Source organism: Lotus japonicus, chromosome 4 (assembly GCF_012489685.1).
Source record: "Lotus japonicus ecotype B-129 chromosome 4, LjGifu_v1.2".
NCBI lineage: Eukaryota > Viridiplantae > Streptophyta > Magnoliopsida > Fabales > Fabaceae > Lotus > Lotus japonicus.
The window spans coordinates 13,753,546-13,825,634 of NC_080044.1; the positions used below are offsets into that span (position 1 = coordinate 13,753,546).

General features: G+C 35.1%; 3 protein-coding genes across 3 annotated transcripts; 2 read left to right on the plus strand and 1 right to left on the minus strand.

The window, feature by feature from the left end:
- Nucleotides 1–5,245: 5,245 nt before the first annotated feature.
- LOC130711059 (probable LRR receptor-like serine/threonine-protein kinase At4g37250) lies at nt 5,246–8,919 on the plus strand. The gene is made up of 2 exons (XM_057560509.1): nt 5,246–7,290; nt 8,049–8,919. Exons 1-2 carry the CDS (start codon nt 5,616–5,618, stop codon nt 8,735–8,737), a joined length of 2,364 nt encoding a protein of 787 aa, XP_057416492.1. The 5' UTR covers nt 5,246–5,615; the 3' UTR covers nt 8,738–8,919.
- A 16,721-nt stretch (nt 8,920–25,640) lies between these two features.
- On the plus strand, nt 25,641–26,183 carry LOC130712339 (secreted RxLR effector protein 161-like). The gene has a single exon (XM_057562175.1). It carries the CDS (start codon nt 25,641–25,643, stop codon nt 26,181–26,183), a length of 543 nt encoding a protein of 180 aa, XP_057418158.1.
- A 6,698-nt stretch (nt 26,184–32,881) lies between these two features.
- Nucleotides 32,882–34,799, minus strand: LOC130714708 (cyclin-D3-3-like). The gene is made up of 4 exons (XM_057564633.1): nt 34,194–34,799; nt 33,867–34,068; nt 33,577–33,707; nt 32,882–33,463 (listed from the first exon to the last, which is right to left on the minus strand). Exons 1-4 carry the CDS (start codon nt 34,656–34,658, stop codon nt 33,182–33,184), a joined length of 1,080 nt encoding a protein of 359 aa, XP_057420616.1. The 5' UTR covers nt 34,659–34,799; the 3' UTR covers nt 32,882–33,181.
- Nucleotides 34,800–72,089: the final 37,290 nt, after the last annotated feature.

Below are 72,089 nucleotides of genomic sequence, written 5' to 3' on the forward strand. Positions count from 1 at the left end.
TTACAAAAGCTAACATGACACAATTCGCTTTAGAATTTAAGGTTTGGTGTTTTGTGGGCTAGAATGGATGAATTTGATGATGATCATTGAGTTCGCACCTAGTTGTTGATAGATAGGCTAGAAGGCTAGCTTGAGCTTATTCTCCTAGGGCGAATGACTTAACGTCAAAGTGGGCGACCTCATTTAATATGGGTGGTCTTGTTCAACGAGGGCGATTTACTTATTTTATCATGTGTCATTGATGAAGACTATTGTAGCTTAGACATTTTATCTTTTGAATAGGTCAAGGCGTAATACCTGTAGTCCCAACACCCTGTAGCCACGTGGTAACGGCGGTTACGCAATAAACTAGGGGTTTTGATGTTTATAAAGGTTAATCACCATAGACTACCTCTTCTTCTTTAGAATTCTAAAAAAGACTAGGCTTTGAATTCTTCATTAATTCTTAGCTTGGTCTCTTAGGTTCACTTTGTGAACAATATCTATCAATTATATATATGAGTTCTAAAAAGTACTAGGAGAGATAATTTTAGTTAACGGGTCAAGATCTTTTGTCTTTAAATGATTTATCAATTTCTCATGCCACTAATATAATCTTGTCAGTTAATTAAAAAAAAATCGTCATCTATTTGTCTTGTATCTGTTAGGTTAAACACCAATTCTTTAATTTTTCAATTAGCATGTGAAAATTTTATTAATGAAACAGAAAATAAAACATAATTTTAGGAAAGAAGATTCCAAACCCTACTTATCATGCATGCATCACAATTCCTTATCTTTGGTTTGGTGCACCATAGTTCATCTATCGAACGTCCATATATAGAGTCTAACCTTTCTTGGAGCTACTTTTTGGTCATCTTCCCCGAACAGCCATGGCCCCAATCTTCTTCACCTTTCAGGCAGCTCTAAGCACCTTTTTATTTGGGAAGAGAATATCTATTAAAGAAAAGCAATATGTGTATGCTTTAAGAGCCTCCTTTTAAACCTTTCATTCCTAGCATAGAATAAAAGGGATTGATCTTAATGAAAAAGAGTTAAAGCAGCTTTTACTATTAATGGAGCCAGAAAGTAAAAGTTCAATTAACTTTAGTCTAGATCATGTTTCCCAAATTAATTATCTACCAAATATAAAGCAGGTACAAGACCTATGAATCTTGAATTTAATCAATTTTCAAAATTGGAATTGCTAATGCTAGCAACCTTCTTACCTATTATTGTTTTTAAATAAGAGGGTTAGTAAAGCTGCCACCAAATATTAAAAATGCAGGAGCCAAGCTAATAAATAATAATATCAACTCTATGTTCATTTGATTTTCTTTAATTAAAGTCTCAATGTTCAAATGATACATGTTTAATTCTTAATTACAAATCTTGTGTAAGAGTGCAACATGTCATAGATGTTTCCAGCTCGAATATGATTGACTACACGGAAGATACCAAATAAAAAGGCTAATAAAGAATAACATGATGATGATGCTATAGTGATAATGCTTACCCATGTGTGATCAGAAATCTGGATGCTTAGTTCCTCAACTCTGGAAAAAACATAGCTCCTCTGTACTCTGCTAAAACAAAACTGTAATACGTACCCAAAGTTCAGATTGGTGCCACCTTGCAAATAATCAAATTTGAAAACACTGTATTTGTATATGTTATGTCATAAAAGGTGTAAACGGACAGATGCAAGGGTCCAGTTTATTTTTGTCCACCGTCAAAAAACAAGAACACCTTTATTATTGCACAGAATTGTTGTACTATAGAATTGTTTTTGAGCAATCTTCATCACTGTTACGGATCATAGAGTTCATCGTTAAATTTAAGAAAAAACAAGATGTGCCACGCTGATTAGATTTTGCACCACGTATTTATTGTCTTCATTGCTAATTAATGGGACCTTAACTTCTGGCGGTCACGAAATTCAATTGCAATGTTGATTGGTCCTTTGTAGAGTAGTATTTTCACACATGATAACAGTCAAATTGGGAATGGTGGCCATTTAATTGAGGCCAGAAATTAGTATTATTGCATTTTGGGACCCTCTTCAATAATGCTTCTATGATATTTATTGTTGTGAGTCTTAAATGATGGTTAAAAACAAATTAAGATACTGTGCTTTTTTCTGTTCTTCATTCTAAAAACAGTTCCCGTTGGTGATTCAACTCTTCTTTCGCTGTTCTTTCGAATGTGAGTAAAGGTGAAAACAAGGGTGTCCAGTTATTTACTAGTAAGATGGATTTGCTGTAGAATTTTATTGATTTCAGAGAATCAGAGTGTAGATCTGTAGGAGAAGAAAACAAATGACAGCCATGTCTATAACAAGTTAACAACGTAGTACCACTGTCCATTTACCTACAAGAAATAGTAGGCAATTTTTTATACGTGACCAGCTTTGTGGGTAACATAAAATAAACAGGGTTGAATATGTTTTTATCCTCTTAAATAGTGAGTTATTGAATTTTAGTCATTTTTTTAATTTTTATTATTGTTGATTTTCATCGTTCGTCTATTTTTGTGGCATATTGTCACGGTTAAAACTACCACGAACACATTTATGCGGTTTAAAAACCGTCACTAATGCACAAAAACACCTTTGTTCGTTTGTTAGAAATTTGGGTATGATAATCTTGGATAACTTCGAAGAATCGTGTTCGAACACTTTCCGAACAAAGTATTTCGACCCTATTCTAACCTGGGTTCACGAAATCCTTGTTGGGATAATTCTTGAAGAACAATCTGCTTCAGGCAAATGAGAACAGATCAGAAATGTAGAGAGAGATCGGTCTTTTGTTTTCTGTGTAAACATCTGAGGCCAAATGACTCCTTAAATAGGAGTTTGTTCCAGAAACCGAAAACTGTTATGCCACAAATGACTCCGCCCCTTGGAACCCCGCAATCTAATCGCGGTCAATTATGCGTTGGCTCAACAAAGCGTGCACCCCGCACTACCCTTACTCTTTTCCGAGCTTAACGCGTAATCGCATTGACCTACAATAAATCACATTACTACTAAAATTCATTGATGATACTAAAATCACCAACAAAAATGGGTTATTAAAATGTATTGAGAGACTAAATTCAATTAGTTTAGAATGACCAAAATCAACGAAAAAATTTAAAGGGGACTAAAATCAATTTATTCACTATTTTAGAAGAGTCAAAAACATATTTATTCCAATAAACAATAATGATTTATGGACATACTCCCTCCGGTCCTATTTATAAGCATGAAAGAGAAGAAAAATTTTGGTCCTTTTTATAAGAATCAAATGAAAGTTTGAGCTATATTAATTATTTTTTTCCAATGATGCCCTTATTAATTCTAACTTGTAAAATGTGTCTCATTAATTATTCTCTTTTTCCCACTTTCCAACACTAATAACAAAGGGCAATTTTGGAAGTTTATTTTGATTCAAGACATATTTAATGCATTTTATCTAGTTTAACTACATTTCTTAAACTATGTAAATTTTTTTTTTTGCTTATAAATAGGACCGGAGGGAGTACAAAAGATGCGAATGAAATACGTTCGATATATGAAGTGTATTTAAAAATTAGAAAAAACAAAATTCCTGGAGATTTAGGAATAGTACTGTCCAAAATTTGAGAATTTGATGGCGAAGGGTAAAACAACCCCCCTCCCACCACCCCACAATTTTATTGTTTTTATAGGTTTAAACTGTTCTTAAATGTTTGTAGAACAATAGTCGCACATTCACATGGTTTATGTATATGGAGTCTAAAATAAATAATATGAATATGATTGAGTGTGTGTTTGGAAAACTTCTGCAGATCTACGTTTGGCCCCGATCCACGTTTGCAGAAGTAAGAAATAGTTGTTTTTGGATTTCTGGATCCACGTTTGGCCTCTCCAGATTTGAAACCAAACACACACTGAGTGACACTTTTTTAAGTGGTCATTCATCCGCATCTACAATTTTTAGAGGTTTTGTATCACCATAAATGACTGAGTTTATAATATTGTAGGTGTTAGAAACCGTCACAAACGGCAGACATGGTTGAATGTTAACAATATTAGGATATGAGAATGAGAGTCTAACTCTACTTCAAAGCTAGGGGTGGGAATAGGCCAGACCGTTCTTAGGGGCCTATGGCCTAGCCTACCACAGGCTCAGGCCCAGGCCAGGCCAAATTGGTAAATAGGCAAGGCTTAGGCTTTTTGAAAAGCATATTTAGTTAAAAAGGCTAGGTTCAAGCCATTCAAAAAGTCTTTTAAGCCTTATAGGCTAGCCTATTTAAGTAAAAATGATTAGTATTTTTCTAGTACATTGTAAATATGATTAGTATAAATATATTTTACCATTGATGATGTCTATATATTAGAAATTTATCATAATATCTTAATATTATATACTTATTGACATTTTTATATATTTAAGCAAATTGACTTATATAATATCTCAAAGTTATAAGTCTATTTAGAAATAGATATATAATGTATTTTAATACTTGAATATGAAGTGTGATTTTATACTGGCTCTACGACTCTAGAAACCAACATACTCTCTCGTTTAGTTTCAACTCTATCTAATAGCTTATAATATTATGAGTCTGATTGTTGAAAAAGTTATTTTGGTAAAATTTAACCCGTTAATTTATAAGTTTGATAGCTTCTATAAAATAAATTTGTTAGCAAACGTAAAACTCTTGTTGTAAAACAGGCCTTTAAACAGGCTACCAGGCCAGACCAGGCTTTCGAGAAGGCCAGGCCAGACTCGAAAAAAAGCCTTTGACAGGCCACAGGCCAGGCTCAGACCTTAAGATTTTTAAACAAGCTAGGCTTATTTACGCAAAGTCTACCTAAGTCCATCCTATTCCCACCCCTATTCAAAGCTTTTGAGATAGAAAGTTTCTCAAATTATAATATGGAACAAGAGTCATATATCTATTAAGAGAACATTGTCGTCCGTACATGGATCACTCACAAATGTTTTTAGACAACCCATATTCCAAAGGTGTATGCAGAAAACTCTCACTTTATTTTTCGATGTATCGAAAAAGAAAACTCTCACTTTAAATATAACCAAAATAACTATTTTATATGAGAAGATAATCTTGGTATCTAACTAACTTTTTGCATAATATTAAGTCTCTCAAATTTTAATAGAAAAAATGATGTCGACCCCCTAAATAATAGAAAGAATAATAATAGTCCAAGACATAATTATATTCCCACATGAATTTATAAATGGAGCACTAGTAAAGTCAATCACCAATGCATCCATGAGTTTAGCAAATCTTCCAACTGCACCTGCATGTCTATTAGTAGTAGATAAAAGATGCTAATATACTCTCATCATCAATCACTTTATACAAGTAGAATACAACAACACTGAGATCAGATGTGAGAGCCCAATTAAACTATTTGAACCTTCTCCCTCAACCATAAATTATAGCAGCAACACACAAGAGTGCGAGCATTTTTGTTGTAAAAGAGGTTCATGTTTTGGTGAGTGAGCTGTTTCCACATGTGCCAGCCTCTGTCCACATTACAATAAATCCCCATTACTACCTCCTCCCTCTCTCTCTCCCTCTCTTTCTCTCACACTCTCTCTAGTCTCTCTCATCTCAGCGATGTGGGATCACTGTTTGAAATCATGAGAAGAAGCAACTCAACTTCTAGTCTCAGTTATCCATGGTGGAAGAACGTTCTTGCACTCGTGCTTCTGATACTAGCTACCATTAACCAATGTTGTGGTTTGAACAGAGACGGTGTCCTGTTACTTTCCTTCAAATATTCCATCCTCAACGACGCTCTTTTCGTTCTCAGAACCTGGAATTACAGCGATGAAACTCCATGTTCATGGAATGGAGTTGCTTGTTCCCCAATTCAAACCACAACAAATGGTACAGAGTTTCGTGTGACATCTTTGTCCTTACCGAATTCTCAGCTTCTGGGTTCTCTTCCTTCCGATCTGGGTTCCATTGATCACCTTCAAATTCTCAACCTTGCCAACAATTCCCTTAATGGGTCTCTTCCTTCTTCGCTTTTCCAATCCTCCTCAGAGCTTCAGCTCCTCAATTTATACAATAACCTCATAACAGGGGAGGTTCCAGAATCCATAGTAGAGCTTCGGAACCTTCAGATTCTGAACCTCTCTGACAATGCCTTAACCGGAAAAGTGCCTGAAAATCTCTCAAACATGCAGAACCTAACTGTGGCTTCACTCAGAAACAACTACCTATCGGGTTTTCTCCCTCACGGGTTGCAGAACTTGCAGGTTTTGGATCTTTCTTCCAATTTGTTGAACGGGACTCTGCCTCCAGATTTCGGCGGAGACGCCGTGCGGTACTTGAACATCTCGTACAACAGATTTTCCGGGAAAATCCCACCGGAGTTCGCCGCGAAAATACCCACCAACGCAACGGTTGATCTCTCGTTCAACAACTTCACCGGCGAGGTTCCTGATTCCCCTGTTTTTCTAAACCAAGAAACAGAGTCGTTCACCGGAAACATCGATCTCTGCGGTGAACCAACCAGGAACGTGTGCCCCATTCCTTCATCACCATCCTCTGAACCCAAACCTTCTCCTACCTCTCCTCCTGCAATCGCAGCCATCCCCAAGACGTTTGATTCTCCTCCCCTGTCACCAACAGGGTCAACTTCCTCTCAGCAAAAACAGAGCGGGCTCAGAAGAGGTACCATCATCGGAATCGTCATCGGAGATGTCATCGGAATCGGAATCCTAGCCATGGTTTTCATCTACGTGTACAAACTGAAGAGAAAAAAGAGCTTAAACAGTGCAATCAAGAACGAAGCAGCAATAGCAAGGAGCGAGAGTTCATCAACAACCTCAGAGTCAAAAGGGTTCACACGGTGGTCGTGTCTCCGCAAAAGGGCAGAAGAGGAAGAATCATCAGAAACACCGTGCTCTTCCGACGGTGAAGCTGAACCACCACGCGACGGCAGCGCCGACAATAATCAGAATCAGAAGCCATTACAAGAGAACAAAACGGGCACTCTGGTGACCGTCGACGGCGAGAAGCAGCTTGAAGTTGAAACGCTGCTGAAAGCGTCGGCGTTTATACTCGGCGCCACCGGTTCAAGCATCATGTACAAGGCGGTTCTCGAAGACGGCACGTCGTTAGCGGTTCGGAGAATCGGCGAGAGCGGCGTGGAGCGGTTCAAGGACTTCGAGAACACGGTTCGAGTCATCGCGAAACTGGTTCACCCGAACCTGGTTCGGGTTCGTGGGTTCTACTGGGGTCACGATGAGAAGCTCATCATCTATGACTTCGTTCCCAATGGCTGCCTCGCCAACGTTCGTTACAGTAAGCATTCCTTCATCTTCATTGTTTTCGTTTCATTGTTCTCGTGCATGTTAGCATAGTGACCTGGGTTTTGCTAGAATGCGCCAGGCTTATAAACTTATGATTGAAAATCACTAACATTTTTTTACATCAGTTTTGCACCTTTAGAAATTGGTTCCTAAACCTTCTCACCCTAATTTAAATATTTTCTAATTTTTACCATTTAAGCTATCCGTATGGTGACACCATCTTTATAAATTCATGAGGTTCACTCTATTATTTGAGTACAACTTCAATCAATATAATGGGGCTACATAAATTTTTATTTTAGCAAACAAGAGACCAAGAAAATGTTGCTAGAATATCTCAATTATGATTCATGACGTTGACGGTGGGAGTAGTTGCAACAACTTTGAACTTTTACTTTAACGTATATCTATATAGTCAACCATGTTAAGTGTCTTTCTGATAACGATACGCGTGTCCATAATTGGAAACATGCATATGCCCATTGTTTTGCTTGCTTTTGTCACCATCTTCTCAATTGAAACTGAAAAATAGGACCATTTTATGTGTAGCCCTGATCTATCCAATTAGTTACATCATCATCAGCCTCACTATCAAAATATTTGTTCTTTTGTGAATTGAGCTTGTGAAATAAGATGGGTGAAATAAGATGGGTGAAATAAAACACTCACATTTGACATTTTTGTGTGTTTTTGCACCGACTTTTGTGAATGGTGGTGTTAATGATGAAATTTGTGTGCTTGGAATATCAGGGAAGGTGGGGTCCTCACCTAGCCACTTACCGTGGGAAATCCGGCTCAAGATAGCAAAAGGGGTGGCACGTGGGCTGACTTACCTCCACGAGAAGAAGCACGTGCATGGAAACTTGAAGCCCAGCAATATTCTATTGGGCAACGACATGGAGCCCAAGATTGGAGACTTTGGGCTTGAACGGATTGTGACAGGTGACACCAGTTATAAAGCAGGAGGGTCAGCCCGTATTTTCGGGAGCAAGAGGTCCACAGCCTCCCGCGACAGCTTCCAAGATGTCACGTTTGGGCCGAGCCCGAGTCCAAGCCCGAGCTCGATTAGCGGGGTGTCGCCTTACAGTGCGCCTGAGTCGCTTAGGAATCTGAAGCCTCACCCGAAGTGGGATGTGTACTCGTTTGGGGTCTTGTTTCTAGAGCTGCTAACGGGGAAGGTTGTGGTTTTGGATGATATGAGCCAAGCTGGGCCTGGGCTTTTGGTTGAGGATCAAAACCGGGCTTTGCGGATGGTTGACGTGACTATCCGGGCTGACATGGAGGGTAAAGAGGAGGCCCTCTTGGCCTACTTCAAGCTAGGGTACAGTTGTGTGTGTGGCGTTCCGCAAAAAAGACCACAAATGAAAGAGGTGCTACAAATTCTTGAAAAGACCCCATCTTCTTCGCCTTCTTCATTTTCGTATTATTATAGCCACTAAAGTCTAAACCATGATTTGTCATACCGGTTTTGTAGAAAACAAAATAGTGTAGTTATGATTGACTAATAGATTTTCGTGTTTGGATTCAGTGTTGTGTGTTGTAATTGTGTCGAGTCCATTGACTGTCTCTGTTAATTCATTTGCTAATTTTCAAGGAATAGATTCTATCTTGATTCCTTTTACTTTTAGCACACAAAGCCTTGTCCTTTCATTCACTATTCATTGTTTTTAATCGATCTTGGAAGCAAAGTTTTCCCAACATTAATTGTATTAACTTGGGACACCAAACTTTAACATGTGGCCAAAAACAGAAGTTGGGACAACTTCAATAAAGGAGAAGAAAAATTCACAAAAAAATCAACTCATTCTTTGTTTTTTATTGCATTAGTGTCATTTTTAAGAAATTGAACAATGGCGAAATTAATAAAATTCGAACTTGACATTGTTTGGTGAAAGAACAAACTGATTTGAATAAGTTAATCCTCGTAAACTATTGGTGAAAGCTATGAAATTTGTACTCTTATTTTTTTTATTAACGTTAGAGGCTTAAAGTTATGAATTTTTTTTGAGAAATTAAATCAAACCCAATTAATTTTTATTTTACATGGACTAAAAATATATTTAACCCTAAAATATATGAATATGATTCGGTATCAAAATAAAGTTTCCAATCAATTGATCTCTATTATTATAGGAAATTAATGTCTATCCAATTAGAGATCAAAAGGAGAGCTAGAGGTACATAATTTAATAATTTATACATCTGCTTTTTTTACAAACATGGTTTTTGTCCTTTATCACAATTTTTTTATTTTAGTGTCAAGCATGTTAACCCTAGAATTTCTTATAAGTGTTTAAATGAAGTTGGGATCATTCTTCTAGGAATTTTGGTTAAGAAGTTGAGGTTGAAGTCTACATGGTTCTTTTTTTTGTTACAAGAAGGAAAGTCTACATGGTTTAAAGTGGAAAACTTTAATGTAAAAAAAATTGTTGGAGTTATATCAAAAAATCAAGAATACAAAAGGGCTCGATCCGAAAGACTTCATCATTCTGACTTAAAAATGTTAGTTGTGTAACCTTGTATTTTTCATTGTTAATGTGTTCTTATCTATGCAATTTATTTATTTACTTTTATTTATTTCTCTGCTCTTTTCATTTAAAAACTTCTTGTTTAAAAACATCTTCAAAATCTTTAAGTCGTACTTTTTAGACAAAAATCTTTTGAATATTGATATTTGTACGTACGTTTTCATTAAATGACTTTTTTTAGACTTGAATTCAGTCCCAGATTGATCTATGGATTCTTATTTATTTAGAATAATCAGCGTAAACAAAGGGAAGGGGAGATATGTTGATATCCAAAACCGTAATTCCAAAAACACATGAATTTCTATAGTATGATGGTATATGAATGAAAAATCAATTTTTGAAATTTATTTTTTTAGTATAATGAGAAGTTTTTTTAAGCAATGAGAAGCTTATATGAACAACTTTAGCGTATTAATATTGATTCTTAAAAAAAATTCTTCTGAAGATATTATTTAGGTAAATCCTTACTCACAATTATTGACAAGAAAGTGGAATGAATTTTTTATGGTTATAAATTGGTCCAAAAAAATGAAGGGTGCAATGGGTAAAGTATAATTAATGCTCTCTTGAACTTTGTAAAGTGGCAGATAATTATGAACAAATTCAAGTAGAAATAATGTCAGTTATTTTAGAACGGATGGAGTCACAACTAACATTTGCTTATAAAATTTTTTTTGGTCCATATACATACTGTTGATTTGTGCCTCATTGGGCTAAGTGTTATGTTGGGTTGGAATATTTTAATATCGAGGAAGCCCATTTTGATATTTCACTCAGTTAAAAATGAAGTAGAACCCAGCCTAAAAAAAAAAGTAGAACCCATTAAATGAAGTGTTAATATAAGTTTGGGTTGCAACTTGCAATACTCTAAGATTTATATCGAAATTAATCTCAATCTACAAAACCAGTTTTAACTTAATCACAGATCCCTAATAAATCTCATAGAAATACTATATCTTACTATGTCATCCGTTCCTTGAGCCTCTCAGACAGTTACTGTCCCTAACACAAGGTACAAGCAAAATTAACATCCTTGACTAATGTTACACGAATCATGAATGTGACTGCAGCATCTTATTTGAATAAAGAATAATGTTCTTAACATATGGATCGTGATACATTCACAAATAATTTACCATCAATCTCTTGGTCTAGTTGTAAGCAAGTTACAATATAAACACAAGTTTAATCCCTAATAAAGTCACTATCAAAGTGAATAATTACAATTTTCCTAAACAGACGAAGACACTTGTGAAAAATCGAAAAAATATTTCCTAATAATTCTTTTTTCATTCAATTCTCACTTAGTTTTTAAGTTTTTCCCTTCTTTTCCTAGCCGATCACATGTAGTATGACTCATTTCTCTTCTTCATTTAAGTTTTTCCCTTCTTTATATTTTTCTTTTTCTTCACATAAAGGTACAATCAATCACAATTGAATTTAAAATTGATTAATGTTTCATTGTCCCTTGAAACACACCTATAATACACCTAGTGATAAAGTGACAAAGGAGATGAAAAAAGAGCAATGATAAATATGATTTGATTATATGATAGGAACATATGAGAGAAATAAAGAGAAATAGAAATGAAATTCAAGAGAAAATAAGGTGTGAATGAATCAATAAAGAACAAATCTAATGATATAAAACTCTCGTTCTTTGTGCAGTCCTGGAAGGCGTCAGATCCAATTTGTGAATTAAATTTAGACAATTTTACCTTTCAATTTTACATGTTTATTCCATAGTTGTGGTTTTGGATGATATGGGCCAAGATGGGCCTGGGCTTTTGGTTGAGGATCAAAACTGGGCTTTGCGGATGGTTGACGTGACTATCCCGGCTGACATGGAGGGTAAAGAGGAGGCCCTCTTGGCCTACTTCAAGCTAGGGTACAGTTGTGTGTGTGGCGTTCCGCAAAAAAGACCACAAATGAAAGAGGTGCTACAAGTTCTTGAAAAGACATCATCTTCTTCGCCTTCTTCATTTTCGTATTATTATAGCCACTAAAGTCTAAACCATGATTTGTCATACTGGTTTTGTAGAAAACAAAATAGTGTAGTTATGATTGACTAGTAGATTTTCGTGTTTGGATTCAGTGTTGTGTGTGTTGTCATTGTGTCGAGTCCATTGACTGTCTCTGTTAATTCATTTGCTAATTTTCAAGGAACAGATTCAATCTTAATTCCTTTTACTTTTAGCACACAAAGCTTTGGTTCTCTCACTTACTATTCGTGTTTTTAGGCCACGTTTGGAAGAGCTTATCTGATAGCATAAGCGCTTATGCTAGTGTTTGGGAGAGCTTATGCAAACAACTTATGTCCTACCATAAGTTATTTTCATCTTATTTTCAAAAGCTATTCAGGATAGCTTATGAAAAAAAGCTTATGCTTATATATAGCTTATTCTCAAATTTTTTCAATTTTTTTTTAAAATAGCTTATGAAATAAGCACTTATGACCATAAGCGCTTAATTAAGTAATTTTTCCAAACGGGGCCTTAATCGATATTGGAAGCAAAGTTTTCCCAACATTAAACGTGTTGTTCCTTTGTTTGATTGTCTGGATTTTAGCTAAGTATGTTTGTGTGCCAAGATGTCGGACAAGTTGTTGTAACATTGTGCTATGACATGTGTCCCTGGGAAACTTTCTGTAACTTGGCTGATTTGTTGTGAAGCTTCAAGTTAATTACTTGGCGATCAAGTTAGGTTTTTATTGGGAGCTTCTGTGCGCCCTCAAGGAATATTCTATGTGTAATCAAACCCGGTTCAAGGGGGTTTGATTTGAAGCTAATTATGGAAGTTGGTATCTGCACCTTTAATCACTACTCGAAGATATTGTGCAGATTTGTTACCTGGTTTTTTCTATTAACAACTTCCTGAATATGTGTGTGGATAGTGTGATCTTTCAAGCCCAATGAAGACAAGGCGTGGAAGACTATTTATGAAGACCCAAGACCTAGGTTCTAGGAACTGAGCGTATTATTGTATTAGGGTTTCATCGAGTTCATACTGTTCTTGTTCTCTTAGCAGCTTTATGCAATTGATGTGAGCTAAGAGTTGCGTGTTTACTGTGTGATCTTGAGATTTGTCTTTGTAACTCGTGTTTGAGCTCAATCACTGTGGCAGTGATTGAGTGAGAGAGTGAGATGGAGTTCTCAACTTCTCATACTTAGGGGGAGACGTAAGTAATATTCCACGGGTAGAATTAGGTAGAAAAAGTAGTTGATTTGTGACAGTTCTTGTGAGACCTTTTGTGTATAATTTCTCTATAATAGTTGATTATCTCTCTTGGGTGAAAACCCTCCAGACGTAGGTGATATTGCACCGAACTGGGTTAACAATCTTTTGTGTCTCTGATGAAGGAATCCACCTCTTTCTTCTTCAACCATGTAACACCCTCTAAACCCCGCATAAATATTATAGCTTAAATCAGAGTAAAATGCATAACACAGAGGGTGTCACACTTATTCTTCAAAACCATAAATCAAAACACCTGTCATGCTCATAATAAATATATAAATAAATTATCAACTCTGATGTCTCAACATCATATGCATAGCATAGCGGATTTATTTTCATCTTCAAAATTAAACATAATCCAAAAATAAATAAAGATAGTTCATAAAATAACATCAAAGTGCAATACTAAACGTTTTCCCATGTTACATAACAGAGCATGACTCCCCTAACTAAACCATAAATGAAAGACTAGCTCTCCAACTAACCTTCACGAGAAGCTCCACTATCCTCAGTACCTGAGCGATGTCGCATAGAACATCATTCTAACAAAAGGGTGAGAACTCATATCATATGGATAAGCATAATAATAAATAATGTAAAAGCTTATCTATGTTCCACATAAATTCTTCACACTTCACTAACAAATAATAAATTATGTAATTTAATATAATCAATTAATCTCACAGTTATGACAATACTCCATAATTCATAGCATCAAGTAAGCAAATATTATTGTCTCCAATTACTACAACATCAAATCTAAAAAAATATCACAATTATCATTAATTAGCATCAACAACTCCCTAACACATATGACTCAAGTGAGACCCGTGCAAATGCCTTTGTTACCAAAGTTGTTATCCTTAGCGGTATCAACGCGTCTACTCCAGTCAGATAACCACCAATAAATCCCTCGCTCTAGGCTTCAAAACCACTCCAGTTTTGGGACAAGTCACTAGCCTCCACGAGAACTAGCAAACATTGCCTCTTGACAACTATGCAGTGTATTGTGCAAAACTCAACTAACATATGCATATTCAGACCATCTCCAAGTCCTAATTATTTTAGCATATTCATCACCATCTCAACATTTCAAATCATCTCCAATTTCACAAAACAAACACTTACATGTTATCAATCACACAACTTGCAATCACAGTAACTTAACATATAACATCAATTCAGAAATAACATCATATAATGAACTATTAAACATATGTAAATTAAATATAATTCATATATAACAGGTTCTGCAACTGTTACACAAAAACTGGATTCTTCCTAATTTTCCCCAAAAACTCGCCATCTCCTGCACCATCCCCTCATGCGCGCACTACCGCGCGCACCACTACCTACATACGTCACCTCCCTCGCGCGCAACCCTCGCCATGGCCGCGCACCACTGCGCCTTGCGAATCACCACGCGCACACACCATATCTTTTTTCGAAAACAACCTTTGCACCTAAAGTGACCCATTTTATTCAAAACGTTTATTAACTGTACGGCAACCTAGGCGAATTTTTATATACCTCAAATACACTCAGAAAAATTCAATATTTTTATCATGGTTTCCTATACACGTTTTGTAAATCCCTGTAAATTTTCAAGTCGAAATTCGAAGTACAAAATTCAGGAAAAATCTAACACTAACAGTAGTTTGTGAGAAACGAGACAACTTAACCTATCCTCACTAAAACGCATATAACTCGAGCTACAGACTCGGAATGACGTGAAACAAGCGGAAAAAGTTTTATAACAGAAAATACTAGAACCTTTATGAAGACTACTTCTTCAAATTCGGCCATTAATACAGCTCGAAATAGGGTTCAAGAGCTCGTAAATTTCTGCAGCCTCATGCGCGGCGCGCTACCCCCTCTCTTCCACCCACAATTCATAACCCTAAATTCAACTATCCACCTTCAATTTAGAAAAAACTGCATCCTAGGGTTCCTAAATCAGGCTTTCTATTATTATCCACTATCATACCAATCCAAAGAACATGAATTCAAACCCTTACCTCTTGTAGATCAGTTTTAGGTTTTCTCCACTTTTTCTCCTCTCCTTCCCTTTTCAGGTGTTCTGTTCTGTTCTGCTCTTCTAATTCTAATTTCTTTTTCTTTCTTTTCTCTTTCTATTTAACTCCTAATTACTCACTCTAAGCCCTAAAACCTTATTTAATTAAATCTTATGCAATTTAAACAATATAATTTAAATTATCTACTCCTCCATATATCACTTAATCACCTTATCATATAATTAAATCACATAATTGCCTTATCATCTAATTAAATCACATAATCACCTTATCATCTAATTAAATCACATCATCACCTAGTCATCTAATTAAATCACATAATTCATCAAATTACCATATATCATAATAATTATTAAAATAAAATAGTAAATAACCTAATAACGGAAAATGAGGTGTTACAAACCACGTTGTTAACAGGTAACTCATGCGCCTTGACAACAATTTCGGAACCTGTAGGTCTCACCGAAATAGAGCAATCAAAAAAAATTACTCTTATTATTCCATTGTTCTTTACATATACAGAATAAAGCTTAGGTGTTTTTATATGTTTAGCTAGGAAACCACCTAAGTCTATAAGAAGCATAAAAACAGTTAATCATATTTCTTAAACAACAAAGAAGAACCATATTCATCCAACACATTTAGAAATAGACCATGAAAGAGTAAGTTGGAAGAATAATTTTTGAATGCTATTTCTTGAGTTTGAATCGTACATAAGTGATTTATATGAAAGAGTAACTTTGAATTGGAAATAGACCATGAAACAGTAAGCTGCAAGTCTGAATGTTATTACTCAACACAAAAGAGTATAACTAAGAGCTTAGAAATAAGTATACTCAACTAGTCCACTAAGATTTCCCTCATTAGACAAGGTATAAACCCAAAACATTTCACATATGTAAACAGAACACAACAAAGGCTAGAGTAACAAAGTTTAGAAAATATAACCCATTACCATAGATACAGAGAAGCTCAAACGACAATTAGTCTGCCTATTCATGAAATTAAAGATAATAAATTTTGCAGTGGTCCTACCCATCACAACAAAAGCACATCAGCAGGGACATACACATACAAGACTTAGATCGAATGAAACTACCATTAGTATATTTTCATTTGCCCATTAAATCAAACACCTACCATTCACCATATCAACCACAAGAAACTACTCGCCAAGTGCAAGCAAGGAGAACCAACAGTACTTGAAACCACCGAAAGAATTAAAATCAAATAAGAAGCTACTAACAAGGACCCAAAGCTGAAGAAAGAGAACACTTATCAGAAACGCTAAGGCGATATTCTTCTAATTGCACGATAGAGAAACCATAACATTGGAATTGCATTAGGAAATTAAACAAACAACCCTGATCTTATCGTTTCAAGCTGAGAGATAATGAAAATCCAGTCTCCTCCTAACCTAACATTTAGGGTTTTGTAGAACAAGTTGCGTCGTGATGATGAGAGAGGACGACATGGTGGAGAAACAGGCGGTTTGTGGGCGACACAAAGAGTGAGGTGTGAGGGTTTTGGTGTAAGAATGGAATAGAGGGAACTGCAATTCTCTTTGTGCGTGTTGAGGATTTTGGATTTAAAAACACATACCACCGGTTTAAACAGCCACAACCGCCGTGAACTATCATGTTTTAAATAGGAGCGACGATGGTTGCACAAACCGCTGCAATTTTTTTATGGCATATTTGATATCATTTTGAACATTAGATGTTACATTCAATTTTTTTATATTTTGTAATATAAAAAAGGGTTAAATCATATAATCGTCCCTGAACTTTAAGCGAGATATGAAAACCGTCCCTCGCCGGAAAATTATCTAAAAACCATCCTCAAACTACAAGAAATATCTGTAATCCATCATTGCCGCCGATCTGCCTACGGTCACCATACTTATGTGTCACCGGCATGCTTAGTGGCACTGCCACACATTAAATGAGGGACGAAATCAATTCTTTTTTATATTGAGGGACCTAATCCAAATTTTTTAATTAAAATTTCTTAATAATAAAATATTAATCTTCACCCAGAAACCCCATTCTTCTTCACTCTTTCTTCTTCATAGCCTCGTTCAATTTCACCCGATTTATGGATCTCGTTTCTGGTTTGGATGCAAAGGCAAAGTTCGATTATGGTGGAGGTTATGGAGATCGAGAAGGAGAAAGGAAGACCGACGGATAAACCTGGACAATCAACATGAGAGAGAAAGAGAGGAAGAAAGGGAGGGATGTGAAAGAAAAATGAAATCAATGAAGAAAGAGGAAAGAATAGGAACATAAGTTCCATCCACACAAATCAAAACCCAAAAACTTCATATTTCATAAACCATGAGTTTCATATCGAACAAAAAGGAGGGATTTTTTTGTGGGTTTTGCATCAATGGGGAGATTTAGACTTTAGAGAAGCAGAAAAATTGCCACTCTCTCTCTCTGCAATGGCCATCAGAATGGTTCTAATATGCTCCGCTTCACTAGTCACCCTTTTCTGTCGTAACCAATGCTCGAATTCCAAGAGTTTACACCGGCGGCGCATGGCAGAGCACCCATGCCACCTTCAACCCAGTGACAATGGCGGTTGATGCAACGCCCCCAGACCCAGTTCGACCTCATCATGCCCATGTTCCTAAAGATCGCTCAGTACCGCGCTGGAATGGTCTTCGTCACTGCCGGCGGTGGGCTCAGCAACCCCCTTTTCTGAAAATGCCGATTTTCTCATGTTTGGGTGTTGGGAAAATCAGTGAGAAAGTGGTAGGAAAACAATGAAAAATCTGAGTCTGATTTTTTTTTTATTGCTAGTAGTTACCTTTTTTGATTGCTAGCTCCATGGTAAAATAAATATGATTTTGCTTTTTATCACTTAAATGATATTAATTATTTTTTTCAAAAGAAAAGAGAATGATGAAGATGCATTTTATGAAGTTCTTAGGTTTCTGGATATGAAAATGATGATAAAGGAGATTAAGGATTAAAAATTTTTTAATTCAAAAATTTGGATTAGGTCCCTTAATATAAAAAAAAAATCGATTGTCATCCCTCATTTAATGCGTGGCAGTGCCACATAAGCATGGTTATGACACATAAGCACGGTGATCGGAGGCAGATCGGCGGTAAGGATGGATTCCACATATTTCTTGTAGTTTGAGTATGGTTTTCAGATAATTTTCCGGCGAGGGACGGTTTTCAGATTTCGCTCAAATTCAGGGACGGTTATATAATTTAACCCTATAAACAATAACCATAATCATTAAAAAAAGACTTTTACATCATACATCTTAATATTCTAATGTCATTAAAATCATTAAATGTCAAATTAATACAATAGTTATTTTTTAAAAAGGACATAATTGGCAGTGGCACGTGTCATGCACGGATGAAATAAGAGTATTTTGTTGTCATACATAAGATCTTTCAACATTTCATCTCTCTTTTTTATTTTTTAAATACGTATATCACCTATTTAAGTTTTTTTTTCTAATCTTAGGTACATTCTAATACCTTTTTTTTCTAATTTGTTATGTTTTTAATCAATATACCAAAATTATTTTAGATGTACATACGAAAACATAAAATATAATATTTTGAGTTAATTTCCAAATCCATCCTTTTAAACTAATTGATATCAATTTTTTTTATTTTGTTTTATAAAAAATAACGATAATCGTTAAAAAAAGACTTTGTCAACATACATCTTAACGGTATAAAAGTCACAATTGACTTTTATTAATTAAAAACAATTTAGTTTTATTAATTTTTTTAATGTCATAAAAAATTATTAAATGTCAAATTAATACAATAGTTATTTTTGAAAAAAGTCATAATTGACTTTTGTTAATTATTTTAATGTCGTTAATAACCATTAAATGTAATATTAATATATTAATTATTTTGGAAAATGTTGAATTATTTAATATTTAAATTATTAAAAAAATCAGAAAATATTAATATGACATCATCTACCTACTAATAATTATAGTATGAGAGAGAAAACTTTTAAGAAAAGACATATATAGAATAAGAGGGTGACACTTGTCGGAGTTGCTACTTTTTGTTTTTGAAAATAGTATATGGTATAGGATATGATATAATGCTTCTAATAAATAATAATGTTATTTATGTAAAAGTAGTGAATTTAAATTATTATAATTTAAATATTGTAATTTGAATAATAATTAAATTTTAAATAATATTAATATTTAATTTTGAACAAGGTTATCAGAACCGGACCGGTGATGAAACCGGTGAGGGCACCGGTTCAAGGTTCACTGGTTCAACCGTAGTTCAACCGTGGTCCAACCGGTTTTACCGCTATATATTAAATAATATTACTTTTAAATAAATACATAATATATAAGGTAATCTTAAATAAAAAGAATATCCACAACTTCATATTTCAAATGAAAATTACTTGTCAAACTCAAAATTAAGATTAGTACACACCAAAATAGTAGATTGTGGTTCTATGTAGAAGACCACTGGGTAGATTAGGTTAAGAACAATGAACTTGATGTGTTCATGTGTGTCTGTAACACCTAGATCTTGAGATAGTAGAATTCCTTTTCTTTGGGCGAAAGCTAACCAGACGTAGGTGAAGTTTCACCGAACTGGGTTAACAACTTGCTCTGTCTTGTTCTTTTTATTTGTACCTGTGTTTGTGCGTTTTCAGTCATATGGTTCTAATCGATTGTCCCAGCATCGTGCAGGACATATGTTCTAAGGGATCTAGAATTTCAAAACTTATGAGAATACAAAGTAATAATATCTCAGAAGGAAAATAGCAAATGGTACATAAGCTAAAGACAGCATTATATCTTTAGCAGCACTTATTCCTCCTCTTCAGCCTCCTCCAGCCAGTTAACAAACGGTTCCAGTGCCTTAAAAAAGTTCTGCCTGCCCTTGGAGTTTGTTCCTTTTGATTTTACAGGCTAGTACAATCTTCTAAATTAAATTCTACACCTATACAATCTTCTAAATTAAATTGAATGCAGCAACAATCTTCTAAATTAATTGTTGCGTTAAAAAAACCAAAAAAAAAAGTAAAAACATCACTCACCAGTGGCGGCGGCCGGCGGCAGGAGGAGCACGACGGCGGGCGGAGGGTGGCAGAGACGGGCGGATGGTGGCAGAGACTAGGGTTGAAGACCGTGTGCAGAAGCCAGAAGTGCAGAACAGAGGAAACTGGAAACGTTACGTGATGAATTGGTTTGATGGTTTCTATTCTAATTCTATATTTTAATTTTTGAAAACCTTATGCATTCCTTTTTTTTTTTAATATACATGTTGTCGTGGGCCGGCCCAACACGTGAAAAAGCAAAAAAAAAACGGATAAAAGCAGAAAAAACGTAAAACCGGCCAAAACCGCCAACCGGCCGGTTTTCACCGGTTCGAGCGGTTCAAGGCCGGTTTAGACGGTTCAGTACCGGTTTTGAACCCAGACGGTTTTGTGCTTGCTTTGGACCGGCCAGGGGTCCGATTCCCAGTTCAACCGGTTGAACCGGCCGGTCCGGTCCGGTTTTTACAACCATGATTTTGAATATGAGAAATTGAAAATTTTAAAAATTGAACAAAGTTTACTAAAGTGGATGTAGGTTTTTCAATTTTCAATTTAATTATTTTTCAATGTAACGAAAAAAAATTCAATTTAATGTATTTAATACAAAGAATATTTTTTGCATTGCTTAATGTATTTAATGCAAAAATTGGTTGATTGATGATTGGAGAAATATTTTTTGTTGAATATTAATGGGCTAATTATATATGAAAAGATTCGTCAGATAATATAATAACAATATTACCATTAACTCATTAAGAGAGTACATTATATTTAATAATTTACTATTTTTATTCAAATATTCCTAAAAAATTAATTTAAAATATTATGCTTATCAATTACTCCGTCCAATGTGTGAAGTAATAATTTACAATTGAAAGGACTAGCTAGGTTCTTAATCTATATAAACAACTATAAGGATACAATGATCATGCGCTGCTAAGAATTGAAAAATGAAACCCTCAGTAATGCTCCCATCGTTGTTTTTTCTTCTTTCCTTGATCTTCAATATTTGTTATGCGTTTAATTGTTTAACTCCATCAGCCACCTCTAATTTGTATGAAAAAGTGTGTTTTGATACAAGAAAATCGAGCTACCATCCCTGCTCAACCATCAACCGTTGCCTAAAACTTATGGAACCTTACCCTCAAATCACTTCGGCTAAAGACTATGTTACACTTTGCAAGTCTACCTAGATGTGGCATTAGAGAAAGCAACAAAAGCCCGTAATTATTTCAAGGAAGTGATGAAGAAGAACCCTTCTTCTTAAGCCTTGAAATTATGTGCAACCGTTTTCTATGACGGGCTTGTTAACGATTTCAATGTTTCATTGGCTGAAATGGTTACAGAGCCATCGGATGTAAACTATAATGCCTTTACTGCTAGAGATAACACTGACGCCTGCAAAAAAAATTTGGATGAAGAAAAGATATCTAATCCTACTCTTCATACCTTAAATGATAACATGACATTTCTTGCTGTAGTTGCGTATTATGCTACATATAATCTTCCAGGCCAGTAATTGATTCTTATATACCTATGTTGGCTTTTGCTTATAATAAAAAAAAAGCCTATGTTGGCTTTTATTGAATTTAACCAGCTTATATAAAGGTATTTTTGTATCCAATTTTTTTTTACTTTATTGATGTTCGGAAAATTCGACCGGTCATAAATCAATGAGGGCACTCATTACCAGGTGTTCCACACATCGTAAAATTAAATTTCATATTAGTTAGAACAGCATAGTATAGAAAAATGAGTTTAATTTCTATGCACTGATGGTGTAAAGTTTTTTTACACCGTCAACCAATCAGATTTCAAGGATGTGAGAAAATCTCTCTTTTGATTCAATTTCATTAATTGACGTGGAACATCCTTAAAATCTGATTGGTTGACGGTGTAAAAAAAATTACACTGTGTCGGTGCATCATCATTTTTCTCTAGAAAAATAGAGAAACACACTATCATAAACAATAGAAAACACAAGAAATTTAATCACGCAGTTTTCACCTAATAAAAGTTATTAAATAAGCTTTATTTCTATAACCAAATCGACCGACATAATGAGAATCGAATCAATTCCCAAATAACCTCATTATATTTTTTATTTAACGAATTCAAGCCTTTATTCAAAATTGCTATTGGACATACCCAATAGCTAGCCATTTGCACTAGCAATGATATCGCACCATATATAATTGCCAATATTTGACATACCCAATTAATAAGTGGTCTGTTCTAGAGCTGTCAATATGGGCCAGCCCGGCCCATATGGGTCAGCCCGTATGGGTAGGGTTGAAAACAGGTTGGGTTGTATCAATCCGGGGTCTTAACGAGCCAGGAAAATATGAATCCAACCCGGCTCGCTACGAGCTCGCGGGTTGGCGGGCTGGCTCGCGGGTTGAGTGAAATAAATATAAAAAATTGCGAAATTGGATTAGAAATTGTTTAAAATGTTATAAAAAATAATTTCAAAAAAATACTTATAGAAATTGGTATCAACTCATAAAAAAAAAGGTTTATCAACGCAATTATTTTTATCTCACGTTTGAAATATAGAAAAAGAATTTAGTTTACAGGATTTAAGAACACAATTATTTCACATTTAAAATGAGATAAATAATATAATAACAATAAATAAAACATAAAAAATTGACTCAAATTAAAAGAAATTAAAATTTCCATTTTTCTATCTAAAATTAATCCATAAAACTAACCTGGAATTAAAGAGAAATAAAATAATTTTTTTAATGAAAAATAACTCTGACCCGACGGGTTGGCTCGCTTGACCCGCGGGTTGGCCCGTCTAACCCGCGGGTTAAACGAGTCGGGTTGCACTAACTCAAGTTCTTTTCGAGCTGGAATTTAACCAACCCAACCCGGTTCATTTAGCCAACCCGTCGAGCTGGCCCGCGGGTTGGAACCCATATTGACAACTCTCTGTTGTTTCCATTTCAATATTTTTAAGGCTTAAATACTCTGGAGGTCCTTGGAATTGTATGACATATGAAAATAAGTCTTTGAAATATTTTTTTCCGATTTGGGATCCCTAGAAATTGTTTTTTAATCTAAATAAATTTTTACCCGTGTTTCATGCTTATGTGGCTCAATTTTTACACAGTCATCAATTCCACATGTATTTTTTCATTTTCTTTTATTCCAAGTGTGTTAATAAATTATAATTAACAAATAAATTTTAAAATTAATCCCTTCCTAACCCAGAAAAGAACCCTTCCTAACCCGGAACTTTGTTCTTCATTTTAACCATCCTACACAGAAAGAACCCTTCCTAACCCAGAACAGAACCCAGAAACTAAATGATTGTTGTGCCTTCAAAAGAGCCACCACCAAACCCATAAACCCACCCTCACCCTCAGTAAACCCATCTCATCTCCCTTCCACTCTGATGCAAATCCAGAGACTGCAATTCCAAAAAAAACCACCCGCCGTGTTTAATTCTCATGGGTTTTACCTGATGAAAATGTTGGATCTGAAACAATAATGAAGAAATAGATCCACAAACACTTCAATCGGAGTGCCTCGTCGAGTTTGCCAGCAGCCAGGTCGTCACCCCCATCCAAGCATGGCGGTGGCGCGTGCATAGGAAAAGAATGGCGGTGGTGCGAGTGTCACACCCGCCCCAGCATGGCGGTGGCGCGGTGTGCGTCGTACTTGATCCCAGAACGGCTTCGTGCCCCAGTTGGTGTGGGAAGGGATCGATGAAGTTTCTGGTTTTCAGATCCATCTTTTTCTTCTGAAACCTTTGACATGGTGGAAGGAAAAAATGTGAAATTTATGTTCCAGATCTGTTAGGGAAGAGTTGAATAGAACCCTAAAAGTGGAATATGGGGTTTTTGAGAGGTAAAACACTAAAATAGGTGAGAAGAGTGCAGAAGAAAAAGATGAAGAATTTGTTGTAGTTGCAGAAACTGAACATTCTTTGACATGAAGGATTTATGGGTGCAGAGGAAAAAGATGAAGAAGATATTGTCTGAAATTGTAAATCATTAATACACTTGAATAAAAGAAAAAGAAAAAATACACTTGGAAATGATGACTGTGTAAAAATTGAGCCACATAAGCATGAAACACGGGTAGGGACTTATTAAGATTAAAAAAAAAATTCAGGTATCGCAAATCGGAATTTTTTTTTTCAAGGACTTATTTTCTTACGCCATACAATTTCAGGGACCTCTAGAGTATTTAAGCCTATTTTTAATAAACAAATGTTAGTTGTTAGTAAATTTGTACAAATTATTCTTTCTCATAATTCAAACCAATATACTAAAACAATTTTAATATGAATCGTTCATGATTAGTGTACTGATATGGGCGTGCGTATACTTATGGCGTGTTAATTACACAAGTGTGACAGGTCCAAGCAATGTACATTTGATAAGTGGGTCAGGCGACTCATGACCTAAACGGGTCAAAACACAAGTCTAAAAGAAAGACACATGCCCACGTGGTAGGGGATCACATTTTTACCAAATACTGGTTCTTCTTGGTTTTCTCTCTCTCTCTCTCTCTCTCTCTCTCTCTCTCTCTCTCTCTCTCTCTCTCTCTCTCTCTCTCTAAGTTCTTAGTCTTAGTTCTATACCAGAACATTGGTGCCCACCGTGGGGCCTCGAAAAATTATTCTTAGGCTTCAAGGGTTTCACAATGGTTCTCGATCTAGGGCGAATGGAAAGAAGAGTAACGTTATCCTAGACAATGCTCCTCCCGACGTTCTGCAACAGATCATGGCGGATCTAAACAATCTCTGTGCTCACAACCAGCAGTTACAAACTAAAATGGTTGAATTCAATCAAGTTTAAGATAAACGAGAGGGCGAACGAAGAATGGCAGAGACGGTGGTGGATATTCAACCATTCACCGAAGAAATTGCTAACACAGTTGTTCCAGATAACTTGAAGACTCTAATTTTAGAGTCATACTATGGGGATATTGATCTTAAAGATCATTTGGTGTACGTCAACACCAAAATGGTCATGATAGGCGCGTCTGACGCTTACCATCAACTTTCAAGAAATCAGCCATGACTTGGTTTACAACTCAACCGCCGCGTTCAATTGTCAATTTCACTGAGTTGTCAACCAGGTTTCTTTCTCAGTTTTCTTTTAGTCGTGTACAGAAGGTCACACCCGCGGCTTTGTTCAATGTTTAGCATAAGCCAAATGAAACTTTGCAAGTATACATGAGGCGTTTCAATCACTTGGCGGTGCACATGGAAGATAACATGTCAGAAGTTTGTATTGCAACCTTTGAAAATGGATTGAGGGTTGGGCATTTGAACAATGATTTGAGTAGAAAGTCGGTGACGATGATGGTGGAGTTGCGAAGTAGAGTTCAAGAAATCATCCAGGAAGAGCAGAGCAATCAAATCAAGAAAAATTGCCCAAACACGACGGTTCTGGGACAGCAACAGCAGTTGGATTCGAAGAAGTGGGCGATAACTGATTCTCGTTCACGTGGGGCGGTTACTCATGAGTGCATCACACAAGAGAACTCCTGCTGCAACTCATATCAAACTGACTAAAGATGAAAGTGGAACTGATGTGGATCAAAGCCCGTATAGAAGTATGATTGGTAGTCTACTGTATCTCACTGCTAGCAGACCTGACATTGCTTTTTTTGTTGGTGTGTGTGCTAGGTATCAAGCTGCTCCTAAAGAGAGTCACCTTACTCAAGTCAAGAGGATTATAAAGTACATTAGTGGAATTGTTGACTATGGTATCTTATATGCTCACAACACTAATTCCAGTTTAATAGGTTATTGTGATACAGACTGGGCAGGAAATGCAGATGACAGAAAGAGTACTTCAGGAGGATGTTTCTTTCTTGATAATAATCTCATATCTTGGTTCAGCAAAAAGCAGAATTGTGTCTCACTATCTACTGCTGAAGCTGAATATATTGCTGCTGGAAGTGGATGTACTCAACTATTATGGATGAAGCAGATGTTAAAAGAATACAATATCGAGCAGGATGTTATGACATTGTACTGTGACAACTTGAATAAAGAATAATGTTCTTAACATATGGATCGTGATACATTCACAAATAATTTACCATCAATCTCTTGGTTTAGCAAGTTACAATATAAACACAAGTTTAATCCCTAATAAAGTCACTATCAAAGTGGATAATTACAATTTTCCTAAACAGACGAAGACACTTGTTAAAAATCGAAAAAATATTTCCTAATAATTCTTTTTTCATTCAATTTTCACTTAGTTTTTAAGTTTTCCCCTTATTTTCCTAGACGGTCACATGTAGTATGACTCATTTCTCTTCTTCATTTAAGTTTTTCCCTTCTTTATATTTTTCTTTCAACAATGATATATTCACACCTCCTTTTTTATACACTTCATTTTCACCTATTTTTATTTATATCTCTCTCTTCATATCATCTATCACATCTTATATCTTATCTCTCTTACTTTTTCTTTTCTTCATATCTCTCTACTCCTTCACCTCATTTCACCTCATTCTTGAGGTGTCAACAAACAATTATTCTTTTTCTTCACATAAAGGTACAATCGATCACAATTGAATTTAAAATTGATTAATGTTTCATTGTCCCTTGAAACACACCTATAATACACCTAGTGATAAAGTGATAATGGAGATGAAAAAAGAGCAATGATAAATATGATTTGATTATATGATAGGAACATATGAGAGATTTAAAGAGAAAATAAATGAAATTGAAGAGAAAATAAAGTGTGAATGAATCAATAAAGAATAAATTTAATGATATAAAACTCTCGTTCTTTAGGAGATCCTGAGAGGCGTCGGATCCAATTTGTGAATTAAATTTAGACAATCTTACCGTTCAATTTTACATGTTTATTCCATAGTTTGAACATGTGACTGCAAAGTCACATGTAATCAACTCTTTTAAGTTTGCTAGGGAAAAAATAAGATTCACCAACAATTACGATTGTTTCAAGTAGTAGATTATTTCAAGTAGTACATGTTTGATTCCAACATGATAATAATTGTGTTAGATAAAACAGAAATGCATAAGGCCACTACAGTTGTGACCAATTGTGATATAATTATTATGGTAGTTGTGGTTGACTAGAGAATTTGACCACTCAAGAAGAGAATAGACCAGGAAGCAAGCAAGAGATATGTTGGGAGCTTGTAGGGCCCACCGTGCTAGATTACAAGTAGCTACAGAAAGTCCGAATCTTCACCAATGCAGCAGCATCTGTATGTTCTTTCAATGGGGTTGTTGGGTGTCTTAAAATGACACCCATTTTTATATGCATTTATTCATCCTTCAGTTACCACATTGGGAAGAAGATTGATCGATGACCAAGACAATTTTTTGCGAAATTTCCTGCTCATTCCTACTCTCTGAACTTCCCTGTTTCAGTTCACACTATTTGCAGAACACACAAGTACTAGCTAGGGATTTTTGACATTTTATCCCCAAATGTATACAAAACAAAATTTGATAGCTGTTATTCCACTATTGCTCATTTTCCTCTCTGTTCTACCACATGTAAAATATTCTGCTTCTTCTTAAACAATAATGATCATAGTCATACAAAAGTCTCAGACACATACAACAGACACACATTAGTGGCAGATTTTACCTACCGCAAATGTTTGTGGAAGTTAAAGATTGCTACTAACATGTTTCTATGTTGGATGTCGTGAGATATTCATATGTCTACCTATCACTACTGCTTCTTAAATAATCTCCATCTTTAACTTGAGCATGATTTTTTAAATTCTATTAACCATTCTTACTTCCCCACACGTCCCCAACAAGGAAAATTGTCGAGTAGGAATTGGAGGAACATATAAGAAAGAACCAAACCTTCATGCTATTGGGGTATATAGGGTCATACAAAAATATTGTTATCAATAAGGTTTGTTTTTGGCCTGGGGAATCTAATATTTGTCTGTAACATTAGGTTGACGTGATACCATCTAACCATGTAGGTTTGAACTCTGGATAAGTCTCTGCGTAACAGGACAATAGTTTCTTGTAGACTTGTGTTGGGTCTATAATAAAATTGAAGTGTAGGGAGAAGCCACGCTAGACATAGTTCTTATGCTTGGGAACTGTATTTTGGTCCTGTTGCTTAAAGATTTCGGGTCCTGATTAGGCCAATCGAATAACTACTCAACCGAACAACATTCTACTTACCCATGAAGATCTTTTGTCCTCTCATTTTGTTCTCAATCTTTGGCTATCAAATGAAATTGTGTTATAGATGCATGAGTATGACAATTATAACCTTACATGTATAAGTTATATATAGCATAATTTAATTGATGAGACAGGGAAGAGGATGTCAAATAAGAACAAATGGTTTTAGTCCTCTAAATAGAAAAGCAGAACGCTTAGCGTGTGATTATTTGATATTAAATAATAAAAAACTTTATATAATATGTTTGAACAAAAAAGAAAATTGTGAGTGTGATTGCAAAGACTTATTGGCTGCAATTGAAGACACAGATACTGCAAGGTTTGTCCAAGAGGTGCAGCAGATTGTGTAGTTGCTGAAGAGGAATTGCGTGGTATCTATAAGGTACATTCCGCGTCCTTGCAATGGAGCAGCGAATTTCTTAGCTAAGTATTTCACTCTGCCAACGCCTTTTACGGTGCTTGAGGAGCCTTGTATGGACCTGCAGACATTGATCCTGCGTGATTCAGTGGGAATTATGTAGTTTTGCTTTGTTTGTCTAGTTTTCCAATGTATCGGGAAAAAAAAAGAAAATTGTATAATGTTAATGGTTCATATTATATATGTTTTTTAAGAGGGGTTGTTTAAATAGGGATGGCAATGGGTAGGGTCTGGGTAGGGTACTATAGTACCCATCCCCATACCCGCGTTTTAAAAAATTACCCGTACCCGTCCCCATACCCGCGTGGGTAGCAACTTGAATGCCCGTCCCCGTACCCTCTGGGTACCTATATGCCCGTACCCGTGCCCATTACCCGCAATTTAGCTAACCAAAATATATTTTTCACTATTTTTGTTAATAGAAAACAAAAAATACAACTAACTTTTAAAATAAAAAACACTAATATAAATACAAAATATCATCTACGTAACAAATAAAATCATTCAACTAAAAATATATTTTTTTAGAATGAATAAGCAAAAAATTTAATTTTGGATTTATAATATAGTCCTAAAGTTGTAGGTTATTAACTTACTAATTTTAAAAATAAGTGGGAGTAAATTAACAATGATTATGAATACTTTAAATAGTCACATATTTTTAAAATAAGTAAGTTTGAAAGTTATAGCTTAAGCTAATTTGTTCATATAATACTAAATAATAATAATATGTGTGTGCGGGTATGGGGCGGGCACCCATACCCAATACTTTTTGCGGGTAATTACCCATACCCAACCCCATACCCATCTAGCGGGTTTTTACCCTACCCATAGTGGGTATTTTTTGCGGGTACCCTATGGGTCCGAGACCCATTGCCATCCCTATCTAAATGACCCTAGGTAAAAAATGGGTTAACTAACCCAAGCTTAGATGTTCTAATAGTATTATTACATGTCTCTTTGAAAAATTCCAACTCATGTTATATGTGTCATCATAGAATCCAACTCATTTCATTATTATTGTTTTATATTTTGTCAAATTCATTTTATTAAATAATTTATTTATACTTTGAACCCATCAATTAGGATAAATTACATAACAAAACCTTTTTTCCCAAAAAAACAAAAATCAAGAACCCTAATCCCAATTTTAAATATTCCGTTTCAATTTAGAGTCAAAAGTCCCACCATTGATGATCAAGATCCTTGTCATGTCCAGGATAAAGCAAACAATTATCGCCATGATATCCAGAGCTATTGGCCTCCCACTTATGTACAAGAAATCAAGATCCGAGTTATAGTTTTTTTTTTCCTCGCAAATACCATGATGATAGTGTTCAATTTCCATTAGCATTTGCACAATTGCTAGATCTTTCTTGTTAAAATACCAAAACAGGCAAAATCTTTTATCCATACAGCAACAAAAATTGAACTATTTTTCCAGATCCCTTGCATCAAGGGGTTTCAAACCATTGCATCACTTTTTTTCCATGAAGGCAAAAAATAGAACATTTGAAATTGGGGATTAGGGTTCTTGATTTTATTTTATTTTTTGAGAAAAAAAGGTTCGTTGTGTTGTTTATCCCAATTGATGGGGTTAAAATATAAATAAATTATTTAATAAAATAAATTTGAAAAAATATAAAAATAAATAAATAGTGAAATGAGTTGGATTCTAGGATGACACATGTAATATGAGTTGGAATTTTTCAAAGACACGTGTAATAATACCATTGGGACCATTAGGACACCTAGGCTTGGGTTATTTAACCCATTTTTACATAGGTCATTTAGACAACACTTTTTTAAGATTTTAAATGTGTAACCCATAAATACACACTATCCGTATGAATATTTACAGATAAATATAACATATATCCATAATCCAAAATCACAAGGCATGTAATAGGGGCGCATGAGGATGGGCTTGTCAATGGTTTCATCCTCAATGACTAGCTACTTTAGATACATCGCGTATGTTAATTGTCTACCTCAACATGTATGACAGTTGAGTACTACAACATAAGTATATTTCCTTGTCATTCATAAGAAGATTTTCATTCACTTTTTATTTTATTGTCCCTGTTCACATTTGTTTACCCTCAACAAATATCCAAACAAATCCTTGTGTGAAAATATTTTCCCCTATGCATGATCACATACAATGATGCTTATTTTGATACCTTGTACACACATGACACAACTTGCTAAGATAACAGAGTATTATTATGCTCTGTCTCCTATCCTATAGACTACATAGATTAAAACCATATTACAGTCTTGTTTAAAAAAATATTTTGGGTTTGTGAAAAAATGTGGGGAAGACTTTTTTTTGTCAACTAGGGGAAATGTTGGCTAAACAATCATAAAACCAATTAATCCAAGACCACCATAACTTTAGTTGGTACTCCTAAAGAGATGAGAGCAGTGCAAGATAACTACCAAATTTGACTCTAAAAGCAGACTCATCATATCACCTAGAATTATTGCTTGGCAGGAATATAGCTGTCCCTTTGAAATTTTCCCATGCGTGGACTCTTGCAAACCCATCATAACAAAGACATCATGCAAGTGATGCAACTGCAACATATAGCGAACCATAACCAAATCAAAGTGGTGATAAAGCAAAGAAACAGGACCACAGTAGAAACAAAGTAAAACACCCCATATCAGAGAGGTTTACTCTATTTATGGGGCAGTCATTTTCAGAAGAATTTGTTGAACTTTTTTAGGGTACCGGGTGGACTTTATTGAATCCAGAAAACCTATTTTCTCTTGTTCCCTATGGAAGAAACCTATGTTATTAACATAGCTCAATTATCACTTTCCACACTGACCAAACATAATGAACGAGTCCTAAAGGTCCAAACTTCAGAGAAAACTCATCCTTGCATAAAATAAGTTTGCTCTAAGTGCCTGTTTGCATGTGTTGAGGCAACATGAACACACAATTGCCCCAATCTAACAAGTGTGTTTCGGTGGATGAATGTGGATTGAAATTCATAATGTTGTGAAACAACATTCAAATGCATCTCAACAAAAAAATAAACACACCCTATATCAATGATCGCCTATGTTTATTATTTTGTTGAGCTCAAGTGCCATAGCTGCTCCAAAACTCATCTTAAAACATTTATTCTGCATAAATCTTCTGATAAATTCCTTCTGGTTTGGCCAATTTATCTTAGTTCTCTTTTCCTAAGTTAGCAGCTTATGGACATGTATGGTCAATTTAGATTAAGCATGAAAGCAAGCATTGCATTTGATTATTTGTAACAAGACACATTTGTTTAAAGTCCAATGTCATACATATTGTCAAACTGCAAGATACAGAAATTTGACTACAGACTATTGAATATCCAAACACTTGAATTGCAATATTTTCACAAAACTTTCATAGAATGTTTGGATCCACTTCCAATCCTGCCAAAATCACTTTTTCCTTCACAAAATCTACTTCTAATAGCTTCTGCTAGAATTACTTCTTCTCTAAACAGGACTAAATATATGCAACCTAGAATGCAGAACAGAGATTGTTGTACTGAGAGAACAATGTTGCAACAAAAATCCCAAGAAATTGGGGTGACTCAAAATAGAATGCTTAGTGTTAAGAATGCATAAATGCAATTCAAGCAAGCCACACAATCCTTCATGGTAAAGTTTAGTCTAGTTTTCCGACCTGTGTATAGCATAATATATCTATCTGATCGAACAACAAAGGTAAGGCAAATTGGGATGAATGGATAAATAAATGTACTTGAAAATATGGGATGTTAATCAAAAGAGGGAATCATCTCTTGGTGAGCTTGGTGAGACTGCATTATGCCCCACTCCACAAGGTAGATGATTTAATGAAAGCAACAGAGCTGAAACAGAAAAAAAAAAAAAAAAAAAAAAAAGGAAAGCAACAGAGAGATGCATTGACAATAGAAACCATGACTATCTCTTAGGCCTAGAGGGCCAACATATTATTTCTCATTGGGTTTGGCTTGCTAGTACAGAAGCTCTATTAATTTATCTAATGTATCACTGAAGGCATTAATCTTTGATTATCAATTAGCAATCTCGATATGCAGTTCCTATTCTGCACAAAAAGGGGAGAGATTGGCAGATGATAAGCAAAAGGAACCTCTTGATTGTGCTCATTGAAGAATATCATATATGTAAGACGACTAAAATTGCACTGGGAAGAAAACTCACAGGTAGAATTACAAGTTCATAACTCATCATTCTACTCAGTATCAGATACCTGATCCACCTCAAACCACAAAGTGGAGGGTGGAGTCTCAGTTTCTGACATTCTGCCTCATTCATTAATCTTCAAATGTTTGGCTAGTAATCTATATAACTTAAAACATAATGTTTTCACATCGCATTAACGGACAGATTCATGCGAAAGAGGGCTACCGCATATGAAGTAAGTACTAAGACCATTATTAGCGAGGGCTATTAAGAACATCAATGGACACGCGGTTCACAGAAGGCAACCGCATCTGCTGGTCCTGAGCTCTGCTCCTCTTAAACAGTGGCTCCAGTGAAGTCGAGACAGCTGATGTTGTGGCCCATGAATCATTTGAGCTGTCACAGCTGAAAGATGCATCAATAACACCCCCCGGGCTACTCGGTTCAGATCGCTTGCGCTTCGGGTGAAGATTGGAAATGCCTTCATAGCAGACTAACAGCTTCAGTATGAGCTTGTAGCACTGGTTCACTTGTTCCTGTAAGATCACCACAAATTTTTTCCAATCATTTATCAAATCAATAGCAGATACGAAAGCTCAAGAAATATGTGCAATGTAGAGACAAGACCAGTGAAGTCAAATGTACAAACCTCACTTATCTTCAGTAAACCCATAAGCTGATCAATGTACTCAGTTGCATTAAATGGTTCAATCTCTTTAATAACATGGATCATTGCAGCAGCAGCCAATGTAGAAGGAAGATAACTCATAACCCTTGAATCTGGCAATAATTATGGCATTATTACCATGATAAGTACAAGTAAATGAAGTAATCTTAATGGCATAATAACTCTGATTCTCATTAATATGAAAATCTAGTGTCCTATTTATTAGCATTAATAGAAGACTAGAAAGTTATGGTGAAGATTACAATCCATACCTGGAATGACATTGAGAAGAACTCGCTCACAGCGCCACAAGAATTCCCAGTGCAAGCGGGTCTTTAAACCAAGCCTTCTGATAATGTGTTCAAAGAAGGAAATTGGGGTCACAGGATGCATCCTCCATTTCAGAGTTGACAAAACTAGAAGCTCCATTCTCTGTATAGTCTTTGCTTCAAACACGAACCTTGATTCCTCCACCTAATCAGAAAGCAAAAAAAAACACAAAACCCTCATCAAAATCAAACACCAACAACAACATCAGAAACAAAACAAAACAAAAAACATCTGAGTCAGTCATTTCAACAAACATCTAGAGATCATACTTGAAGATCCAACAAAAGAGGCACATGGGTCTCCTCCACTTTAGCAGCCAGAGACAAACACGCAACAGCACTAAGCTGCGTCATCCATGGCTTGTCCCTTTGAAACCTGGGGCTAGTAATGAACCTATCAAAGTAGCTCACAGCAAGAACAGTAGTCAAAGCAGAAAAGCCAAAATGCGCAGAGACTTTAGAAATCCAAGCCACACCCTCAACACGAGTCCCTCCATCATGAAGATCGAGAGAACCCAAATGGGTCTCTCCACGTTCCTTCGAGATTAACGAGACAAGCTCATCATCCTCCTCCCAGAACAGGATGAGTGGGTCATCGTTAATGGTGTGACACTCAGTAGCATGAGTGGCTTTTTCTTCATCATCATCATCAAATGTATGTTGCTCTTCACAGAGAAGGGCATCGAGGAATGAGGGAGATTGTTGTTGTTGTTGTTGTTGTTCTCTAAGAGCCATCTTCTAGGAAGAAGATGAGGAAGAAACGGTTGTTCATTGTAGCAGAGCCATTTTCTTCAACTCTCACAGTGAGGTTATGAGAGAGAGAGAGAGAGAGAGAGGGGAATGCAGTGATGAAACAGAGGGGTATTTTATCTCACAGTACCCACTACTTCATTCATGCTTGTCCTTTTCTTTCTTTTTTTTTTCTTTTTTTCTTCAACAATTTTTCTCACATAAAAATAAGGAACAAGGTGTTTGGCGCGTAGGAAAATAGAGCGTCGTCACTCGTGTCTTGGATTTCGAATTCGAATTACGAGGTGTTGTTGCTCTAGTCTTTTGAGATTTTTATCTTGTTTCACGCTTGATTTATTTCATCCTTTCATTTTTCTCAAAGGCTATATAATCATGTGAATTAAATCAAGAGTGCTGTTATCCAAAAAAAAAATAATAATAAGAGTATTGGTGTTCCGGTCGGTTCAAAAGGCTACAATGTTGAATCGGCTTTGGATAAGATGACTCAACTAAAGAAAATCTTATCTGATTGATTAGCAATTGGCCGAGATGATGTTTCTGGTATACTTTAGTGATACAATGTAAGGTTACTTGTAGGCAAGAGCGTATCTAAAGAGTGCTGGCAGGAGTTACGAGCCCTAAGAGTTTTTATATACATTTTTTTCTTATAGATCGTTTGGTACGTTGTATTGGGCATGATAATATAAGCTTATACAATACATTATGGACTTATCAATTGTTTTGTACTAACCATGTATTGTATAAGTTTATACATCAATCTCCTCTTATACATTAAAATGATGGATTATATAATTTACCATCTACATGATGGATAAGGCACGATAGGAGTGTGATGTATAAACTATATGAAAATATTTAATCAACGCCACCACCATCCACCACCACTATCTTCCACCATCACCACCACCATCGACCACCACTGCCATTATCGTCGCCTCAACCACCACTGTCACCACCACCTCTGCCACCACCGTTGATTCTCCCATAATTATCGCTATTACAATTGCCGCAACCACTCACCACCACCACCACTACCACCGCAACAACCATCACCATCACCTTCCACTGCCGCCATCACCCTTCATAACCACCACCACCCCCATTGCCATCGTTATCGCCACCACCATTACATACTGCCATGACCCACTACCACCACTACCGCCACAACCACCTCTTGCCACCGCCACCACTACCATTGCCACCACCACCATCATCAACACCACCTTCCAACACCACCACTGCCACTACTACCACCACCGACCTACAACACTTCCACCACTACAATACTCTCCACCGCCATCACTTCTACCACCCTCCACCGCCATCGTCATCGCCACCACCACTAGCTACCGCCACGACCCACCACCTCTATAACCACCACCCTCCACCGCCGCCACCACTCAGCATCACCATTGCCACCTCTAAAGCCACCACTACAACAACCACCCTCCATTGTCACAGCCACCCTGGTTGGCACCATCCTTACCATCCACTAACATTATCCTCATTTTTATGATATCTATCATTATTCAATTTTTCACGAAACATAGATTTACATTAATTTAAATGAAATAATAAGTTACACAGTGTACGACCAAACATTGTATAGTATTAAATTTTTATCATGCCTTATAATATGCAACATACCAAACATGCCCTTAGTCTAGCCCCAAATATTTTATAGATTGTTATTATTTTATTTCAGCCTAGCAACAAAAAAATTATGGATACGCTTTTACCTGTAGTAATCATAAACTCGATTCCTCAAGACTTCACAGATATCTCAAGTCACTATTATGATAGCCATTGATTTTATAAATACTAGTTTAGTCATTCATTTACTTAAACAATACTCATTATGCAAACTTTGAGTTCTTCTTAGACTTTGTGATTCTCTATCTGCTATCTTGTTAACTTGAGCGTCATAGTGTCTTTTGCAGGTACACTCTCTGTCTTGTTCATCTTCGTCATGTCAAAGAAGCTTTCCAAGGTCGCACACACCACTAGAGACGAAGAGATTCAAACAATCTAAATTTGGGAAGACCATATGGTGTTGTCAGCGGGGAACGATGATTGAAAAGAAAAATCCACGACACCATCGCGATGCATTCGATGATTCCTTGAGAGAAATCCATCCCTCTCCCTTCTCACAATTTATAAGTGAGGATTGTTTCCTCTTTTAAGATGAAATTAAGGCTTTGGCATCAACATTATGATGGTTCGAGCAAATTGGCCTCGGACATCTCTTTAGTGAAGAAGATCATGTATAATACATGAATAACTTTCTGGTGAACATGGTATTCATTGGAGCATCGAGTACACTATCCTTTAGAATTTCCCCCTCTTTCTTACAAGGAAAAGCTTTGTTCTAGTTAAAGTCCCTAATACCTAACACAATTAACATTTGGAGCAATTTTTTTGTTCATTTTGTTCAACGGTTCACTACGTGACGACAGTTGTTCCAAGTTTTGGTCAAGATACATCATCCTGCGGTGGAGTGTCGTGAGTCATTGAGTCATAATGTGTTTAGGGTTTCCCTTTAGTAGAGTAAGTTTTGTGGGGTCCATGTTGATAAATAGGGGCAATCTCAAGATAGACAGGACAAAGACTACTCTACATCTTTCTTTCATCCTACTTCTAAATTGAAGTGCCTGAAAACACCACTTGGCTATGGTGATTCTTTGATTGGATCTCTCTCTCATTCATTGATCAAGGGAAGATTGTCTAGATTGGGGTTGGGCACTTAAAAGTTATCGCTTGATGTAAAGAACAATGCATATCCCTTTCAGAGGTGTCTACACTAAGCGGTAAATGATCGACCACAATATGCGTTCCATTATCATGGGTAAGGATTGAACACCCGACCTCATGGCTAAACGACGAAGTGAGTGAACCACTATGTCACACCTTGTGGTTTAGTAGTTACTTTTATAATATACTCTAAAGTGGAAATCTATTTTGATCAAATAAAAAATTATCAATTGTAAAAGAAAAGTAAATATGAGATTGAACCCTAATTTGGGAAAATAAGGGATTATAAAATAATTGGGTATTTGAACCCTAATTTGAGGAGAATAAGAAGAGGATTTGAGTTGTAGAATATGAACCCTAATTTGATTGGGATGATTGAAAATTTGGGTTAATTTGGGAAATTGGAATAAATTTGGGGGAATTGATTTTGTTATTTAATTTAGGGTTATTTTTTGTTAATTGGGGTAGTTAATCTGATATGTAATTTATATTTAATTTTTAAATTTTAAAAAAATCCATGTGAGCTCATTTGGCCCGGTCAGCGATCCAAATCATCACTCGCCAGAGCTCCGGGCTCAAGTGAGGACCTGCTCCAAACGATTCACAAAGAAAAGGAGCTTTTTCAATAAGTTTTTTGGCGAAGGAACTAGGTGAGACGACAACACAAATACAATGACCAATTTGAGGATTAACCCTTTTTAAATTAATAAGATATTATTATTTGGATAGAAGATAACTTTTTTGTTATTTTATTTCTTTTGAAATTTAAAATAATTAAAATTGACTTAAAAGAATATTCTATTAGCATCTATTTGATGAGTTAAAGGGGGTAGGGGTGGATTGTGGATTTTGTTGGGCCATGAGATGCTTCCTAGGTTAGAAGGAAAAAATGTTCAACAGTTTATAAATGAGATGACTTGTACACCAAGTGAAAAATATGATGTCTAATTCACTTAGACCATATGCAATGGTGAGTTCAGAGAGATGTTGAGAGTTGTTGAGTGTTTGTAGTGGTTGTTGAGGGTTTGTTGAGGATGAGGTGGAGGAGTGAGATGTTGAGAGTGTTCAACAAAGTTGAGAGGGGTGCTCGGTGCCACGTGGCAGCTTCTGAATGGTAGACGCCAGACGCGTGGGAGACACGCGCAGACAGGGCGCGTGAGGTGCCGTCGGCAGGAGAGAGAACCTGAGTGGAGATTGGGTTGGGACGCGTGGCGACTTCTGATTCGTCCGCCAGATTTTTTGTTTTTAAAAAGTTTTAAACTGAATTATCTTGTTAAAAAAAAATTGAATTTTTTTTTAACCAAAATTAATAACTTTTTTTCCTCTATAAATAGAGACTTGGTTCGTTTGATTTGGACACAGAAAAAAAACCAAGTTTTTCACCATCTTATTATCTTTCTATTAGCCTTTGTTTTGAAATGGATCTCAACAATCACCATTTCAACACCCAGAATTCTTCTAACTACTCATATAACTACCAAAATCCCAACAATTATCAAGATCCAAATCAATTTCCCAACCAACGTCCTCAAAATCCCAACCATTATCAAGTTCCAAATCAATTTTCCAACTATCGTCTTCAACACCCCAACAATTATCAAGATCCAAATCAATTTTCCTACCAACGTCCTCAAAATCCCTTCAATTATCAAGATCCAAATCAATTTTCCACCCAACGTTCTCAAAACATACATAATTTAGGTTTTGCACCAAATTCCTACCAGTCATCCTTTCATCCATCTTATTGATCTATGAGATATCCATCTCAAACACCCCCGTGTAGTGGTTATATGCCAATGGTGAATGAAAAATTTTCGAGTGTTGATTCACCTGAATTTCCCGAATTTTCAACACAAATGACTCTTGGTGGCATGACAGCTGCTAATCAATTCACTCCAAATCAAGAGGATTCAACTCCTAAGAGCAAGAAAACCCCATCAAGAGGATTCAACTCTTGTTAAGTGTTTATTGTTTTAATTTAATTTAAAACAATAATTGCAATTTTATGTAAATAATAAAAACAAAAATATAAAATTAAATAAAAATATGAAATAAAAAAGTGGTGGGGTAGGGTGAGTGGTGGGGTAGGGTGTTGAATGAAAAACCATTGCAGTAGGTAAAAGTTGAAAGAGTGTTGAATTTGAGAGAGAATATAATGTGGAGTGTTAGGAAGAAAAAAAGTGGTGTTGAGAGTGTGTAATTTAAACAAACCATTGTACATGGTCTTATGTTGTTTGCACGTAATCAAATGTGGAGCTCTCGTAAAATTTTAAAATCTCATGGCCCAACAGATTTTAGAGAAGAATGATGTTGTGTGTATATTACTTGTGTATTATTTCGAAATAATGATTGAATGGAGTATAGATTTAGATAAGAATGATGTTGAGCATTATTTGTTAACCAATCTTAAAGTGTGTGCCTATATATATTACTCTGAGTTTTGATTCATTTACCCCTCACTTACTTTTAAAGCTCATTTCCTCTTCATGGACTATCTCTCAATTTTTTTCATCATACCACTTCTCGTTCTTCTGTACATGTCTCTCTCTGGGTGTAGATGTGATGTGAAAGAAGTGTCAACAAAATATTTTCTTGATCATTTTATTGATAGAGAAATGCTAACAACACTCTATTTCACACCCTCTTTTTTATTGGTCAAAATACATGTAGAGTCCATTAAATTATATGAGTCTCATTTCCAATTTAATGAAACCTACATAAAATTTAACGAATAAAAAAATAGTGTTAGAAAGAAAATGTCAGAAAAGTATTATTGATAGCACGACTTCTCTTCATTGAAATAGAATTTATAAAATATTTACTTGTCGCATTTCTACACCCTTGCCTTGCACATTCATTTTAAGAGTAGTTTAGCCTTAGTATGTGTAATTTGATTTGATTTTTCCTAACTTCTTAAAATTACAATTCCACAAACAAATCTACTTGCCTTTCAACATGATGCTGCTACCCACAAAATGACAAAACCTATCAGGAATGTCAAAGAATTGGCCCTGGAAAAAGAATGCAAAGGCCATACCATTTGGCAACGGTAGATATATCATATATACATGTAGATTGTAGAATATGGAAAAAAGTTACACCCTCACTCCCCTTATAGTCTCATAGGATGAGGAAGCACCCACTCACTCCTCTCTCATCTCAGACTCAGACTATTGGAAACGACAGAAAACACAGTGTATCATCCGTATGAGCAAGCAAAAAGAAAGTAACATTACACAGCACAGAAAAGAAAAGCAAAGAAAAGCGCATGCATCGAAACCACAAGACCCTCAAACAAGCTAAACCCCCCATTCTCCTCCTTTATCGATACTTTTTCATAATTGTTTGCTGTCTTGTCTCACGCCAACATACGATGTATGCCTTCTCTCATGTTTCTTTAATGGTCAAATTGATTACTAATAGTTGATAGCTAACAAATTCTTATATAGAAAAAAAAATATATGTAAAATGTCAGTTAAGTTAGTCTTTATATACATAATTTAGTTTATATAAGAAGGATTAGTCCCTGCAGATACTAGTTTAAACAACGTTTTATCTAATCATAATTGATTGTAGAAATCGCAGGGTGTATTTATTAAACTAGTGCGATAACCCGTGCGTTGCACGGAATTTTATGTTGGATTTTTTTATTAAATAAATTAGTTTTCATATATATGTAATTTTAAATTATAAATTAGTTAATTGTGTATAAGTCAACCGTGTAATAATTTATGAAGAGAAACATGAAATAAATAAATGAAATTGTGTTGAATACATCAAACATTTCTAAGAACTTCCTTAAACACTACATTTACAGTATTGGTTTGTTGTATGCCCAACTGATCTAGTATACAAAGTTTAAGACTCTTTCTTGAGAGAGAGAGAGAGAGAGAGAGAGAGAGAGAGAGAGAGAGAGAGAGAGAGAGAGAGAGAGAGAGAGAGAGAGAGAGAGAGAGAGAGAGAGAACTACATATAACTGACCATGAGTGAAGACAGACCTCGAAAGGAAGAGCTCAACCTGAGATAGTGTTTGTCCTTGACTTTTGTTTATGGTCATCACAAAGCATACTGCAATTGGAAACTGTCTTCTTCTGAATTTAATTTGAAATTTGGAATTAGAAGGAACCAAGCTCATTCTTGAAATATGCACTTTTTCATTAGCATTTGTTCCCTTGATAATAGTTGCACCAATAACACGTCCATCAAGTTCATCCACAATTAACTCGGCTCCATTGCATAAACCTGCTGCTTGATCTATATTTCTCAAAAGCATGATTGAAGTACCAACTTTCAATAATAATTTATGGTTTGGGCCTGAACTTTTAGTGTCGTTCAAAAATTCTGTGGTAAACCACTCACCTCGGATTTCAGAATCCTCATTAAATCGCAAGGCATAGTCGGAGCTCAGATATTCATGTTCTAGTGCAGCTATTATGTCAAACATGTAAGTGTTTATCATTTTAACAACCTCTAGTGTAGGGGCCAATATTGCTCTATCATGAAAGAAGTGCGAGTCTTTCATTTTGTGCGTAAGGTCGGGATATGTATATTTAATCAATTCCATTAATGGGTCAAGACTAATTGGGATGAGCATATCTAGCAGGATTTGAACATCATACTCTCCTGCTCCGGAATCAGGATGATCGCCATTTCCAATTTTAAGAATCCAATTTGCAAACTCTTTGATTTTTTTTGCTTCATCAATCGTCTTAGCTGCGGTTAGCTGCATGTGCTTAGACAATTTCATGACTTTGCAATGCTTCCACAATGATGAAGAGTTTACAGTAGATTCCACAACTTCCTGACGGCTTCCTCCTGACTGATATTGAAGACGGTGTAGACGACTGTGTTATTATTTGATTAACACGAATTGCTTTCTCTTCGAGTCTTGAGAAAAAAAAATACATATTAGTAACTTATGCTACTTTAAAGTATAAAATGAAATAAGCGCATGACACCAAAATAAGGGAAAACTAACCTTCTCCTGTAATCATGTATATGTTCATCATCTTCATTGATAATCAATTCAGTGCCATCAAATGCATTTGATATGCCTTTTACATCTGAAGAAATTTCGACATGAGAACAGGATATATGATAATCAATCACATTATAAATGAAGGGATTATTAAATTACCAAAATAAGACTTCCTTTTGCACAGTATGATGATAACCAGATGGTTTGGATCATCATTTTCAAGGTATTCAAGCAATGTGGTGGCATAATGACTCCACAAAGTACATACTATTTGATTTTTCTTACATGTAAGTGGTTTATATGTTAAATTAAACACTTTTATATAACTACAAACATTGTTGAATAGAGATCCACTTACTCCAAATCTTCTAGGACTACATCTATACGCTTTAGGGTTCCTCCTTCCTTGTCTTTCTCCTTTGATTCATCCTTCTGCAAGTCATGTCCTATAACATCTAAATTTAAAGATAAACAAATAAGAATTGATAAGTTATTTTCATGTGTAAATTAAGATCATCGGATAAATATTAAAAAAAAAACTAAATACGAAGCAATGAGTTTCAAGTTAGTTGGCAGCTAATATCTGTGCTGCTTCTTGTAGCTTAGTGTCCTAATTTTTACATCCTCTTTGAAGCATTGTATCTGTCCATGTGCTTTTTATTTGGCAGAAGAAAGGTTATTGTTCTAGTGCAGTTAGGAGGCACTTATCCTATTCTATGAGCTTTTCTAATTCTTCTCCTCTCAAGGGTTATTATTATTTACTCTTTCTGCATCATTGGAGACCACGATATTGGCTCTCTACAGTGCAACGTGTAGATTTAATAGGTTGGTATGGATTCCTATAATTTAAAAATTAAATGGATTTTGATGTCCCCCTCTTTGTTTGTTCTTCATATTCCTATATCCTAGAAATTAACTCATAACTTGTCATCAAGATATAAATATTAATGTGTGTGGGTCAAACTGCATTGCAAGCATTTCCATAGCAAAATTTAAAAATTGAGAACGCAATTTAAGTCAGTTAGAAGGTAACAATGAGAAGAGTGATTAAATCAATATGCGTGAGGAAGTCCTTTTTTATGAAATTCAATTGATCTTTAGCTTATTAATGATTAAAAAAAGTTTATCTAACAGCTTCAAATGATCTTTAGCTTATTACAAATTACAATCATATTCTTCTTCTCAAAAGAAGACGAAGAGTAGAATAATTCAAGAGTGATAAATTGAAGAAGACACGTGGAACATGATAACTGAGCGATAAATTAGACATCATAAGTGAGGCATAGTAATGCAATGAGAATGTACAATGCATCTGCATCCACTTTTCCAAATAGATGACAATTTTTGAAATCTTTCATCAGCTGATTCACTTTCATCTTAAAAATGCGAACTAAAATATATGGACGCTCATTTGGCCGAGATCCTCTTGACTCAACAAACAATTTGATTTCTGGTCAATTGGTATTGCATGTCATAGCTATGAACAAATTTGGGTATCCAAATCTCTTGCAAATTACTGTCATAGTGTCTTGACAATATTTGAACATGTATCGCGTGCTTCCCATATATGAAGCTGGCAATATGATGCGCTTTCCAGTTGCTGCAGCTTCGGTCTAGCCCCTAGAGAACGCTTCATGTAATCTATAATAAACCTCAGATCTGATCTTAATTTGATTATATCTCACCTAATTTAACCGTTGAGATTCTGTCATGAAATATGCATCAACGATAAATTGTTGAAAGAGTCGTCCAGTGCGGACTACACTGGTATATTCAATGCATCTATCCTGAATACGAAAAACAACAAAGCCTTTAAGAGTAACCGTGTGTCTTTTGTTATATTGATCCTCCACGACAGGTTCCTTGTACGGGAGTCTGCTTGATAGTCATATTCTCCATATGGAAATAACAAAGGATAATGCAGGGGGTGTAAGAAACATGATTCTCGTACAACCTTGTGAATATACCTGTAATGTCCTGTACAACAACATCTTGTTCGCAGTCTAAATTATTAAAGTCTCTCACAATCAAAACAGTCACTATATTAACACCAAGAAATTGTATAATTTTGATCTAATTTTTGTAGGGTACGAAACGAACCTAACATGATGCAATCTGTTTAATGTGTCGTTAAGAGTATCGTAGATATACAGCTCCCAATCTTGTGGTAATTTTGTCCACTCAAAATGAATTGCAGAGGTCCACCACCATCATTTCATGGAGACTCAACTTTACCACCCATTGACGTAAAAGAAAATAGATTGTTGTATGCTCTTATATTTTCTTTGAAGTGTATAGACATTGGATCGACTCCAGTCATTAGACTAAACAATAAATCAGGTGGTCTTTGCAAGAAAGGTAGTTGCACTTTTCATTTTAAGTAGCATAATGAAAACTCTGAATTTGGAGTATTTTTAGATTTCTCACTTGTTTCCTCATACTACATCGTTGCAAAACAGAAGGAACACTCATGTCCTGGCTCACTAAAGTTCAACAGTACTAACTAATAATGATGTTGTAAATCAAAAACTAATATTTATTTAATTCACAAAAATTTATATGCTCAATCATATCCATTTTAAAACCAATCTAATATTAATTATATTTTAAAAAAATTATATACTAATAAAATTCAAATTTTAAAATCTAAAATTCATATTCTCCCCCTTCTGTAGCTTGACATATTTTCAACTAAGAATCCTTTATTGGCTAGAAAAATAATTAATGTGCTATTATTTCCTATTTATTTTTAATTACTATTTTCAAATTTCATATACATGTGGAGAGAAATTCAATATTATGTTTCATGTGAAATTCAAATTTCTCAAAAGGTATTGAATTAAAAAAAACTGTATAATTTCAAAATTATTGGAACCAGGTAACTGATTTCAAATTTTTAATTTATTTTTTCTTTGAATTTTTTCTTTAAAAATTATTAATGATTAATTTTATAAATAATTTCGAATTTGAATAATTTTACATTAATTTATGATCTTCCAAACCTGTCTAGTTGACTAATTTTACATTAAGTATTATTAAATTGATTTTTTTTTGAAATAATGAGATTCTTAATCAATTAAATTTCAGACTAAAAATAACGTGAATAACTTTTCATATAATTATAACATATTAAAACATGCTATTTATAACCTATTAATTAAAAAACTGCTATTTATGACCTATTAATTATTCAAATTCGAAATCCACTTAATGAGTTAATAATATTTTAATGTTCTTGAAAAATTTGGAGTGGTTGAAAATAATACTTAGTTAAATTAATCCTTACTTTTTTAGTTTTTAAAAGTATTACTATGTTTTACGCTTGAAGTGTTAAAAAAAACTAAAAAAAAATCCTAGCTTTAAAATAAAAACTTTTATTTTGAGTTAATAATATTTTACATTTTTTTGGAAAATTTTGGAGTAAACAAAAATATTAATGTATTTAATGCGATTATAAATAGTATAAACCTCAAAATTAATGGGCTAGAAAGAATTCGAAGAAATTAGATTAATTAATTGAATATGGTCAAAATTTATGTTTTCCTCTTGTAAAAAAAAACCTCAAAATTAATAGGTTAGAATTTTTCTTTTGAAGGAATGAGTTTTTTTTGTTTTAGAGGAAAAATGAATGACTTAGAAAGTGACATGAGCATAAATTTCTAGAAAATGAGGTAAGTCAAATATGAAGAGTGGGATTTCAAAACATAAATTAAGAAATGAAGAATAGAGGCACCCGAAGTAAAAGCAAGTCTGATTGCCGCGGGACAAAGAAATCATAGAGGAGAATAAGACTGCAAAAACTCAACGAAATTCGAAAAGAAAGGTTAAAATGCATGAAACAAAAAAGTAGTTGAATACAAAGGTACCTAGAAGAAAAAACACTCGTGGTGTATGCCAATATAGTTGAGAATAATTCAATATATAGTGTGTAAGTGAACCAAAATGAATAGGATAATAAGGCATAATTTTGAAATTTAGGGATTTGAATGGGGATTGAGAATTTTGAGTCAATGATTTAATTTTTTAATTTATTGAGTCATCAAATTGGATCAATGAAAAGTCATCAATATGGACCAATCAAAAACATACATTTGAAAAATCGTTTTAACAACCAATAGAAGAAAAACATGTGGCATTTAAGTTGCATCAAACAAAGTTTAAGAAATGTGTTAGTCTAGAAAAAGTCCACCTTTAATTCCTCACCAATTGTGATTATTTTGAACGGATACCAATGGGGTCCTTCAGATTCATTTCCCACACAAAACATATTGTTGTAGCTTTCTGCGTAGAATATCTTTGCTTCGCACGCAAAGCTTTAAGAAATGACCCATTGTCCGATTGCCCCATTCTCTTTACACCAATATTGGTACAACGACTTGACCTTCCTGCAATTCCCTGCAAGAAAGAAAGAGAGATTATAAATAGATCTAACAAAAAGTTTTTGGAAAATAAAAAATGAAAGAAAGAGCACATAAAATCTATGATGAATAACAAATAAGCAGTAAATATATCCACACCGCAAAAAATAACTCCTTTAAACTTAGCAATTCAATATAAAGAAATGAACCAAATACATTTTAGTAATACATCTCAATATGATAAACTAAACCATGAAATCCTTATGGTTTCTGAAACCATAAAAACTAAAACACGGAAGAAGAGGTTTTCTCAAAGGTGATGGGTATTGTGTTGGCGGTTGAATTGTTATGATAATGTCAATTTATACTACTTTGATTACGTAAAGGCGGGATTAATTGAAACAAAAAATTTAAAATTTTTCAATCAAAAACACACTGATTTCGTTAGCTAATTTCCATATTTAACAATGCTACATATTATTGTTGTTGACTTTTAGTAATAAAACCATTTTCTTTACATAAAAAAAAAGTTAAACAGGTAAAACTTGTAAACGCGTGGAAAAAAAATGGACCACTGTGTTATATTTTCAATTTTATTCAATGTTATTAATTTGCCATTAAAGATTATTGTAATCACATATGTAATTGATTCAAATTTTAAACCAATATTAATAATTATTTTGTAAACAATGAGGCCTTGAAAGAAATTTCCACAATCACGTAAATCTTGCATTGATTCAAATTCTGAAATTAAGGGGGGATCGACATAACACTGATTTCGTAAAAAAAAAAAAAATCTGAAAATGTAACGGTTAATAATTTTTTTTTTTGACTATGAAAAATTAAATGTAATATACCATGATTAACGGTTAAATTGTGGACCATTCTGAAAAATTCCATATTTGTGATTTTCATTAATGCATACATCAAAAAATTATGAATTTACTTATTTAATGATTAATGTTGTAATTAATGTCGACCAATAAAAAATTAAGGATTTGGACTAATAAAAAATGGACATGTGGAAAATCAAGTAAAACAACCAATAAAAACATGACATGTGGAAATTATAAAGCATTATGACCCACTTTGATGGATGAGCTTTATATATTATTAAGATTTAGAGACGAATTTACTTACGTCCAACACTTTCAGGACCATTTAACCGTTCATTGTTCTCCAATTCCTATTCCTCTACACCTCTCTTCGGTCAAAGACAGAGGCTTGTCACAAATCACAATAGTAGTAACCATTAAATACACATACACTACCCTGCTATAACTCATACTCTGTGTTACTAATGCCACCAACTGCATGTACATGTCTTTAAATTTTAATCAACCACAACACCTGTCTCCAGAATAATCTTGTACGCTTCTTTAATTCCTTCTCCTATTTCATGCTCTCTTCCTTTAAGGCGATAGGTGACCTTCTTCAGTTCTGGTAGATACAAATTTAAGTTATGACCTTACCATTGACATGATAGAAAAATGATAAATTGTGCTTCACGTTTCCATGTTAATTTATTAAGAAAATTCCCTAACTAGTTATATAGGATTCTGATTTCTGAAGCACAAACTGCTACTTCAACTGCAATAAAAAGTTGTGTGATTAATTAGCTGAAAAACAGGCTAGAAGTTAATTAACCAAGGGATCATTGAGGGTATTTCATAACTTGTTGCTTCAATTAGTTCAATCATTTATCTCTACCAGCCAAGACTACCATGATGGCACATCATATTGTCCTTTTGGTTTAACATTGTCAAGGATGTCCTATGTCCTATAAGCAATTAATTATGGCCATTATTAGCATAACACAATGTATTAGCACACGTGCCTAACTTAAAATCCAATGTATGTGTACACGTGTATAAGAGCCCCACACTGACTCGCTTTGTTCCCTTTACTGGTTCAATTTTTTTTACCAAATTAGTATCAGTCACAGTGATTAAAAGTAACTGTACGTGTTAAATTAAAAGTTTGATCAATGAGACCCTCATTCTTAAGAAGATGTTTAGTCTTTACCACACAAGTGTTGGAATTGCGTGAATAGTTTAATAAAAATTTGAAAATTATTAACTTTTGAGGATGGGGTTGTTGACGTTAAAGATGATGGATCCGTAATGAACCAAGCTATAGGCTACAAAAAGTACAGTGGCTTCTCAATATAGCTAAGCAACTTTTTACATGAAAGCTTTGATTAACAAATAAAAAGTCAATGTACGGTTCTAATTAATTAAGGACAATGGTGGTCGCTGTTTGATAACTTGATTCTGTAAATAAGCTATCGAGGTGGATGCATGCGCTCTCTGCTTTGCTTATCCCTACTTGCTGTACAACTGCATAGGCTCGTAATTAATTAGTACTAGTACATTGAAGATGTTATCTTGTACTGACAGCAAGAAAAAAAAGTGAACCAAACGAATGGACCAAACTTGGTTAATTTGACCACAACTAGTAGTATCTCTTATGGGAAGCAATTTTGTTGAATATTTATGAAGTGAGAAATAGATAGGCTTAAATATGTTAAAGGTCCCTCTTAAATAGGGGTCATTTGGTTAAGGCCCCTACAAAATTTTTTGGGTGGAATAAGCCCCTAATGTGAAAATAATATATAGTGATAAACCCCTGTCGTGAGGTTCCGTTTAATTTTTGATGATTTTGCAAACGATGCTGACACAGATTATATTTTGTGAAAATTATTAGGGTGCCATGTAAGTAAATTAGGGTTGAAAAAATAAAAAAAATAAAAACCCAAAGTAAAAAACCAAGTAAAATCCCCAAACGTACTTAGGGTTTTTACTTTGGGTTTTTATTTTATTTTTATTTTTTCAACTCTAATTTACTTACGTGACACCTTCTTGAATTGAATAATTTTCACAAAATATAATCCACGTCAGCGTCGTTTGCAGAATCATCAGAAATTAAACGAAACTTCACGGCAGGGGCTTATCACTGTATATTATTTTCACATTAGGGGCTTATTCCACCCAAAAAAAATTATAGGGGCCTTAACCAAATAACCCCTATTTTAGAGGGACCTCCAACATATTTAAGCCAAATAGATATAATGTTTCAAATGATATTTAGAATTATAATGCATGTAAGTATATACTTCTGATAAAGATTAAGACTCTGTTTGGCAAATGATCTTTTCAACTAGTTTAAATTTGACTAACTTAATGCTAGCTCAAAAGCTATTTTCAAGTGTTTTGTAAAAGAACTTGTTGGTGAGGTAGCTTATAGCTCAAAACTTAAACTAATTAAATTTATTCTCATTTTTATTTTTATCGTTTTCATAAAATTCCATTATTATCATTTTTCATATTTTTAAAAAACTAAAGCCTAATTATTATATTTTTCTATTAGACTCATTTTCTCTATAGTTATCTCGTTGCACTCGCCTTAAGAATTTTATTAATTTACAAAAATTTAAGTTTACTTTTCTGAATAAAAATATGAATTTATTTGTATAATCCTATTGAATCTAACAAAAAAATGAAAAATAAAATTATATTTTTTAAGATGATAGACAATTTAAATAAATTTAAATTTTAAAGAGAAAATTATTTTTAGATTAGTCTCATATTAGGGTGTAAATAAAGTAATACTAAATATAAAAATAATGTTGCCGATATTTGGACCCTGTGATTCTTGACATACATGATACATGTTTAGTGGCAGTCCAACCGCCGCTGAACGTAAAATGTAAAAAAAATGTTTAGCGGACGTTTTAACCCGCACTAATTAATAAAATATCTCAACTTTTGTGGCAGTCAATATAGTTTCATAAACCACTAACCGGGATCATTTTATAACAACTTTGTAGATTTATGGTGATCTCAAACCCTCACTAAAGGTGTGTTTGCAATTTTTTTATGCTAGGTTCGTGTTTAGAGGCGGTCAATGCATATATGTTGCACGTCGAAAACCAAGTATGTTTGGCAATCATTCTAAAAACAGTCACAAAAGTATGTCTCTTTAGTTATGTTTGTATTTGGCAAACCTTGCCGATAAACTAGTTAAAAGCTCATAAATTCGCTAGCTGAAATTGATGACATTTTACCGTATCAGTTTATCTTCAATTTTAACTTTAGTTTTCAACTAGCTTATAATTAGTTTTCATCTTATATCTTTGAGTTAACTTATCAGTTAGATATTGCCAAAAGAGCCTAATAACCCTCACACTAAGACTTTTTTCTATACAAATGAGTTGAACTTTGAAACCTAAATGGGTAAACCAAACACAAGTTATTACACTGTTCTCCTTCTGTCCATTATGTTTCAAGTCTTACAATTTCTCATACCAAAATTTAATTGCAGCATCAGTTTTGTTTCACAGATAAGTTCAGTAAAAAAGAGCTTTGACTCTTATTTTCTAGGTAAGCACCAAGACCCTTGTTTGTATAATCATCCTCAACTTCTTTTTAGCCACTCAATTGTATTGCACGATAAAGGGCCTGAATTGCCAGCAAAGAAGAGATAAAACTTGCATTTTTCTTTGCCTGAGTGAACAGATCCGTGGAGATTTCCCCCCTACCTTTCCTTTCTTTCTTTGTTAAATGCAAGGCTCCTCCTATATTTCTACCACTACCTGCTTTCTCTTCTTTTCTTTCTGCACTTTTACGGCTCAAGCTGCGAGGCACAGTGAGAGAGGGAAAGCAGTGTAATCCAGGCATCCAGCACGAACCCAAACTTTGAAATAAAGAAGGGAATATGCTATCTTCTGCTGTGCTTTTTACTGTGAACAGTGTTGATTTTTTTTTCTTTCTATTTTTGTTTAAGTTGGCTATAAAAATATGTCACTTTATTAAATCAAGATTTATATAGATTAAATATGATTCTGCTCCCTGAAAAAGTGAAAATATAGTGATTAGTTGGTTTTAATCCCTGAAAAAATTTCTTTGTCTTTAATCTGTTAATATATATTGTTATTTGTTTTAGTTTTTTCCATTAAGTTTTAGTTATGTGACTCACAATGACTTACATTTTATATGTAATATGTTTTTATCTGATTTAGGATAGTGGGAGTCATCCGTTTATATAACTCAATTATTATCGATAAATTTTGCTTACATATGACATATACAATTCGCATAAAAAAAGTATAGGTAACACCGAGTTGTGTAAATAGATGGGTCTCATGCCAAATCAAGTAAAACATTAATAAGGAAGTTGGTAAAGTAACACATCATTACGTAAACCACAGAATCAAAAGTTAACTAAAAGAACTAAAATAAATAATAATATATGCTTTTGGATTAAAACTAAGAAATATTTTTTTCAGAGACTTAAATCAATATTTTCTATATTTTCATGGACTAACAACATATTTAAGTCTTAAATAAATGCTAAAAGGCAGGATCTTATTTAGTTTGCAAACAACAAGCCTTAAGAAACAAAAATAACATTTGCATTAACCTAGTAATTAGAAGTCAACTAATCTTTATTAACTAATTGATCATCAATTGTTGAACCACAATTAATTTAGTGTTAATCCATCTCGTTGAGACTAATTAAAACTCTGTACTTTGTATTCCATTTATAAGGTTCAGAAATTGACCTCAATGCTATTTCCTCCCAAGTCAATTAGCATATAAAATTGACCTTGAGCTAGTTGTTGCCATATCATCACTTATTATAGCATCACAACTTTTTTTTGGACCATGACCCGTGACTCATTCTAAAGAAGAAGAAGGCAAAAAGAAAAAGTTAATATTTGAGATTATGGACCATTTGCATTTCCCTGCAAAGAGAAAAAGGTTAAATTATACTGGCATGGCCAGTTTAATATTCACTAAATGGCAAATTGGACAGCAAAAACAATAATGTGAATATGGGGAAAAGAATGACTTTTTTCAAGACAATCAATCCTTTAAGCCAGGTTTGGCACAAAGTCTGAACAAGTTCAGAATTTATATTGATGAAAATTGATAACTCAAATATTCAAGTATTACAAAATCATATAGAGAACTACAGAGATTATAAGTAATTTAACAAATTATTTGCTAATAGATGATTTTGAGAAACAATTGTTTTAAATTTTTTAATTAAAAACTAGAAAAGTCAATTATTTGTATAAAATAAATCAATTCAAAGGAGAAATTTATAGGCTAACCTTTTTCCTAGTGGTTTTTCTGATTTAGCAGTCCATGAACCTGCTAAGTGCTAAGTGGAAGGTCATGTTTAGTGTCTTTTCCAGTGTCTTTTTTTTATTAATCAGATTTCAAATTTCCTATTCGTGGATCAGATTATCTGACCACACGCAATGGTGGTACTTCTGTCCTCTTGTAAGTTTCTAATTTTCCATTTCCTGTATTTTTTTTTTGCTGTATTTTTTTTATTTCCTCATTGATTTAGTAGGTTTTTGTTATATGTGTTGAAATAATTAGACATTTTTTTTCAGGTTAGACATAAAATTAAATCGCCCCCCTAATATACACAAGAATTTTGTTCAAGGTTGCATCTCCCCATTTTTTTTAAAGTTTATTTAGGTTCACTAAATTATATAAATTTTACTTTCAAATTTAGTGAGACTTCATGGATTTTAACCAATTAAAAAGAGGGCTAGGAAGAGTATTGTTGGTACTATTTTTTTTTTGTCTTAACTAATGTAATCTCACAGCCGATAGTCGTGAGACTAATCTATCGTTCAACGATTAATGCACTAAACAGTATAGACCTGATTAATGATTTTCTTCCATTCATAAGAATTGGAAATCGCGCTCAACCACTTGCTTAAGGAATGAAGTGTTGAACTACTATAATTCTTGATTTATTAGTACTTTTCAAAACTTATGATATATCTTAACCCCAAACACAAGACCACCTTCTAACATAGATTTCTATCGATAAAAACAATTACATGTAAGTACGTTTTTATTTGGACTCGGGCCAGTACAGTTGATGAAGTTCACAATGGGCCAAAAAACGGGTAACAAGCCTGAGGTCAGGCCTGATATTTAAACAGATAATGGGATGGGTTAATTAATCCACCCATTTTCTTCATAGGATGACAATGGGTTAATTCACGTGATGCAAAACCATATTTCTTCCAACAATGATTCATAGGGACCTCCAAACCATATTTTTTTCGCCTGTTTTATTTAATTTTCTTATTGGACTTACTTTTGAGACATTCATCCAAAATATTGAGACTTGAAAACGGAACTTCATGGAACCAAACATCAAGCTCTACCACTAAACCACCAGTTAGTTTGGTTATTAGAATCGTTTTTTAATTATTATATGTTAACTTTATATAGCATTTAATTTTATTACAATTTAAATAGATAATGTTATTTAAAAACAATTATTAGAGGTCCATTTTTATTATTTATCCAGGGCCTCCAAAATGTCGGGACCGGCCCTGACATCATATATCACACTTATCACTTATCTCTCATTTTTTCATATATCTCTAGTAGTCTACACTCTTTAGGTGCAGGGTCATGAACAATGCAGGACTATTTAGGCAATAGCCTTAGGCCCCCAAAATTAGTAGTTATATAATATATACTACTGAGATTTAAGAGAGAGGTGATGGAACAATGAAAAATTATGTCATAAAATTTTTATCTTCAACTTATATATTTTTTATAAACCAAAATTTGTGAATTGGAGGTACAATGGATAATTTAACCCAACACAAATATGAATGTATAAAATAGATAGAAATTAGAGTTGGTTCAAAAATAATTGCCGCACTACAATAATAATCGTTTAACCTCACCAACATATAAGAAATCCTACAATGTCAACTCATCCTTATGGCAATATACATCATTAAGGGTTTTGATTTATATTCAATATTGAAATAACTAGAGAAGTATTGACAAAAGAAATTAGCACTCTGATAGAGGTATCGAACTATATTCAAACTGTAGATTTTTTCCATATATATGTGTGTGCACGTGTGTGTGTCGTGCGTGCAAGTCGTGCGTGTGTATTGTCAATATAACTTTATTGCCAAACCATGTAATTGCTGATGTTGAAAGAAGTTTTTCTCCGTATTGAAGGTCAACAATGCTATAAGATAGATTGAATGTGTTAACTATTTTATCTATTGAAAGTGAAATATTTTAATTATAAAAATCTGATAAATGATTTCGCAATTAAAAGATTAATATAAAAAATTGATACTCCCTCCGTTCCAAAATATAGGTTGTTTAAGGTTATTTACATTGTTTAAGAACTCATTAATTAATAAATATTGTGATTGAAATACCCCTATTTAAAGTTGTGTTATATTAAGGAGAAAGAAATGCTATTATTGGTTAATTGCATAGTACGAGTTGTGATAGGTGAAAATTGGAGGGGATAATTAAAAGATATAATATTAGATGAGGGTATATAAGGAAGAAAGAGAGCAAAATGCTTTGGTTTTACAAAACAACTTATATTTTGGAATATAGTACAAATCCTATGATATTTTAATTTTTTAAAGATTTTTTTCAAAAAGTCACTAATATTTTCGCCTTAGACCTCAAAATGTCTATACACGGCTCTGATCTTCAAGTTCACCTCCTGAACTGCTACCCTCATGCTTGGGGTTGTTGACTTGGTAAGGTCCTCTAGAAATTACTACCTTTGTTCCTATTTAACTATCCGGGAAGAGAAGAATATTAAGGAGAGCAATTAATGTAGTTAATTTTCAGAAAATTATTACTTGTTTTCCTATTTTACCCTCTAAAATGTGTTTTATCTTTCCTCATTTATTGCTCCTACAATGGCACTATTAGGAAAAACATCATTTATTGCTCTCTTGATATGCTAAATGGACAGATATATAGGAACAAAAGAATTCTTTAAAGTAGACAGTTAATAAGGAACAGAGGTAGTACCATGTAACAATTGAAGAATTAACGAATTGGTGAGGAATGAATTTGAGTAACAAAAAGTTACCAAATTAAAGTAACCAAAATAATAAATACAAAAACAGTCATTACCTTTCTTTTCTCTTATGAAGAAATTTTTGAAGTGAAGCTCTCCTTGGATACGTCATATCTGTTCAGACAAAAGTAGTCGTAGCCTTGAATTAGTGTATGAAATCTTACTAGCTTGGAGTAGTGATTTCTATTTAGGTTCAAATGGAGATAATTGGAATATTAAATACCTGAACCAACAACTTGGTTTCCGGATAGAACATGTGCTAGCTTTATACTTTCGATTCCTTCAATTTTTCACCGGCGACCGGAGCACTGGGGGATTTTTTTCAGAACTGCAACTGGCAGTTGCTAACTTGGTGGTCAACTCCATGACCTCTGTTGCCTTCTCGGGCACAAAATCATCAAATACCAACAATTTTGCGGCATAAAATATTGTCAATTGGGGAGTTTTAGGCCCTGCTGACCTAAATCGAGAGAAAAAGTGGTTCAAGAACATGAATTTCCTATTAAATTTCAGGTCAATTATCAAATAGGTTGTGAAGGGATAATGATGTAACACTCATAAGTCTCATACCTATAAACTAAACAGATCTAGCTACAATAATAATTGTTTAACCTCACCAACATATAAGAAATCCTACAATGTCAACTCATCCTTATGTCAATATCCATCATTAATTTTGATTTATTTTAAGTATTGAAATAATTAAGAGAAGTATTGACAAAAGAAATTAGCACGTATCAAATTATATTAAAACTGTAGATTTTTTCCATATATATGTTTGTGCACGTGTGTGTGTCGTGCGTGCGTGTGTATTGTCAATATAATTATATTGTCAATCCATGTAATTGCTGTTGTTTGAAAGAAGTTTTTCAAAATTAAAATTGTTCAAATCGAATCGAAGGTTAACAATGTTATAAAATAAATTGAATGTGTTAACTATTTTATCTATTGAAAGTGAACTATTTTAATTAAAAAATGTGATAAATGATTTTGCAGCTCAAAGAACTAAAAGATTAATATAAAAAATTGATAAGTTATATGATATATTAATTTTTCAAAGATTTTTTTCAAAAGAAAGTCACTAATATTTTCGTCTTAGGTCCCAAAATGTCTATACACGACCCTGTTTAGGTGTTCAAAAATCTTTATTCTATTTCATCCTAGGCTCTTTTTTATAATAAAAATTCTTACTAGCCTCTTCACCTCAATGTCAAGTCTAATATATGAGCCCTTTAGAAGCTCAACACTTATGCAATGTGGAACATGAGCCCTTTTTGAGATTTTAGCTAATTTTTCCAATAGACTGCACCTTTATCATTCAATGTATTTTGATTTATCTTTTACATTTCTTTCTCTCCTTAGTTATTATAGAATTTTACATTCAATGGAAATATTTTATCTCATATCAAAGAATCCATAGATAGCTAGCATTAGTTTTGTTAATGGCGTAGCGGTCAGTTCAAAAACTGCTATAGCGTTATAACGTATAGCGGGATGACCGTTGCACCAAAGAAGGTGGAGAAAGAAGGAGGAGGAGAAAAAAGGAGGACGAAGGTGGGGGGAAAAAGAAGGAAGAAGGAGGCTAGAGGACGTCGGAGAATTCGTCGGAAGCGTAGTAGCACTCCTCGAAGGTCGCACAGTGGCTAGAGCTTGTCGGAGGTCTCATGTGGCTGACGTCGATGACTAGTGGCTGGAACTCCAAGTTGAAGAAGGAGCATACTGCGTAAATGAAACACATGAAAATGAAACTGAAGGGTTCATTAATTGAAATGGAAAACCCCAAAATACCCTTAAAAGTTTGATCTGATGTTTAAATGTGGGATACTTCGGGGTTTTCGCCTAAGTTGCTTAGGGTTTTTGATATATTTTTCCTCTCACGCCACTCTAAACACAAAACTGGCCGCACTCACACGTGACCATCGCGACACAAAACCCGCGACACTACAGCCTCTACTATTACGATCGACCGTCTGCTAATCCACCACACTACTCCTATGGGGTGCTATTAACAAGTTTGACTAGCATACAATTTTATCGGACTTGAATAACTTCACGAATTGAAGCAATTTCCTTTTCCCCAAGAACTAACTAGATTTAAAGCTTTTGTCAAGCGCACATATTAATTGATTTAAGATAGAAGATCTTGACGACTAAATTATTATTTTAGTTAGTGCCATGACTCACTCGACCTTGAGTGATGAGCCAAATGGAAATCATTATGTAAACTAAAATGGATGATTAGGCTGGGCAAAGCAAAAGCTCCACGTACGAGTTCTCTTGCTGTAGGATGCAAATCAAAGGGTAATGAGTGGCCATTATTTTCCTTCCACTGGGTTGTGTAGTCACAATTGCTGCTTGCAGATATTTGCACTAAGAATAAAACACACATAAGTACCGAAGATTATAATCACCATGAAGGATTGATGCATGCTTGTGCCATCCACCTAACATAAGCTACAACATTAATTGTAAACCTATTAAAAGTTACTCTCAATAATAGCTTTGGCTTTAAGTGAAAGGCATGAAAGCAAAGGAAGGGGGAAAGGGTAGTTCACTTGGTGAGCTAAGGGAATGAAGGGACTTGCAGGGTAAAGGACTAGAGTTCGAATCCTGGTGAAGGAACTAATTTACTAACAATTAACAACTAACATTGGCCTATAAAAAAAAATGAAAGCAAAAGAAGATTAATATGCTTCAAACTTGACTAGTTGCCATGAGGGTTACTAGCATGTCCAAGTTTTTGACAAATCATTACGTCCATTTAGTGGCGGAACTAGGAAAATTAATATGAGGGGGCTAAAATAAAATATGAAACATAAATATTAAGTTTTTTCTTTGGAATGAATTCAAATGTACACAAACATTAAAAATTATATACTCATTGAAAATTTATTATAAGTTATATTAATAATGTTGGAAATTTGCTAGTTAATTTTTTACAAATGTTTCTCTTGGAAAAACATATAAATTTGTCAAAATGGAAGTATTATTAAAAAAAACCTTCTAAGAGAGTTTTGAACCACCAAGAAATATTTTAATTCTTGAACTAATTAATTGTATAAAAGTTATTAAGTATTAATAAGTGAATTTACATAATAGCAGAAAAAATAAGTTTGTCAAAAAGGAAAATTAATCAAAAAAGGACTTGGGGAGGATTTGAAGACACCACCTAGTAATCACAAAGCACAAGTACCAACCACTGGAACAACATATATCATATGATAAAACATGCATCGTCGTAAATATATAACAATTAAACATGACTTTGGGGGGGGGGGGCTGCAACCCTCCCCTGTCTCAACGTGGCTCCGCCACTGCGTCCATTTTTAAATGACCCATATTTGTGCTTGAATTAGCGTTGTTAGAAATTATTTTAAGTGAATTCATTTTAGTAAAAGTGAGTTGATGATGAATAAATGACTTTATATTTAGATAGGAAAATGATTTATATAGAGTAATATTTTGAAATTTATTTATCGAATCTCACATTTGATTATGTCTACAGTACAACCCACGCTTTCTCCAGCTTCTCCGCAAATCTAGAATTAAAATCAGTTTTCTAAGTTGATTACCAAATATCTGAGTATTTTTTTATAATTGTCCACACATAATTCAATGCACCTCAACCCGAGTTCATGTCTCTAGTGTCATTGGATTGTAAGTATTAGAACATCTTCAATGAAGATTTTAATTTGGGATCTTAAAAAAAGATTTGGATCTTGCAAGATCTCACCACTGAAGTTTTTCTACATGACATGAAATCTTAACAAAAACTAAGATCAGTGCCATAGCTCGCTACCTTCAAAAATGAGATCTTAAATAAAATAATTAGGGAATTGTTATTCAGACCCCCCCCCACCCCCACAGCTATTCAGACCGAAGAAATTTTTTGAAACCCGAAATTACCCCTTTCGAACGCACCCTTGTAGTGCGTGTCTATCGCACCTACCCACTGAGCGACGTAGACGCACCTTGAACATGCGATGGAAGCGCACGTTGAAGGTGCGATTAAGTAGTGTCAGAGTTGATGTCCTAGTGTCTGACTATACATAGGAAAGGCACATATACGCCCTTAGTGAAGTGCGTTAGTCGCACCGTTACAAAGTGCGTGATATGAGTCGCTCTTTATAAAGGTGTTACCATCGCACACTGAAAGTGCGTTGGTCACGCAGTTCCAAAGTGCGAGGTTTTGCAAAAACTTGACAGGAACAAACAGAATCAGAAACTCCAAAAGAAACATAAACTTTAGCACAACAGAAACATAAACTTCAACAGAAACTAATCTGTCATTGATACATTACAATGTTACATTATAAACTTCAAGTTAAATCTTACATTATAATCTGTCATTGATACATTACAACTAATATGAAAATTTGCAAATGGACTACTACAACATCACGAAACTAATCTTCAGCGAGGTTTATGATTTCATCGACCTTATGTATGTCTACATTTGCCTCTCGGGAGAGTTTTTTGAATAGGGCCATGCGATCCAGATATAGTAGTTGCCAACCACGAGCTTCAACAGTACAATGATAACATTGTGGATTAACCGTTGGCAAATGAAAGTCACTTGAAATAAGCACCTACAAAATGATCAATTATATTGTTAAGTATCTGATAAAGTCCATGTAATGTTAGGTAAATTCATACTAAATGTAATATTGATCAATACCTTCACCCAGTGGTTGTTGTTGACAATGAGTAAACATATAATTTGGTGCTCTAACGGATGTAGCACTGGACCGGTGAGAGGGAAGTAGGTGGCGCCCCCCCCCGATTCGACAAGGTCACGAACACAACCTGGTACATCGTAGCAACAATGTGGCCCATATCTGGCACACATAACCACTTCTCCTCCGTTGCAAACTCATTTGGAGCAAGATGCAAGGCTTGTAGAACTTTTTGGTAATGTGTGTCGGTGCCATACATACCATGATAAACACCTTGCCGTAATCTAAGCTCCTTTATGATGTCTTCTCGGACTTGACGCCAATTTTGTTCTCCCTTACCCATCAAGGAAGCAATGCATCTATATCCACAATTGCCATCATCTTCAACATTGTGAATGTCAATGACATATTCACGGAGGAATTCAGGCACTTCATGGATGTAGTTGGTCGAGTAAACTTTGCCTTTCGGGTGCTGTGGCGGGAGCTGAGCTGACTTGCTTGCTATCCTCTTGCTTCTCTTCTTAGGTGTAGATTGCTTCGAAGGAATGCTCTTCCGTTTTGTCGACCGGGTCTTACGCCCCTTGTCTTGTGGAGCTGATGAGTTGCTAGCTTTCTTTGACCCAACTATTGCATCAACATTCTCCCAAGAACAAGGAGTGCGTCTGGTAGAACCCTTAGGTTCATCGGGCCGACCCCTTGTAGGCAACTTGTTTGGAGGAGGACACATAGAAGTCTGATCCGAGTATGCAATCTCCCGAAGCCTCTCTTTGATAGCTTGTCTTCTCGAAACATTAGCTTCTTCAAACATCTTTGCAATGATCTCTAACTCTGTCGCAATGCTCAATCCCAAAACAGGTTGGGATTCATCAGGTGCAGATGTTGATGTAAGCCTCCTCCAATGTTGGTCCACTGCCGTCAATGGAATAGTGGTCATCATACCAAGGCGACATGAACAAGGCAGGCAGTGTGTCCTCCCGATAGTGCAGCCACATTTTCCAACGCGCGCTTTCTCCTTTGCGATCAACATGAGGGCATATCTTGAGACTACACCACACAGGTTGTCGTACAACTTCTCCTTAAATGTATGCTCTCTGATGAAGATACATGCCTAAAAAGTAGCATTAATCCTTGTATGCTGGAGAAGTGTGCACCTATGTATAGCTGCCCAAGCCGCACACATGTCACTCTTGCTATCTTTGATGCACGCTTTCAGTTTTGCGTGTGCACCTTCAACCCTGTGCAAAGTTATAACGTTAACATTAATACATACTTAATGAATGTAGCAAACTTATTGAAATGTCAGTGTCTAAGAATGTATCTGTTTGTAGTTGTGTTACCCATGTGCATATAATGGTCAATCGCATACTTCACAAACTTGTGCTTAAACGGAAACCAAGTTTCCTTAATGTAATTTATGAGGTCAGAGTGCTCCCCAACAAGTGAACGTAAGAAGTCCATGTATGCATTAAACTCCTCCGCTGACTCGGCATACATGACTCTATTCCATGCGTCCCCGACATCAAGTGCTGCATCTCTGACAATTGTCCCTCTTGGCCCTAATGTGTGTCATCCGCTCATTGTACACTTGCCTTATGGTAGTCAGATTCTGAGGGTTGGCATCCTTCAATGCCAGCAACATGTTATCTGGCTTCACTCTATTGTCAACCATTTTACCAACCATATCCTTTTCTTGACTTGTAATGCGACCGGCATAGGTCGCCACGTACTACAGTCAACCTCCACAAACCATCTTCTGATGTGTATCTCGCCTTGAGCCTGAATGGACAATCACATTTCTTTGTTCCTGTCCCCTTCCGCACCAACACAGGCTTGTACGGTTTGTACTTGCCGCTCATCTCGCACACCAAAATAGCCAATTGTCTGCCTTTACTCCCACGGCCCTTGCTCCCACAATCAGACCTTCTAATAATGATCACAAAGCCTAGTTGCTTTCCTACATTCTTAGCCCAATTCAAAAGCTCCTCCCGAGTAGCAAAAACCTACAAAATATTAACACATATACGCATCACATATAAATTCAACTTATTTGACATAAACTCACCCATTGGTTATGAAAATACCTTGTCTGTGGTAAATTGTTCTGTGTAGTCCACTGCAATTGACACATCATGTCGGTCTTCTACATTGGCTAATTGCCTTTCTTGTGGCATGTCCACTTCATATGGCTCAGAGAGAGTCATCCTGAAATGCAAAACAAAAATTGCAAATTGTTTACTGTTTCTGTTACAGGTCATAACTGTATTAATCGCACGTTGAACGCGCGTCACAAACGTACTTTATAAGTGCGACAGAGACGCGGTTTAACAATGCGTCGGGATAATAATAACAGATAAACGCACTCTCAGTGTGCATCTCTGTCGCACTTTCAGGGTGCGAATTTGACGCACACAAAGAGTACGGTGCTTACGCTTAATGGAAGTGCGATAAATCTAGATTGGGATTAGAGTGCAGTACCTTCACAGATGACGACGGCAACGAGGGAGGAGAAGTCGGGTGAGGACGACGACGATGGTGGTGACGTTGGTGATGGTGTTGGGTGAGGACGACGGCGGCGATGGCGACGTTGGTGGAGGCGGTGGCCGGCAACAATGTGGGAAGTTGAGAGTGGGTTTGGAAGTTGAGAGTGGGTTTGGAAGAAGAAAGAGAATGTGGTGAGAGGGGGCTAGGGGGGGGGTTTCAACATAGCATTAGGAAGAAGGTGAGGATGGAGGGAGGGATATTTTTCAAATTTTTTATTTTCATTAAAGGTATTTTTAACATTTCCCAGATTTTTGGGGGTCTAAATAGCTATGGGGGGTCTGAATAACAATTCCCAAATAATTATTGTTTTTTTCTCATTCAATACAAGAAATGTAAAATAAATAATATAAATATATTAACTATTGTGGGTCCAACCAAAAGTAAAGTAAGATGTCCCTGAATAATAACTCAAGTGGTAAGACCCAGGAGACATAAGAGTTCGGTATGAGAATTTCAGGGATCAATCATTGCAGGGTGCAATTTATCTTTCCAATGTACCAAAAAAAGAGTAAAGTAAGATTCAAACCATTGGAGCTAAATGTGAATCGGGGCCTTATGAGTGCCTTAAATCCTATGTGGCAGTACGAGCCCACAAAAAGTGAGTTAAGTCCCAAAGTAAGATTTCTCTTGTTGGAGATGCTCTAAAAAACTTAGTCTCTTCCAACTTAACTTCAAACACTTTTATGCATGTTCGGGTATACAATGAGTCAAAATCACGGTTACAACAATTACTTCTTTTAACTTTTGAGATTGTCCCCCATGATTTTGCTTCATTTTAATTTTTCACCATCTATCTAAATTTATCTAAAAGTAATTTTTGCCAAATGAGAATTGATTTTAAGAATCACAAACATGAAACCATCCATTGTTTTATCCTAACACCTGGAGTTTTTTCCATAACACACGTTCTTTCTTTCAAGCAATCAAATGAAGAAAACTAGTTATGAATTAATATAATAGGCTGTGGCAAGACTTGGGGCTTTGAAATGTTGAATTTGAGGTGAGCGCACGGTGGCTGTGCAAGAAAGTCGCTTGTACATTGAGTTTAAAGTTCTCTAAGACTGAGTCAGCAAATGATATTAACATCTTGTAAAGGCTACAGCAAATGATGTTCCAAATTTCCAATTTACTGACAAATAAGCAAACTGTTTGATAATGACAAATAACAATCTCCTATTTCTCTTCTTACATGGCGCCAGAGAAGACATGTTTTTATAATGCACTTGAGTAATCTACGTCTTGTGTCAAAATGTTAATTGTCATAAGCTATGACTAGAACTCCTATGGTCATAGTATACTATGGAAAATTAATCCAGAAAAATGGTCAAAAGCACCAGAAGGATCAAGGAAATTTAACAGTATCTAGAGATTTAGAAATATAAAACATATCATGAACGATAATTGAGTCTCTAGCTTAATTGGTCTTTAATATATATGGACACAGCTTATCTGTTGACCATGAGGTCAAGTGTACATTTTCTATATTACAAGCCTACAGAAAAGAAATCTTGGATGAGAGGTATGCTAGACATGCAAAATCAATCATGTACAACATCACATGATTGGGAAAATTAGAGATTGTTTTGCAAATTAAAGGAGCTTTACTAGTTCTATCTTAGACTGTGTTATTTTTTTGTTGGATCTATTGCAAACAAATGTTAGCACATACTCCCTCCGTTCCTTTTTATAATAACCAAATGAAAGGTGGAAGTTGTTCCTTTTTATAAGAACCAAATAAAACTTTGTGCCATATTAATTAATTTTTCACAATTTTACCCTTATTCAATTCTAGACATATGGAAATGCATTAATGATGGAAAGAGATTAAAAAGAAGTATGTTAAGGATAACTTTGGAAATTCAGCAACATTTGAGAACAAATTTAATGCAAAAAATTATACTAACCAACTTTCTTAAAGGCCAAAATTAGTTTGGTTCTTATAAATAGGAACGGAGGGAGTACTTTAAAATAAAAAATGAACCAAATTGCTTTATGGTGAATTGAAATAAAAGATCGTTGACGTTGAACTTAACTATTATCCAAACACATATTTAGTTGAGAACACCTTAATTGCACAAAAGAGAAAACTATCTGTGTATACTATAACCTATTCAAACATACAACGGAGAAAACATGAGTATTGAGGCACTTATTCATTACTTAAAAAAATAACACCGGGCTTCCCTAAGGACAGCCTTCAATTGGATCATATAAATACCGAAAGAATGGAAGAGTTCCTTGCAACTCAGATAAGAATCGGGTAAATAGCCAAGTTCGTCCCTGAATGTGTCCACCGCCTTCAACTTCGTCCCTCAACTTTAAAAATGTCACACGTGATCCCTGAATGTGGCAAATCTCCCTCATCAGCGGTCCTTGACGTTAAAAAAGTTCACACCGTTAACGTCCACCCACTCCACCACCACCACCACTCTAAAATTCCAACTCAAAAACCATAAAACAAAAATCCCCAAATTTTCAAAGATGTGAAAGCAAAAAAAAAAATGGTGTGTTCCAATTATTCGTCCAAAAAATCAGAACCATACCCAGAATCAAACCCTCCTCCACCGCCTCCTTTGACCTCCCTCCTCCCCTCTGTGACTCCATCGCCGCCTCGTCCAAAACCCCCTCAAAAAACGAAGGGTTTTAGGGTATTAAACTTAGTTGATTGCAAAATTATGGGTGAGAGATATGATGATTTTAGGGTTTTGATGAAGGGTTGAATCTTGGAGCCAAAGCTTCAGAGAGAGCAAACCAAGGTCACCGATGGAGTTTAAACGACGTCGTTTTGTGTCCGAAACCCACCCTAACCCAGAGATGAGAGATCGAGATTGAGGAGATTACTGCGAATAAACTCACCCCCACAAACACCATTAAAAAACCCCAACAGCGGCGATGCGGACATCAGACGATGTGGAGGATCTCAGGCAGCGGAGGAAGACAGATTGGAGCGTGGTCAATTGAGGGAGGGAGTAGGGTTTCACCGATGTAATGAGCCAACTGGGTTTTTTTTCTTTCATTGGATATGTGTTATCCAATTTTATTTCTTGTCTCGTAGCTCAGGTGCCTGTGCGGGCTGTTACATTTATTTCTGATGTGTTCTTGTTTAATCCTTATAATTTTATTTTCTGGGTGCTGTTATTGTTGTGTTGTTTCTCTAATTGAAGTTAATTTTATTCTATTTGCCTCTGATATTTTCATATTCGTCTCCAATTATGGTGGGCAAGCATGGTTGTGAACCTGAAATTGGAACCTTGAAGGTGATGGTGGTGGGTAGAGGAAGATGAGGGGAGATTTGCCACATTTCCGTTAACGGTGTGAACTTTTTTAACGTCAAGGACCGCTGATGAGGGAGATTTGCCATATTCAGGGATCACGTGTGACATTTTTAAAGTTGAGGGACGAAGTTGAAGGCGGTGGACACATTCAGGGACGAACTTGGCTATTTACCCGATAAGAATCTATATTCCTCTAGAAGGATTCTAATGTCTTTGCAGGCCAAGGCAACGAGTGTTCATGCATTTAACCCATTGCTACAAGCAACCCCAAATATTTAAGCCCAACAGGGGCCTGGTCAACTTCTTTTTTAGTCAAGCTTGATCAAATAATTTGTCCAAAAAACAATGATCAAATCTTCCTTGATTTTTGCAGCCACCACCCCACGTGGGGAGGGCTCCTCTTCATCATGCACTACAAAAAAACGTTATTTAGTGGAGATTTTTTAGCGAGGGTTATCAAAACCCCCGCAAATGTCGTTAATTTTTAATAGTTAAGGAGGGTTTTAATAACCCCGCAAAAAATTTCGGGATTTGTGGGAACTGAGTGTAATTTCAGGATTTTTCAAAACCCCTGGCTAAGTATTTCGCGGGGGTTGACTAAATGCAAAAAAAAAAAAACCCATTAAATAACGTTTTTTTTTTTTGTAGTGATGGGAGGTTTCCTACCCATTGTTAGGTAGGTTTTCCTCCTCTGCTTCCATAATTTTAAGTAGGGTTTTTCCTTTTATTATTTTTCTCAAGTTTTTCTTGCTTCTCTACGTTCCATTTTTCACCCTCATTCTCTCTACCATTACTTATGAAGCCTTACCTTTTTGTTTTTCACACTGACTAGTTTTCTATGAATTACTACTCATCACACACTAGAAGAAAAAATTGATGAGAGGGGAATATTGAATGAAAATGAACTCTATGTTATTATTCAACATAACACAGACTTATATGCTTTGTTTCATTAATTACACTGTGTATCCCAAGTAACCAATTCTGTTACTCTATTAACCATATAATAAAATAGACTTAACCACTTACTGAGAGTCTGAGATCACTAATTGAATTATTTACAACAAAACCGCTTAGTCATTGATTGCACATTTGCACTCAAATCATGTCTCTAATCACTTTAAAACGACCACCCGTCAATGGCTTACTCAAAATGCCAACGATGACTTCCAATTCATATTTGCAATATTCAAGTTACATCCAATATCTCTTTTTGTTCACTTGATCCCTTAGAAAATGAAACATAGTCTCAATGTTCTTGCTTCTCCCAATCTCCCGTGAAGAACTGAGTTTTTAGCTAAGCTAATTGCTGACTTGTTGTCGACTAATAGCTTCATTGGTCCTTCCACTTTCACCTTCATTTATTCCATATCGACATTCCAAGTCATAAATGATAAATCTTAGACATGCTCCCAATGAAACAACAATGTACTTGGCTTCACAAGCTGATATTCTTTCTTTGAGCACCATGAAGGGGGCTAATTGATCCGTGTCTAAAATGCGTAATTTTTACTATGTTTTTCTCACAATTTTGCATCTAAATATTGCATGATCTTTACAGAACTTACATGTTTTATGCTAAATGCGCAATGGAAGGTCATTGGTGAAAAAAATGTGGAGAGGGAGGGAACAAGTATAATGAGGCAAAAAAGGGAAGTTCTTCATGGTGAAGAGCCAGCACGTCCGTGGAGTTCATATAGCACAACCTTAATTAAATTTGAGAAGCACGACCACGTAAAATCCTAGCTTACTCGTTCTTGTTGTTTTAGGAGCACGATTGTGCAAATTGATGCAACCAAGTTATGACTGAAGACCTAGTTCACAATTGATAGAGTTTGAAGAAGGAGAGTTAGACATAGACGCAATCCATAGTTAGAATTCAAAGTTTAGGATCATTGGAGTGCTACAGCAGAGACATTGAGAGATTTGCAACTCTCTCTCTCTCTCTCTCTCTCTCTCTCTCTCTCTCTCTCTCTCTCTCTCTCTCTCTCTCTCTCTCTCTCTCTCTCTCTCTCTCTCTCTCTCTCTCTCTCTCTCTCTCTCTCTCTCTCTCTCTCTCTCTCTCTCTCTCTCTCTCTCTCTCTCTCTCTGATGTTAACTACTAGGTTTCTATGTGTTTTCTCTGTATCACGAGTAGCTAAACATCCTCCTTCGAGGTTACGATATAAGAGATGAATTGAACTTGTATTTATATATTCTTATTATTCAATTTCATATCAAGCATGTGTTTTCTCCGCGCTTAATTTTATATGAGTAACTAACTGTATCACTAGTACCTTAGTTTTCACCTAGTGGAGGGATTGATCAACAGAACTGAAAAGGGAGAGTTTAGGGAGTTAATACTGAATCAATCTTGGCAAAGGCTTAAAGATTAATTTTGTAAAGTTTCAACTCACATAGTCATTGTGGAGCGTGAAACGTCACCTAGGTAGTTTCTCTATTTTTCACCCCTATTCAAGCAATCACACGTGCATGATAGTTATTGCCAGGTAGTGTCCTGGGTCGGTAGTTTGGTATAGCCTGACAACTTATTGGCACTTGAGCATTATAGTTGAATCAAATAAGATTCTTAGGTATCATATATAAATCTGGTGGTGCTACATCATTCGGTTACTTAGAAATGTCGAAACTTTTTTATTTGACTCTTTAGTCATCTTTTATTGCTCCAAATATTTTATTTGCATGATCACAATAAACATAATATATGATTGCATAGACAACGAGTTTCACTCAAAAGTCAGACGTTCATGCCTTAGTCCATTGAGTTTGATAACTGCGACTTAATTCCTATATTAGTTTTTGTGATAGGGTGCACTTTCTCTTTTATGTGTATGTGTTTCAATCGCAACAAGATTTTGGCATCAAGGACTAATCTTTAACGATTAATTTCAAATTTAATCGATCTAGGTTTTTGTTGTTTCTTGAGTTTGCTGGTAAGCACGATTGTGTCGCATTCAACATGGTCGTGCTCGTTAGAACATTCAATCAGCACAGGCATGTCATCCTAGAACATGACTGTGCTTCTTTGAAAAAATATTAATAAATATTTTATTTGTTTCTGTTGATTTTCTTTTTATATTTTTAAATTTTTTGTTATCTAGTGTGGTGCAGGTGCATACTAGCTTGTTCTTGTGAGCCTTGCAATTTGACCATGAAATTGATAGGGTCCACCGCCACTAGATGGAAGAAGAGAAAAGCTATAGATGGGTCCACCGCTACTAGTGGAGACACTACAAGTGTTCTTCTCATTGTTGGAGTGATGGACAACATTCGTCGTCTTGTAAATATTACTACAAACTTTGAGTTGAAGTAGATGGTCATCTCAATGGTCCAAAAATTTGAACAGTTTAGCGGCCTCTCAAGCGAAGATCTGTTGATCCAACTGTGGTGAAGGACAATTGTTTGATAGAGGAAAGAGAGTTGTGAAGTGGTGAGCTGAATGAATTGAGGTTTTGGTAAGACCTAAATAAGTAGTATATTGAGAGGGAGATGTGTGTATTCAGGCGGTGGCTGTAAGTGGCTTCACATGGAGATCGTAATGAACAAAAGTAACTTCAGGAGAACTCGCTGCAAGAGTCTACTCGAGTCACCAACTGAATATAACAATTTAATTTCCGTCAAAGAACTTGACGGTGGTGATGTTTTTTGGGAAAAAGGAAGAAGATTCTCGAGGAAGAAGAGAGAACATGGGTAATATTGGAAATATATTTAAAAAATAATTGAATCTAAACCCTTGATTTTTTTTATTAGTAATTGATATATATACAATGGTATTCATAAAAATGTACCATGGTAGTCACTTTATTTTTACCCATAGACAACACCCAATCTAAATGCTACTTTGTACATCCCTATTGAGGGTCCTATGATTCTTGCACAACAATGTAAGTCTTTGAAATATATAATTGTTTTTAAAATGTCAACAATCATTTTAAAATAAAAAATTGTACAAAAAATATTGTAATTATTTCAAAAAGGAAAAAAAGAGAGCATAAATTACTTCAAACTTTTTTCCTTTTTCAAAGTTGGAAAAATGAAAATCAAGCGAAATGTCTGGACTCTGGAATCAAAATGAGACCTTAGCTAAAGCCTAAAAGTATAGAAAGCACAACAGGGACCAGGTCCAAGTCAAATTGTATACACTTTCATCACTATCATCTTCTTTGAAGTCATAGTGCATCTCGTTCTTAGAACTAGCCAGTAGCCACTATCATTTTTAAGACAGAACAGGTCCAAACGCTAGTGGGCTCCTCAAAAGTAGGGACTGCTGGGTGAAGTTTCACTTGCCCTTTCTTAAATTTTAACTAATTTTTCAGACTCGAATTAGTTTTAATTTACAAATTTATTTAAGACCTATATTTTAGAAGCATGAGACTGAATTTAATTAAAATCAGCTTCAAGGAGAATGGGGTCGAGTTTACCTGTGTTAAATAGAATGATGAGATGATGGTATAACAATGATTGAAAGAAAACATTTCATGCATGCAACTAATAAATGTATCTTAAGTTTAAATTTCGTTGGGTTTTACTCTATGCTCTCTGGACTGTTGTTTTATATCCAATTTATTTTTACTCCAACGAAAAAGTGTTGGTGCAGTAGCAATTAAGTTAGAGTCCTGTTTAATTGAGAATATAAATTTGAACTCTAAAAAAGTCTCTTCGTTAAGAGGAACAGTCATAGTTTGCCGAACTAGTAAGAATATCAGTGAAAGACAAAAACAAACTCGTATTTTTTACTCTGTAATTTGTGGAAATTCTAGGTGATCAATGTACAACTCTCGCACTTCCTAACAAGATTGTATTCTTTCTGCTCTCTGTTTTCTCTCTTTCTCTCTTGTATTCGGGTGAAACACCAATTGTGCTTGTTTGAATACAATTCTTTGCCTTATAAAAAAAATATGTTAATGTATATTTTGTTAGGAAATAACACAGCTGAAGAAGTAAAGTAAAACTAGGAGCGCAATCAACAACACAAGAATATAACGTGAAAACTCTAAAACCGGAGAAAAAACCACGGTCGTTGTCAAAACCGACAACCAGAGAATAAACACTATGTGAAAATTGTTACAACACATAGACTTCACTCTCAACCACCCCATAACCCCAGTACACCAACACTCTCCAAAGTAAATATTTGAACTACATCTCACAATACTCTAAAACAAGAGCATAAGAGAAAAAGAAAACACAAATATAAACTTAAAGTGTTTTCAGGTGCTACATCTTTGGTGTTTTGGTGTGTTGAAACAAGGAGCTTGAGATCCCTATATATAGTCTTGGACCCTCCCACCCCTCACTAATCTAAGCGATGTGAGACTTCTCCAAGATGCATAACTTGATCTTTTTTCTCCTTCATTAGCAATGTGGGACTTACATTGCAATCAACCCCAACAATCTCCACCTTGATTGTAATGGTCTTCAATCTTCATTGTCTATACCGACAATCATTGTCTTCACCGACAAACATAATTCTCATTGTCTATATACCGACAAATTAAATTATCATACTCCACCATAAAAGAGTATACTACACTTGGAACTAAACCATCCCAAGAATTTTCTTCACATGGAACTAAACCATTCCAAGAATTTTCACATGTCGAAACCTTGCTGAAAATTTATGGTGCAACTTCCATGTTGGCTTTCTCCGGAAGTTCATCAGCCATCGACATAACCACGTACCTTGCATCAATGCAAACCAATGCCCGCACGTTATCACCACACACCTTGCATCTATATCAACCAATGCCCGTGTGCCACCTGGACAATTTCATTTCCAGAACGCCTTGTGTAATCATGATTGCATCAACTCCTCCATCACAGCATCATCGCAGCTGCAGACCACTTCTTCAGCACCTTCGCAATATCACACCAAGTAATATCCATCGATCCGGAAGCTCTGATACCACTGTTAGGAAATAACACAGCTGAAGAAGTAAAGTAAA

Bases quoted from the DNA above. Each gene is read 5' to 3' on its own strand.
- LOC130711059 (XM_057560509.1), top strand. From the start codon at position 5,616: ATGAGAAGAAGCAACTCAACTTCTAGTCTCAGTTATCCATGGTGGAAG. The intron at 7,291-8,048 runs GTAAGCATTCCT...TTGGAATATCAG, and splicing joins CCTCGCCAACGTTCGTTACA to GGAAGGTGGGGTCCTCACCT.
- LOC130712339 (XM_057562175.1), top strand. From the start codon at position 25,641: ATGAGTGCATCACACAAGAGAACTCCTGCTGCAACTCATATCAAACTG.
- LOC130714708 (XM_057564633.1), bottom strand. From the start codon at position 34,658: ATGGCTCTTAGAGAACAACAACAACAACAACAACAATCTCCCTCATTC. The intron at 34,069-34,193 runs GTATGATCTCTA...CTTTCTGATTAG, and splicing joins CTCTTTTGTTGGATCTTCAA to GTGGAGGAATCAAGGTTCGT. The intron at 33,464-33,576 runs GTTTGTACATTT...GTGATCTTACAG, and splicing joins GTTTACTGAAGATAAGTGAG to GAACAAGTGAACCAGTGCTA.